This window comes from Mytilus galloprovincialis, chromosome 4, assembly GCF_965363235.1.
Source record: "Mytilus galloprovincialis chromosome 4, xbMytGall1.hap1.1, whole genome shotgun sequence".
Classification (NCBI taxonomy): Eukaryota; Metazoa; Mollusca; class Bivalvia; order Mytilida; family Mytilidae; genus Mytilus; species Mytilus galloprovincialis.
The window spans coordinates 26,157,541-26,229,629 of record NC_134841.1 but is presented as its reverse complement, the minus strand read 5'-3'; the positions used below and the strand labels follow the sequence as shown (position 1 = coordinate 26,229,629).

The following is a 72,089-nucleotide window of genomic DNA, read 5'->3' as shown; positions in this document are numbered from 1 at the left end:
TTTACTTTCTCTACCGACAGAACACTTAAGTCAGGTAATATATCATGACGATGCACCGAACATAATTTTAAACGGGTATTTCAGCAAATTCCATATTTCGTCCAAGTCATGTGACTCACTAACAACAGTAGAATCCAGGCGCACTACAAACGGTCCGGATTCATTCCCATTTACTACAATGGGCAATTTTATGCAGCACATTCATGTATAATATTTCAAATGACCCCGCCACATTCTGTATGTGCCTTTTCCAAATCAGCAGCCTGTAGTTCAGTTGTTGGTTTATGTTTGTCATATTTGTTTTTCGTAAATTGTTATGTAATAGATTAGGACGTTAGTTTTCTCAATTGAATTTTATATTTTTCATGCCGGAGCCACCATGGGTATAGTATGGGTACGGTTGCCTTTAATTGTTTACATTCACTTCATTTCGACTCAGATAGTTCTGTCATCCTTATTTTTATATATATACTAATAGTATTTTTGTGTTTTGTGTTTTTTTGTCCAGTAGGCTTTACATTTTCTGAGAAATAATCGTTCATGTCTATACAATAAGGCGCAATTTCCTCACAATCAAGTATTCTGTGAGCTTCTATCGAAATCTGCGGTGAAAAATATGAATGACAGTAGATTTTTGTTCTAATAGATTGCATTATCTTTAAATATTTTTTTAGCACTTAAGTTTGAATTTACCGGACTTTCTCATGCATTTTACAAACCTCAATTTTTCAAGCCTCGTTTGAGTGGACCAGTTCAGGCCTTCAAACAGTACTTTCTTCATGTCTAAAATAAGTTGCTAGTTAATATTTTATTGCCTAAATTAACAGTACGATTGGATACAAGCAACAACTTTACATAATACTATTCAAGTAATTCAAAAATTCAAAAATTCAGGATGACAGTAAATATATATTATATATATTAAAATATGAGTAGAGAATAATAATATACAATAGATAGATTAACATAAAACATGCAACAATCATGAATAGATATTTCTTGAAATGATAGTGTTTTGTTCAACAAACAAATCGTATTTAGATTGATTTCCAAATAAAATTCTTTTTGTGTAAATAGTTAAAAAGTGTACGACTTTTTCAAAATACTGATTTCTAGACCCGGCAAGTACAATAAGTGTTCATGGTATTCTAAAAAAAATTATATGCAACTATTATTTACATTATTTAGACTAGATCTAACAGTTGTCAAACAAAAGCAAAAAAGTTCAAGGTGTATTCCTAAGTCGGTATCTTTGACCGTTCACTCGTCATCAATGTGCATTTATGTACTTGCAACTGGACATTTAACAATCAACAATCAACCAATCATCAACGATCATATATGAGGTATCATTTCATATTGCGGGAATATGAATGACGCTATATATAGTCTTGACGTCACATAAAAATTATGACGTCTTGAATTTAGATTCAAAGGTCAAAAAAAGTAAACGGCATGTTCAAGGTACCATGATGTGTGTATTCATAATATAGATGTCTCGATCAGGTAAGTTAATTGATACTTTGAGTTTATTTAAAACTGCTACCTGTTGCAATGAATACACTTTTTAGGAATAGAGAGTCACAGATAGGTTAAAATTCGACTTACATAAAAAAAAAAAACATCATTAATGGGAAGTGTCTAATTGTCCAATCTGGCAACCCATTCGTAAGACATCCTATTTCTCTGCCAAGTTGGGAAACCATGTTTCCGATAAAAAAATGTTTTTAGTCTGTATTCTTTTTTAGCGATCGCATATAGCCCTGGTACTTTGCCCAATATGCGCTAGGAAACTACAATGGTGACTCTCTTTAGTAAACTAGTTTTTAAAAAAGTAGGTGTTTATGCAGTTACATCAAAACAATAATTATATATTTCAAGAGATAACATTTAAAAAGGTGTTGAATTTGAAAATTTGAATATACTCAACGACATAGGTCCGTAGTATCCATGGCCTAATATCTGGCAGAAAAAGCATTTAATCATCCATTCATGGAAAAGGTGAACAAAAACCAACGTGAAAAAAACTAAGCTAGCCTAAACAACAGTTACTATATGGTATACAAAACTCGATATATAGTGAATTATTCATTTTTTATTGCCGACTTTAACCTTTTTCTAGCCATGACATAACTTTCTGGTTTGACAATCTATTAAAAGTCCCTGGTTAATAAAATTTTTGGAATGATGATGTTTATTTTTTACAATAATTTTGATTTCGAAATTGCACCACAATTTTTTAAATGGCTTGCAAAATATGTAATTACACAAAGTCACAATGAAACATTTTTCAAAGTACGCACAAGATCTGTTTTCATAAGATTGCATTAGCAGGGCTATGGGTTTTTGTTTACTTGCGATTTGTCTCCGATGGAAAATATATCAGAAATTGAAAATAATGTACGCAAATGGGGAAATGACTATTGTCCAGATTTATATAGTTCGTACATGAATCATACATAGAAACTGAGAAAGTCCAACAATTCATAAATATTGTTTATTCGTCTTTCTGTTATAAAGAAGAATGGAAGTTTAATGTCAACCAAGGAACAATTATTGCTTGTTAGCCTTGAAGCTATTGGATTAGAAAATCATTGCTTACGGGTTTTCAATGAATTTGATTGTCAAATTAGTTATCATGTTACAAAAGATAAAGGTCAATTTAAAATAAGAAAATTATTAAAATGTCAAACAAGACCGGAATATTGGTTTGCATGTATTTGTCTTCCATGAATAAAATGAAAACAAAATGAATGTCAAACTAGCAATTTTTACAACATCGTTTTGTCAAATAAAGACACACAAAAAATAACTCAAATGTCAAATAAAACAGCCGGATGTGAAATAGCAGTCAAGTACCAAATTCTCTATTGTGTGTTAAAAAATAAGAAAGTTGAATATAAGTGTATGGAATATTGGTCTACAGCTACTGTAACGACATTAGAAACTAGTGTATATTCTTTTTTTAAGTAACTTATAGTGGGATTGAGTCATGGACTGTGGAATGTTGTTCTCGTTGATCTTTTTCAGATGAATTTTCAGAAATGCACTTATATTGTTTGCAATAAACACACGGCAAAATCATTAAACGCATTTCATTTCTGAGTTTTGCACTCATTGCAATGTAAATAATAAAATTAGAGGCACATGCAATCACGGTGAAAAGTTTTATAATTTCAATGAACAGTTTCAGATCTTTCAAATCGGCATCTTTGTAGTCTATGACTGTATTAATCATGTAATTCATCTGTTCTGCGTACGGCGAAGAAGCCAGTATTAATAGCAGTAGATGGTCAAGTAATGAGTTATAAAGCCCAATAGCACAATCGGTGTAATCTGAAAAATGGATAATAGTCGAGTCCATGCATCGTTTCCAAACTCTAGTGACTCCATCTTCATTAAGGGTCTTAATTATCATGTTATCGGTAAGATTTGAAATAACTTGATTTATCAGTTCACTATAACCATGCACGGCAGAATTGCGGGCTCTGCTTGCAAATACTTTATCAATGTTATATCTCATAAATTTAAATATTGACAAGCCCATGTTCAATTCAGATTCATTCGAACAACTTTTATTGAAAGCTGCAAGTTCGATTCGATCATCTGCATTGACGATCATGGAGCAATACGTTGAAACTACAATTTCGGTCATTAGTTCTTGACTTGTACCTTTGAAAAAACTTGGGTTTGTCAGCGTTGAATTTAAAATGTTGTCATATCGCTGTTTGATTGACATTTTTCTAGTCTTGAACACGTTTCGATCAAACTGAGTTGTGTGTTTGTTTGTAGTTGAAAATGCTATCATATTTTCTAGAAGTTCAGCTACCCGTTCTTTTGTTAGTAATTCGTCTTTTTTAGATCTGCTCCGACTAGGACACCCGGCTACAACATCCATCGTTATCCTTGTTGACATTCGTTGCAAACAATTATGTGCATCTCTTTCAATATCTGTCCGAATTTTTTTCCTAATGTATGACGATTTATCTGTTCTTCCCAAGTAGGCATTAGAGACTGTTCCATTAATGTAGAGCCGAGGACATTCTGACACTACAAACACCACGAGTACACAAAGAATCAGTATACAGGAATTTCTTTCGTATTTTGAAAATGTATTCTTTCCTCTCAGGTTTTTCCGCTCACATAGTTTATACGTTATATAGACAGTAGAAGTTAGCATAGCCGCTACTGCTAATGCCAACAACATAGTGTATATGAGTGGGTAAGATGTCAGGGCGTAACTTTCTAATTCTTCTGTCGGCTTGAGCATTTTACATATATCATTTTGTGCTTCACCGAACTGAACCAATAATGCTCGAGGGAGATGTATTGAGAGTGAAAAAAGGAAACATACGCAGCATACTATTGCAGATTTCTTTGGCGACATGTTTGAACGAGTCCATATTGGAAACGCAATGGCTATCATTTTCTGTAAACCTAGACACGTGGTTAGCAGTACAGACGTCAAATGAAAATTATCAGCCATTGGTGTAGTCCAGTAGTGTATGATACAGTACGGGGGTGGTAAATCAACAACTTTGCTTGTAACATATCTGTAAAATGGCGCGAAAATAGGTTCAATGCCGTAAAGAAAAAAGGCAGTAAGACCATCGGCAAGTGCTAATCCCTGCATGAGTACAGTCGATGTTGACATAAGTTTTCTGGAAGTAAGTGTCCAACAGACAACTATGTTCATCAGAATAGCCAAATATGACACTAAAGGTCCAAAAACAATGTTCAACCCGAAAGGTATTCGCTGATATAAAAGAACAAACATTTCTTATTTCTTTGTATTCTTATTCTGTTATTATTTCATTGATGTCAAATATCTGAAATTTGAAATTAACATAACTTATGGTGTTTTATATATATGAATGCGATAAACATTCGGGCTCTTATCATGCTTATTGTATCTAATTGTGAAAATCCATATATCTACAATACTTTAAAGGGGCACTAGCTACGAGATATATAAAAAATCTAAAGTTTGATTTTTTTCTGTTCAATCAATAATGAAAGTGAAATAGTGAAATTACAATTCACCTATTGCAGCCAAAAAAGTTCAAATTTGTCAAATTACGCTAAGAAACATTGATAGTTAGTTATTCACTTGCAAGTGAATGAGTCGACCTCTTTAAATCCGTATTCATGTGAACTTCAACATGTACTGGTTATTTAAAGAAAAAGAATGTCAACAAGGAAAGTGAAACTACGGTAAATCATTTGATTACTAATTCGATGTACATAAAATCATTCTTATACGTTTTAAAGACAATGAGAAACATCTATAGTCTATAAAATATAAAATCAAATCAAACAAACCTATAAAAATCCAAGAAGATCGACTTCGTTAACTCATATCAATGGTATAAAAAAAAAAACATAAAATGTACAAAATCGTTTTACCATGCAGTGTAGCATGTACACAATTGATTTTTGCGAGTCGGAACAAAATCAAACATTACACATGATATCTTGATTTATTTGTGTATATATATATACCGGATCGGTCAAAAGCTCCTTGTTGTATATTTTAACTTACGCCGAATTAAAATAAAGTTATCTCATTATTATTATACCGGGTTATATGCTAATCGGCAATGTTGGATGGTTAGACGATGATAATTGTAGATGGTGCCCGTTTCAAAAGAAGGTTAGACTAGGCTTAATTGTAGAGCCAGCCTAGCCCCAAAGAAAGTTAGACGAGGGTTAATTGTTGACGGTGCCAGGTCCCAAAAAGGGTAAGGTTAGACGAGGGTTAATTGTAATCGGTGCCATGTCCCAAAGAAGGTTAGACAAGGGTTAATTGAAGACGGTGCCCAGTCCCAAAGTACATTAAACGCGGGTTAATTGTAATTTGTGGATGAAAAGGGGGGGGTAGGAGGGGTCCTGGTGCCGAGGTCCCTAATTTAAAGAAATTTAAATTGCGCCATCCCGAAATTCGAAAAAAAAATTCCTGGTTCCCGAAAGGATCAATCCAGAAACCCAGAGCTTAAAAACACCCGATCCCGGAGTACCGATAAAGGTCCCTCCCCCTCGTGGATGGTGCTGGTCACAAGGAAGGGTTGACGAGAGTTAATTGTAGACGGTGCCCGGTCCCAAAATAGGTCAAACGAGAAGTAGTTGTAGGTGGTGACAGGTTGAAACAAAGAGTCTTAAAATTTCGCGGGCAGTACGTCGACTGAGTATGAGCGAAAGCGTATAAGAAACGGATCGATAACGGTCTCCGAATTGGGTAATTTTCTTAAACAAATTGCGTCATTTTTCTGTGGAAAAAAATATTGTTTCAAAGAATAATTTATACGACATATATATCAAATTTGTCCGACTTTGAACTGTTTCAGAAGCGATGCGGCTCCATGAAATCGGTCTATTCCTTTAGTAGTAATTATATGTTACCGTGATGGTAGATGAAATGACTGGCAGTAAAGTTACTGACGCTTTTGTCGGATAAGTTTTTTTTTTTACTAAGATCACTTTTTTGACTGGTACAAATGAATGTATAACCCCAAAACCGAAGTCGGTGACCCTATAATTATTTTAGAAGTATCTCTATTCAGAGCAGAGGACACATATAACATTTCCAATACCAGCCAAACTCTTTTACTATATTCAATTATTTCTGACGTCATTTAGTTTTTTTATGGGCAAACTGAATCCACCAATCGTAACTACTCGGCCATTCTCGCTATGCAGTTATTTCTTCGTGCAACCAGAGTAGTTCCGATCCACGTGGACTGACACAGTCATATTTTTTTGACTTGACATTTTTACCTATTATGTTTGTTTGTTTTGATCACGCATCGTTGTCAATATAATAGAATTTGATGCTACTGTCATACAAGTGAGAGGTTGTTAAACTATAGCTATAAAACCATCTACATATAAAGAAAAAGCCAGGAAGGAATATGACAGTTGTTATCCATTCGTTTGATGTGTTTGTGCTTTTGATTTTGCCATTTGATTAGAAACTTTCCGTTTTGAATTTTTGGAGTTCAGTATTTTTGTGATTTTACCTTTTATACATTGTGCAAGTATCCGTCTGTATTTTTTATACATTCTTCAACCAAATTTGATACACCTGATTGGAATCATGCTTAGGCAGCAACCATTTGATTTTCTGGGGGGGGGGGGGGCTATGGTTTTTTTTGGAAAAAAAAGTTTGTTTCCAGTTTTTGGAGAATAAAATACTTTGTTTTTGATTCTGAGAAAAAAAAATTGTTTGTTTCACCCTCAGCTGCCACTATATGTAACGCTAAAATTGAAAGAAAAAAGTTGTTTTCGACTTGTTGCGAAAAAAATAGATTGTTTTTCGCCACAGGCGAAAAAAAAAATTTGTCCAGAAAAAAAAACCATAGCCCCCCCCCCCCCCCCCCCCAGAAAATCAAATGGTTGCTGCCTTAGATACACATGTTACGTTAAACGTTCTTCATAGATTTGTGTGATAAAACTTGTCAGTTATTATCAATGACAAGTTGACATTCCATACATTTTTTAAACACAAATGATATATATGCTGCTGCTATTTTCTTTAATAACAAATAGTTCACAATGATATATTTATACACAATTAATTGGCATACCTTCTATATTTATGAAGATGCATCCCTAGTGACTTGGTGTTTTTTTCTCTATTGTGATGTGTACATTTGTATATTTTTATTTTTCCTTATGTAAAAGTTCATGGTACATATATAATGATATATTATGTAAAATAGGTTAAACACCTTCCTTTTTTTATAATTTCTGAAATTTGAAACAACTTGACACGCAAATGTATTTATAGTTCACATTAAAGATCATTGAAATGTTAAAGCATTGTGTTTTTCTATTTGTCAAAAAGTGTAGGTGTGCGGTCGCTATTCATATCTTGGAAGGCTTTTTTTTATGAGTAGGCAACAATGGCATTACGTGTTACACAGTCCCTTGACCGCCCGTCCGTCGGTCCCATTTTCGTTTCCACATTCTAACTTAAAAGAGGGGCGAAAGATACTATAGGTACAGTTAAACTCATAAATCGAAAATGATCTGACAATGTCATGTCTAAAAAATAAAAGACAGACAAATAAGGGTACAAAAATCACAACATAGAAAACTAAAGACTAAGCAACACGGACCCCATCAAAATCTGGGGGTGATCTCATGTGCTCCCGGAAGGGTAAGCAAATCCGTAAGTTTCTTCCATCTAAATTTTATGAAACTCGTGCACATTGCTAAGAACCAATTGGCAGTGAGTCACTCACCCTTTTAGAGTTATGTCCCTAATTAACTTGGACAATTGCATTTTTTGTTTGTTTCCACAGTCGTACAAAAGGATGTTCAAATTTTATGAAACTCGTACACAATGCTCAAAACGACATCATGCAGACACATTCTTCTTTCATCTTTTTTTTAAAATGACGCCTTCGTCATAATTATTTGGACTAAGTCGTTTTATACTAGTATATTACATCGCTATCCAAATGCTGCTTAAATGCTGCAGAACTATTCGAGTTACCTGAGAGTTGCCACTTTTCTTCTATAACTCATAACAAGTTTGTGTTTTGAAATATTTGTGAAACGTTTTGTATCAATCTGATTTTGTTATTGGAAATTGATGTTAAAAAAAAATGAGATGTTGTCTAATTGCCAATGAGAAAACAATTCATCCGAGACCAAATGGCATAAAAATAAGCTACTATAGGTCACCCTAACCTTCAACAGTTTTTTATGTGTTTTATGTTATCTAACTTACTAGTTTTGACACCCCTATATACTGGATGACGACTTGTGTTTGTACTTATATAAAGCAGACTTCATACACTACCGTAATTCTCAATGAGAAATAAAAATTAAAAAAAGTATATTGCAAAGTTCTTCCTACTTTCAGATACCATTAATGATGTCCTGTCAATTCATATTTCAGTGAGTGCTTGCGACTCACAGATACGGTTCGGAAAGCCCATTAACATCTTCGCTAGGCAAAGGTTACGATCCACTCCCGTCCTCTCACAGCGAAGATGGACCATTTAGGACCTCCCAAATATATATTGTAAATTCGTGATAACGGCAACGAATTTTCAGTATAAGTTAAACTTTTTTTAGTTACTCGTAGAACTTACGAATTTTGTTTTTGTTTGCATCGCTATTTTATCGTGATAAAGGAATAAAATCGTAATAACGAATTTCTTAATAAAATTAAACAACTTCATCTTATTTCGTTGATGCGTCCGAAGAGCTTTTCTGGTTTTAACTTCATCAGGAACAATCTAGGTCGAATATTTGAAAGCCGATAATGTTATAACGAGTTTTATGATTTCGTGACAACGAATTTAATCTGTGATAACGAATTCTACAACTTGTGAATAACTTACATACATCCATGCAGGGAATTTGATATGAACGATTCTACCAACGAGAGAAATTCCGCTTCACCTTTCGCATTTTAACTTTTTGATGGAGTGTGGATTAGCATGAAGCGTGATGCATATTTAGCAGGGGGCCTGATCATGTCGACGCACCTGGTCTCGTACTGTTCGGAGTTTATGGCTGTCAATCTCTGTGTGTGTTTATACCTGATTTGTCTACTTATTCGATTTATGCCTTTGAACACTATTGTTCATTATATTATTTGAATATTCATATACGTGGTATGTGCAACAATTATGTAAGTGTTATTATCGCATTGGTTATAAAAATTGCCATCTTTTCAGTAAAATAAATATACAATATATGTATATTGTCGGAAAATATATATACAGCTAAAATTTATTTGTATGAGCTTTAGATAGAAACAGGTCAAAAAGCGAGGCTCGCTGAGCTTTTCTCCCGTTTCGTAGCGAGTACAAATACATTTTATATCTTCCGACAATGAATGTACATTAAATTGTTTTTTATCCTGACATTTACCTCCAACATATCAAACTTTAGTGTTAAAATCTAAATCATTGTCTCTAATTTTTCAAAAAAATCTACTTAGTTTAAACGCGGACCTCGAAGATGACCCCAAATTGAAATGTTACGCTGTATTAAGACATATCTATATTACCGCTTGCTCAACAGGGAATCGGCAAATACCTGTTATTTGTACAATAGTTGACTGATTGCAGGATAAAAACAATAATATAACAATTGAAAGACTTCATACAACAATATAGGTGTTGTCAAGACGTTTTGTATTGTACTTTCCATATACATGTATATATTAAGTCAATGTCTTCATCCTCTATTTAAATGCGTCGCTCGGTCGATCGTTGAATGTTTCTTGAGCATCGACATTTTTAAGGTCTTTCCCCTACGTGAGGAAAGACCTTATTGTTTTTCTAATGTTTTTTTTTCTTCCAACATTTTTTTGACATGCCCTCCCCCCGTTTCTATTGAAGTCATCAAGACCAAATATTGACCATCGATAGATCTCATTATGACGTATTACCAGATGAGGCTGTGTAGGATTTCATCATCTCCTTTGAGAGTTATATCCCCTTGAAGCATTTTTTTTATTTGCATTTTTCTTAAAAAGTATTAGAGATAGAATAGAATTGAAAATGGCAGCATGTACAGGAACAGATGGCAATGTTAATAAACATAAAAAAATTAGTAGGTTATTTACCCTGATAAGAAGTTATTTCCCTTGAAAAATTATACATTTTTGGAAAAATTATATTTCGAGAACCGGAAGTCATAGAGACCTGGGACCTTCACCAATATTCTTTAATTCATGTGACCTTTAATTTGCACCAAGGTCAAAGGTCACCGAGTGCAAAAAGAAATTACGCTGCAATTTCAAGCTTGAATATTAAGAAAACTATAAGAGTTTGCTGCACTCATACTGTGTATAAAATGTTCCTCTCGACGAGCTCTACATTTTATACATTCAGCTAAAAAATGTCCGACTGTCTGTTCAAAAGTTACAACAACATAATTCTTCAAACTATAGTAACAAGTGTATATCTTTTAAAAGGTAACAGATATCAACCTACTATAAACTGCAAAGATGATCAGTAATTCAAGACCTTCAATTTGAGGTCAATGTCAGGCTATGATGAAATTCAACCTTGACCTTCAAAGTGTAGCATGACCTTGACCTTGTCACATTTGAAAGGTCAAGTAGTCCTGAGTTGATTGGTGGTAGTCCCATGTCTCTACCACTTCCGGTTCTCAAGTTTGTTATTGCATCATATATTTGATGATTCATTGTGACCTAGATGAACCTTGGAAGTGTCCCAATTCTTTTTCTAAAATGTTGTCCTTCAACTGCAGATCATTTATCATTTAACAGATTTGAGATATCTGCTGTCGTTTTAGAGATAATGCAGTTTGAAATTTTGCGAGCGGAGGCATGTATTTCTGAATCAACAACAGATAACCACCTAAAATGTTTTAGAAATTGAAGAGGGTAACATAGTTATATGTTTGACCAAATACCGAAAACATTCCATGAAAAAAACCCCAAAAATCAATTTGAAATATTCATGTTTTGCATTGACTTTGTAAGTTGCATAAGTTCTATTTATATAATTGATATTGCGTCATTTTTGGCACTTTGCAAAATGGGGTCATATGATACATCAAATTGAAGGTCTTAATGAGCTCTACTCAAAAATGAAAATTTCAAACCCCTTTTTCATCCCAGTGGGCAGGGTGGGGTCATTTAGTGCAAAACTTCAAACTTCTCAAATTGTTAAGTTGTCGCATATCAAATGAAAGTCCATAAAGCGTACATTTCGAATATCAAATTGACGTCCCCAAAAAATGGGTTGGGTGGGGTCATTGAGTGCAAAAAAAAAATTCTTTGAAGGTAAGGTTGTTGTATATCAAATGAAAGGTCATAACGTGTACATTCAAATATCAAATTCCTGTCCTCCAAAAATGAGTTGCATGGGGTTATAAGTTACAAAAACCAAACTTTCTAGAACATGGCGTTGTCGCATATCAAATGAAAGATCATCAAGTCTTAAATGGTACATATATCATACTTCCGATCTCGAAAATGTAGGCCGATGGGGTCATTAAGTGTAAAAAGCGAAAAGTTTCAGAAGGTATGCTTGTCGCATATCAAACGAAAGGTCGTACAAAGTACATTACGAAAACATCACTTTTACAGGAGATACTAGTTGGAATAATTATTACTATGTTCGCAATCGTGACAATGGTCAGTAAATTGTGTACTGTTAAAAAAAAAAGAATCAAAATATAGCACTGATTAAAAAATATACAGTTATAAAGTTAGAATAAAAAAAATAAGATAATGACATAACTAGTTACTTACCACAGCAACTCTATATAAGCTTTTGCTATTAAACCTAACTTTGTCTTCGTTCTTTATAATCTCGAGTATGTAATATGAACTCTTAAGTTTGTCTTTCTTATATGCAATCTGCTAAAGTGATTCGTCAGCTTTCAGTTTCATTGTCCGTAAGAAGTCGTTTCTTGGAATAAAAGAAACAGGTGATAAAGATTTATATCTTTTATAATCTAACGGTCCTTCTTGTCAATATGCATGGTTACATCGGAAAAAATTACGCAACCATAAAAATATTTCCGTGTCTCTTAGCTTTTAAATTATTTAATTAAAGGGTGGAAATATCATATATCTTTCAGGTTTATAACTTTTACAGTAAACCCGTCACAAGTCTAGTCATTCAGGTGAACATGAGATACTAGTAGTTATCCTGGATTTCAAGTATGATAAAATATGTATCTTCACTATTTTTTTCCCTTAAATTCATGAACATAATTGTATATATTTTTTTTAATAAATATCAAATACAATCGGATTCACCACATTCCTGTATAGTCATAGCATCCCAGTGGGAGCGATTGATAGGCAATGATGTTACGCACGATATTGCGTCTCAAATGGTAACGTCAAATTTTTACGTTTTACGGCGATTAATGATTATTGGGGATATTATTTCAATGCGCTTGCAATTTTTGTTTTGAACATCAATATGGATACTTCTTAATGTTTGGTTGTATTCAATATGCATGAAATATTTCCCACTGAAAGTAACATAAGCAACAAACAACAAAATATATCGTATTAATTATTTGGGTAATGCATAAAGTCTATATGAAATAAGAAGATATATACTGTATGATGGGTGCCAATGATACAACCCTCTACCAGAGACCATGCAATTGACATAAAAAAAAAGATAATTAAAATGTATATTCATCTGATATGTTTACAAGCTTTGTATGATACGGTGGGGTATATAGCCAAGCTTCAGGCCCAATTTTATTTTCACTTTCATGTTCTATACGTACGAATCATATTGCAGAGAAATAAAAAAAAAATCTCAGTTTTATGCTTCCAAAATTTGAAAATTTGAAAAAGGCGATTTTTTATCCTCTCGTAATACACAACATATTTAGTAATATTTTAATAATTTTTATAGAAAGCATATCATTCATTCGAATTTTCGCGGATCTAACCCTGTTTTGAAGAACACAAACACCAACACTCGAAACCCACACTCGATGGTGAACGAACTCATTTGAGTATGGACTAAAATATCAACCATTAGCATAACAAATTAATGATTTATAGGTTGCAAACAAAAAATATTAATAAATGAAATATGTTTTTCCAATAATTGCAAAAGAAACAAGGTTGAGTCGTTCCACGCATCGTTGTATGCAATGGAAACAAGAACAGGTTGAAAAGGTCGTATGAATATTTAAATGTTATTTCGGCAACTTCTGTTTAAATATTCATGAGGAAAAGTGACTCGATATCGGGTCAGTGACTGTATCACGGCCGACACTCGGCTAACCGAGAGTTTGGTCGGTTAATCTATATTGAGTATGCGGCTATATCGGCGGTTGGTCTGTTAATCGGGTTGGTTATACGTCTGTTAAGAGTAAAACTCACAATTTAATGTTAAACTCTGTTAAATATACAGATTTTTGCCATATTATGAGAACCACATCAAAAAAAGAAAAGTGTCTGACAAAATTATATATGATTTAAAGGACACAAAATAGTACTTTGGTTCTAAAAAAATAATTGTCATTGATAAATATTTCATAATTGTTATATAAGTTGAGTAATACCACATTTTAATGAATATTAGGGGAATACAGTCTGTTAATGGGTTGGACAATTTAAATCGTGTCAGTTAAGAGTTATTTAGCCACGACAATAGTCTTACTACCTTTAGTTTATATTTTCACATTTAAAAAAAATGAGATTTACTTGTGACGAAAAAATTACAATACGGTGCAACAGTATCCTTATAGAAAGAGAACTTTTAATTTAATTTTATTTCTTTGCATTTCATTGAAGGGTGTGTCACTTCAATATAGCGTTATATGGACTGATTGGCCGCTCGAATTCGCACGAATTTATTCACGCCAAGTTATCAATCAGCCTTATTTTTTTTTTTGTCTGTTCAAAGTCTGTAACATCTATGAATCTGTCATGTGTTTCAATGCAGCTGGTTAAATTCCATGCGTTTTCTTTGAAATACTAAGGCTTTTCTACCTCAGGAATCGATTACCTTATGCCGGCGTCACACATTGGCGTATAGACCGGCGTGCACCAAACGTACAGAGAAAATTGACAAAGTCGGTATACGTTAGTTGCATGCCATAGGAACGCTTAGCAATCGTTCAAAGCGCGTTGCATAAGTTTGTAGTACGTCGAAATACAAAGGTAAAATTGAGAAAGGAAATGGGGAATGTTTCAAAGCGACAACAACCCGACCATAGAGCAGGCCAAGGCCACCAATGGGTCTTCAATGTAGAGAGAAACTCCCGCACCCGTAGGCGTCCTTCAGCTGGCCCCTTAAAAAATATGTATACTAGATCACACAAGACTAACAAAGGCCAGAGGCTCCTGACTTGGGACAGGCGCAAAATTGCGGCGGGGATAAACATGTTTATGAGATATCAACCCTCCCCCTATTCCTCTAGCCAATGAAAGAAAGTAAATACGCTTGATGAACGCTACAATCCCAGAAAATTTGTATGCAGCATAAAAAAACATACAACATTTTTTAACGATGATCATGAAAACACGAATTTTATATATTTTATTATTTAATTCACCTGTGCACTTTATTGTTGGAGCACGTGTTATCATGAATGAAAAGTTATATTGAGAAATGCAACTGCTTACGGAATAACACGTGATGTACAGTTACATATGTAGCCAATCAGAATAAAATATTATAATGAAACATACATCTAATTTTAATTTTATTAATTTTAATTTTATTAATTTTAATTTTATTAATTTTAATTTTATTAATTTTATTAATTTTAATTTTATCTAATGTAATTATTTGGCCTTTTAAACATTTTTTTTCGTCACTGATGAGTTTTTCGTAGACGAAACGCGTGTCTGGCGTAAATATAAGGCGTAAATATAAAATTTCAATCCTGGTATCTATGAGGAGTTTATTTCCGGTATATATTGTCTTTTGAAATTAATATTACTTTGATATTACACTTTTTGAAACCATTTCTATCAATTTTCAGATTCCATTGTCTAAACTTATGTTTCATTGTTCATGTGTTGTTTCCATATATTCTAGCCACTAATCTTGAGTCTATCCCTTTATTCAGATAACACCCCATATAGCTATTAAATTATGCTTGTAATGTCATTCATAACTCTTAACAGATCAATTAACAGACCGAGTTTTATACATCCGACCCATTAGTAGACCACATTTTTATCAAAAATTGATTTATGTCACCAAAATACAGTTTTTCGTGTAGATTTTTTACATATTGATGTTAATATGGTAAACAAACATAATGCCTGTCTGTTTTCGATGTTCAAAATATTGCATGCAAGTAAACTCAACCAACTTGTCATTTTTGTGTACATTTTGTGTGTGTAAAATGTGTATAAATTTACTGATGAGTAACTCGCCTTTTCATTTTATAGATCGTTTATTGAAGCTAGAAAAAAAATAATTACACCACTGGATTCAGTACTCCAAATCGTTTTGTCAGACATGAATAGTTTTTATGATATAAATATAATTAAAAAGTTATACAATGAAACATACTGACCTTGCAATGATTTTCTCGATAACACCTGATTAACAGACTTTAGCCAACCCGATTAACAGACCAACCGCCGATATAGCCGCATACTCAATATAGATTAACCGACCAAACTCTCGGTTAGCCGAGTGTCGGCCGTGTGTATATGACATAAAAATATACGGTCAACGCATTTTGACTGCTCAAATAGAACGAGTGCAGTATAAAACCTATTATTAAATTTGGAGATAAAGACTTTCGTAGATTTTTTATTTATTTAATACGATACTTTTACTTTTTTATTCACTTGTGAGTGTTAATCGCTTAAAATCATTCATTGAGTGCAAATTTCGTACGTTTTTACGTGATTCATTGAAAAATCTTCTCGTCAAACCTTAATCACAAGGAGATCTTATTATAGGCTAACTATTACTTGACGATTTTCCGCAAAAAATCTACTGTCTAAGGTAAACTGCGACTATTTGATTTAATTTCGACTCTTTTTGAAGATCTTTTAATGATGAATCAAAAAATTGTGCCCCTCGAAGCAATCATTTCTAATATTAACAGCACGTAACATGTGTACTGAATGGTGGAGTTACAATGTACCTAAGATTATATATATATAAATGTCAAGCTGTATAATTCGATGTTTGTTTCCTTAGGACTTTTTTTTTCTTTCAGTGCTTGCAAAGAAATATAACAACAGTCAGATTGTCTCATACTTGATTGAAAGAGCGTTATAGAGCATGTATTACTATGACAATTGAATAGAAATCCAAGTAAGTTCCCATTGTAATATTTGCTGTTTAGAAAAGAAAAAAAGAGATTAAAAAGATTGTTATCTGCGAAGTATGGAAATACAATATTAGCGGTAGACACACTCTTGACTAAAATCGGTAGAATTTCTCTTCATTGCCAAAAATGTATGCCATCGAAAAAAATATAGTGAAAAATATGTGTCGATTACATACCTGTCAACCTGTGACGATGAAAATGCAGGTCATGACCTGCATTGAAGAATCAAATCTCAGGTCATAACGCGTACGAACTTTTTCGAGCTGAATTTCAGTATTTATGGTACATTTTCTTATAATGTATATCAAAAGATACCAAAACATCAATGCATGTTCATTTGGTTAAGTCATTTTAAATCTTATTTATTATTATTTCATTACACTTTTAAAGATTTTTATAAACATGTGTATCACAGTCTTATGTCCTTTACTTTTTGTCATCATCTCAAATTTATTTTTCAAATGTAATTTTAAAATGAGACTACTAGCCTTTAAACATACCATGTAGAGGTTTTTTTTTTGTTTTTTTTATCTATTACATGTATGAACATTCATCTCTGAAGTTGATAAGGAAATTAGACTATGATAAAATATAGTAATACAGTTAAAGGAAGTATAAATGTAAAAAATAATTTTCAACTTTTTTTTAAAAATTGTATAAAGGTATAAAAATAATGAAAAGTTATTTTTCAATATGTATTTGAATTTTATATTATTATGATTTAATCTTTTTCACCCATAAAACGTAAATTATAAAGAATAATTTTGAATGGTGACAAATAAGGGGAAGTAACTCTTAGTTGAAATATCTTTGTAAAACAACAGAGCAATTTATTTACGACCTAAAGCTAAGGTAATTGGTGTTAATCAACAGTGTGTTTGACACCAAAGCTGTCAAGTGAAGCCATGCACTTAATGGGTCACTTAATTTGACAGTTTACATAGCTAGATGAACTGCATGTTCATGGAAGAATTACGAGTTTGCCGGTATTTCAAAGGAATATTACTCATGAAAATCAATCTCAAGGCTAAGAAATACGGGTGAAATCGGGTCATTTTCGGAATTTCCGGGTTATTTCAATCCGGGTGATCGCTCAGAATTGTGAAAATCTCGGGTCACACCCGCAGAATCCGGGTCAGTTGACAGGTATGCGATTATGCCTGTTGCTCAACGGCCTTAAACTATATGTAATCATATATCACGAAAAAATCGTTTCCAGAATTACGGTCAAGATCTATCTACAATCCATTAGGACTGAAATTGTCAGACGATAGCAGTTCATAAATTATATTTTAGGTACCTGTTTATCTGTATTCAGGTTTCAGATTGTTCTAGTATTGACGAATACATTTTTCAATTTCGCTTCATCGTTTATAGACCTTGTTTGAGTTTCCTTATGGCATTCATTTTCAAAAATACTTTATGTTTATGAAACTATGTTTTAATTAAAAGTTAGACTATAGTGTTATAATAAGATATGGATGAGAGTTAGTGTCGTTTGCATGCTGGTGCTTATGAAGCAATGTTGTATATCGCCTCTGACATATGTAGTAATATATATTAATATTCTATGTTTCAGATAACAGAAAGGTATGGATTCCAAATGCCATAATCAGTATCAACTAAAAGAGGCATCTGTAGTTTTGACAAAGCTGGATGACAAAATATTCTCACAGGATACATTAACAGTTCTCTCAGATAATGAGGCAAATTATTCCACAAAAAACTGTGAAAATATATCAGCTAACCAAAATATAGAAGAAACCCAAACTCATTTGTCTGATAACATTACACAAGGAAGTCGCAAACGTAGAAGGAAAAATGAAGCACCAAAACGAAAAGTAATGAGAATTGACGAGTCTTATGATGTTGATATTTATAAGACCTACTCTGCAGAAACTTTCTCTCTTGATAGTGATTCAGATGTAGACTATTGTCTTACTCAAGAAAAGATTCATAGCAACCATTACACGACAACAACACCTGGTTGTGGTAATAACAATGCAAATGAAGGGAAACAAAAAGACAGTATAGACAGTGATAAACCAAAACTCTATAAAACTCCTATATATATCATCAAATCTAGAAACAAAAGAAGTCCAGATGATTCTCAGCCAGGAATCACCGATCCTGTTACTCCAAACAGTCATTTTGATTCTCAGGAATGTGATTTTATAGATGTAACTACAATAACCGACTCGGAACAGAGTCCTGTAAATTCACAAGATTGTCGTCAAATAACTTCAATTGATAAATGTGAATTGACCTGTAATGTTGGTCCAAGAAGTCATGAAGATTCTCTGCGAGGTCATGTTAATTCAGACGTTCAAAATGAGATGATAAACCCTGTTACTTCTACCACAATCAACAGCGATACTGTTCCCAGACCAACAACAAGTGAAAACTTTTCGAATAAACGTAAAGTTGTGCTTGAAAAAGAAACAAAACTGAAAAAAGAGAAAAAAGTGCCAAATATTTTATCCCGAGCAAAAAGGGCATCGAAAAAGCCACTTAAGCTTAAAGATACTAGTAGCTCTCTTTTAGAGATAAGACCAAAACCACACGAACACTTCAAAATCACTACTGCAACACGTGCTTTGTTAGATGAAACGTTAAACAAACATGTCGTTTCACCAGTTAATCGTCCTGTTTTTAATTCAACATTACCAATTATACTTAAAGATGCATCAGATAAAGCAAAGTCAAATACTGACAAAAGTCAAACAGCGCCAAATTCGTCCTCAGCTAAAAGTGTGGACACATCGTCAACTTCACAAGTAAAGACGCCAACAAATGTCCCACTGACTGTTAACAAGTTTGCTTTGTCAACCACATTATCCACAGCAATTAAACCGAGTATGTCAAAACCGCAGTATAGCTCGAGGTTGAGATCAAAATCTGGGACCAAATATATAGTACGAAAGGATAGTATTATCAGTACCAACATTTCAGACTTTTTAGAACCTGCATTTAGCAGTAAGTTGACCAAAGAATGTGGTAGTAGATTGATTTTAAAACTTCCAGAGAAATATTTGAATGAAACAAAGTTTTTTAAGAACTTTTCGCCTGATGTCCAATCAAAACAGGATACTGTGTATGACAGTGAAGTACAGGGGTCTTCTGGATTACAGATATCGCCAGTCAATGTCAGCCCGTCTATCCAAATAAACCCTGTTCCGAAAGCATCCCCGATTCTCAAGCTTACGCATTCGAAGGAAGAATATCAATATGTAGATGCCGACGAGAGGCCAATCTTTTTACGAAGTAAAGGGGGTCTAGATGATATAATGCAGGAACTTAATATGATGAATCCAGAGTTACCGAAATCACCGGATGTGGCAACAAAACCTGAACAGACAGAGGCAAATTTGCAAATGATAATTCCGAACAAAGAGAGAAAATTCAGTGTCAAACAAATAACCCCTACTGGTCTATTCTTATCTAACCTGAAAGGTAGACTGATGACGCATACAAAGTCCTCCTCTAAAAGTACAGGTAGTCTGTCCGTACAAGATATTACAAAACCACGCATTGTGCAGACTTTTAGTATGCAACAACAGGTCGAAAGAAATGAGAAAGACAGGAGACTTAGAGAGGGAACGATCTTCAATGATTTACATAAAAGTGATGATATATCAAAGAGAATGAAGAAGTTTGAAACCTCTAACTTTGGTAACGTTAAGGTTAGTAGCAAAATGAATAAACTCCAAATGAGACTCAACAAACCACTTTCTGCAGAAGAACTTAAAGGTAGATCAGACAATTCCACTCAAAGGCCTCAAAATAGTTCAAATCAGCAAGAATTGAACGGTAATTATTTGGCAGGTGACCAATCTAAACCTAACAGTGCGTTGCCTAATAACGGGTTTCAACAAAATAATCAATGTGATAGCAGTAGGTTGTCAAAAATGGAACTAGCCAGTACCACATACCAGACTTATAATGAGGGATTACTCAGTGTCACTCAAATTAAACAGGAACCTGTTGATCCAATGGAGGAAAGTAACATGAAACCGGAAGGTGAGAAATATGGCAAGATAGACGATGTAAAACCAAACGTATTACTCAACGACTCAAAACCGGTATTTGTAAGTACAAATGATATAAAATCGGAACGCATGGATTCAAACGAAGATTTGAAGAATGGAAACGAGAAAAACAAGTTACACACATACAAACACTTGCATGAAATAAATCAGACAGACAAGAAACCTATTGTTGAACTAAACAAAGAAGGATCAATGAAGACGACTGAAATACAAAACGGAAAGGGCATTTCAATTGAGCGCAAATATGAATATAAATTTGATGACCACGCTTATACAAGATTAGAAAGAGAAGCCTCTAAAAGTAAAGGAATCGAGTCGGAAATGTATACTAAACAGAATGAAGAAAACAGTCAGAAAATACCACTTACAGTGCAAGAATTCGAAACAGATATTATTTCAGAAACACTACTAAAAGCACAGAATTCGATAACATCTCCTCCAAAACCAAAACCTACTTCGATACCTGTGTATGCTGTGCGCTGTGGAGAGAGAGTTGTTCTGTTTCCTGCATCTAAAACTGTCACTTTAGGAAAACCTACAAAAGCAGAAATTCTGCCTAAACTGGTGCCGACGCCAACAAAATCACCAAAACAGGTATCCCCATCTAAAAACATAAACAAAATATCAATGAAGAAACACCAATTAGAGAGACAGAAAATGAATTTTGTCAAGAAATGTGCCTTAACCTGTTCACAGGAATCAAATGCAAAAAAACTAGAATTGGATGTAAACGATCTCATTACTAGAGACTTTAAACATATTATTGGTAAGAGACCAAAGAACAGTATGAAACATATGTGTGCTGTTGTCGTGCAAATAACTAGATCTTTGGACAACAAATTTACTTTCTCAAAAGATGTGTTGGCTTTTAGTTTTACCAACGGATCAAATCCTACTCTTGTCAGGTGGCATACAGATGGAATACATGCTGCCTTGGTTACCTTCAATAACAAAGGTAAGATTCAGCATCTAACTGTAGACCGCCTGTTATCAGGATTTTATTGTTTGAGTTTGAAAAATGACCCGGTGATACGAAAAAGCAGGACGTTTGAGGGGTTGTTAACCTCAACATTACCAAATGAGGACCTCTTGCATTCTGAAAAGGATTTCCTTGCCGTTGGAGAAATCAAAAGCATAATGGACCCAACACTTAGGAAGCCGGATATAAAACCTTCTAGTGGTATGACATTGACTGAAGCATTATCAGACGTTTTACCTAAAGATTTAATGCAGATGTACAACCCTGCCGTGAGTGACAGGAGTTATATACCAAAGGTACATGACAAATCTTGGTACTCACTTGAAAAGTTCGAAACTTTTACTAGAACGTATGGTAGAAAGAGGGGATATCATACAAATGGATGCAGACTACCTGGAGAAGAAGTGGTGAATTAATCTATATTTGTGGTATTTTATAATGTTTTAAGGACAGTGCAATTTAAAACAAAACATTTTGTTCAACTTATCTTTGGTTTATAAATCCTTTTGTGATGAATGTCATCCTTAATATTTGAAAGAATGATCTTTTTGTTTACATTTAGCGTTTGGTTAATGTAGAACTTTATATCATGTATACAGTAAATAGTACATGACTTAAAAAGATTTTTGTTCTGTCGTGAAGGTTTTTTTCTTTTTTTTATTGACAACTTTTGCGTAGGCTTGTACTGTTGGCTTGGTATAGAGCGTTGTGCTTTCATTAAATTTACATGATATGCGTCTGATATTTCATTTTAACATGGACCTTAAAAAATCCATACTACATGTAGATAGACTTAGAAAAAAATAACACAAAAAAATACAGAAGAAAGGAAATGTAGAAAAAATAACACCTAAAAAATACAGAAGAAAGGAAATGTAGAAAAAATAACACCTAAAAAATACAAAAGGAAATGTAGAAAAAATAACACCTAAAAAATACAGAAGAAAGGAAATGTAGAAAAAAATAACACAAAAAATACAGAAGAAAGGAAATTTAGAAAAAAATAACACAAAAAATACAGAAGAAAGGAAATTTAGAAAAAAATAACACAAAAAATACAGAAGGAAGGAAATGTATCACCAAACAAAATTGAACATCCAACAGAAATAACCGATTGAAAAATAAAACAAGTGATACATGAAGAGAACGAAGTAAGGTTTGGATAACCAAAAATCATTTATTGTGAAAACTTAGCCGGAATCGGGTCATAAGAACAAGACAAGCTACGAAAATTTCAAAATAATGAGATATGTGGTATGGTTGACAAAACACAGTATCCCGTCAGAGACACGTAGATGACAGCATTTATATGTCACCGTAAGACCTACAACAATGAGCAAAACCCATACCACAATGTAAGCTTAAAAAGTTCCCGCATTAAATTGTTACAATTCTGACGAGAAATATAACGGTCTAATTTATGTACAAATATCAAAAAGGAAAAACAATATGATTGGCAGTAACAAATGAAAACCACTTAAGTTACTGGGTCTTGATTTAAGACAGGCACATAGAGAATATGGCGGGGTAAAACATGATTACGGGCCTCCTATAAGATAATGGGAGAGTGATGTAACAGCACAACATAAGAACAAATGATTAAAATCATTAGAACCATACGAACCACTGTGACGTTTCTACAAAAACACAAAGTAAAGGTCAAAGAGTACTATCAGTTACTAGAAGCTAGTTCAAAACCATTTGAGACATGCACGAGTAAATAGCACGAACTTGGAGGAAAGAATATTTCAGACTTGCGAGAGAATTACGAACATGTTTGAGATATACAAAATTGTATACTAGTATCATTATGTCAAGTCATCTGAGGAGAACGAAGCACGATAGAGACAATTCATAAAACCTATAACAATGCTAGATAAAGGCAACAGTAGTATACCGCTGTTCAAAACTCATAAATCCATGGACAAAAAACAAAATCGGGGTAACAAACCAAAACCGAGCGAAACGCATTAAATATAAGAGGAGAACAACGACACAACATCGAAACGCAACACACACAGAAACAGACCAATCATCAGACAAAACACCACGAGAATAACAAATGTAACATGAAAACCAAATACATGAATTTGGGATAGACAAGTACCGTGCCACGTCTTATCTCAATATCTCAAAAATAAGAGAAAACACAAACGACTCAACGTTAAAATGCAACACAAAGAGAAACGAACAATATATAACAATGACCATCTTCCTGACTTGCGCATCATTTGATATGCATGTTATAAAACTTATATAGAATAATAAGAAATAACAGAAAATCTTAGTTCACTAATGAATCATACCAGAATTAGAGATACAAAAAGGATGTAGTTTTTCTTTAGCTGATTGTCCTGAATATCTAATTGACTATTTTGTTACGAAAAAGTTTGAAGGTTTAAAAAAAACAACAACACTATAAGTACCATTTTGACAGACGATGAGTCTGTTATAAACTGTGCTTACATTATACACATTGCGTGATATTCTTGGTACATCGACATATCAGACCCTATATTACATAGACATACAAGACCTTGGCATATATTACGGATTATAAATGTGTCGAGGTTTGTGATTGGATAACAACACAGAGATGTCAGTATATATTCAGGAAACTGCGGGGGTATATACGACGTTTTTATCCCCAATTGGAACCTCAAAAACGTCATCATAACACCGGTTACTATGTAGTCAAAAACTATCAGACTGTCTGAGGCTCACAGAGGGAAAATAATGACGTGCTTTGGTCAATAATACATTTTTGATACAAAATCACGCAATTTACACTTTTAATACTTTAAAAATTTAATGTTAAAAGTGTTATTATGAATGATTACATACACGATAAAATTCTGTTTACAGCAAATTAGAAAAATCCTTAACGTATGCCGAACATATCAGGTTGGGGTTTTCAACTTATACATGTGTTGTCAACAAATACCTGCACTGGAAAATAACATTAAGTCAGGGGTAATCCGTAATATATGTGTAATTCAGGTCTCAGACAGGGTATATACTATGACATTCCCGGCTTAGGACTTATATCCCCCTTCGCCTTCGGCTCAGGGTATATAAACTCTAAGCCGGGAATGTCACAGTATATACCCTGTTTGAGACCTGAATAACATATAATATTTGGATTCAAGAGCTTGAAGAACATTAATATACCAGACATTGAAGTAATTTGACATACCAGATCTTTTAATGTATTGACATAGCAGACCTAGTGCACCAACATACCAGACCAAGTAGAATATTGACATACCAGATCAGTGTTGATATGTTTTTTTTATAAACATTACCATTCTATTTCAAACCCTACAGTACATTGACATTAAAGATTTTTGGTAAATGGACATACTAGACCTTGTAGCAAATTGACACTTCAGTACATTGACATACCTGATATTATGGTACATTGAAGTACCAAACCTTGTAGTATATTGACATATGACCTTGTGGTACATTGGAAAACAAGACCTTGTGGTACATTGACATATAAGACCCTGGGGTACATTGACATACAAGACCTTGTGGTACATTGACATACAAGATCTTGGGGGTAAATTGACATACAAGACCTTGTGGTACATTGACATAGCCGACCTTGTGGTACATTGACATACCAGACATGATGGTACATTGACATACCAGTCATGATGGTACATTGACGTACCAGACCTTGTAGTACATTGACACACGAGTCGTTGTGGACTGGTACATTGACATACAAGACCTTGTGGTACATTGACATACAAGACCTTGTGGTACATTGACATACAAGACCTTGTGGTACATTAACATACAAGACCTTGTAGTACATTGACATATCAGTACTTGTGAAACATTGACATACCAGTACTTGTGATACATTGACATACCAGTACTTGTGATACACTGACATATTAAACCTTGTGGTCCATTGAAGTACCAGACCTTGTAGTACATTAACACAGCCGACCTTGCGGTACATTGACATACAAAACCTTGTGGTACATTGACATACAAGACCTTGTGGTACATTGACATACAAGACCTTGTGGCACGTCTTGTAGTAAATTGTCACTCCAGACATTTATAAAATTTTGTGCAAAAGAAAAGTTAAGATCAAAGGAATTCACATTCACTGAAATAGATATCTGAATGAACAAGATTAACTCAAAGTGCGACCCAAGTAGTAAGTTATTACTAAACATTACTAAGTAAAGCTGAATTAATGTTTAACAAAATTAGAGTTTAGTGTACCTTCCACGTTCTTCTAGCCTTAAATTTTGATGTTGCTAAATTCGTTTCTGCTATAGCTTGTGCAGTCTAGTTTCATAAGCATATTTAGATTTACTAGTAATACCAATTCACCTAGATGGAGAAAATTCATGCAGAATTCCCAATTTACAGACTAATTTCTGTTGGTTAGGTTCCAATCAAGTGGTCTAACACATCAGGCATAGTGCAAGGTGATTTGTTGCCATGATATCTATGTAGCATGAGTTTCAAATCCCAACCAGGGAAGAACAAAAAATCAGCTATCTCAAAATTCACAGATCTAACATTGTTGGGCTGATGTTAGAGTAATTATATAATTATACAGAATGTACTTTTAGTCTTGTACCACCATCACTGATGGTGATCAGATGGATACATCTGTTGCAGAGTTGTCACTGGTTCAGACATACTTATGTATATATATAAATTACCATAGTAATGGATTAAGACAGTAAAAGATATTAAAAATCCACAAGGACAATAACAACAGTCTAAGATAAACCGGTGAAAACAGATACATAAACACCATACAATAGTCAAAACAATGAACAAAAGAAAAATAAGAATAGGTAAAGCTTAAGCAATAAAACCTTCCAATACAACTGTAAGTGATATCGAGTGCTCTGATTGACATTATTATGATGAAGCTCTTGTTGCCCATCATAATCATTTAATTAATGGGGAATGTGTCCATGGGACACAGATGATTCATATAAAGTTATAAAGGGACTTAACTGAAGAATGGTAAAAGCAATGCTACCCAAATTTGTAAATGATCCGAGTTTTGTGGTAATGAGTATTGTGTATAAGTTTCATAAAATTTTGTTGAGGTGTACTTGAGTTAGAGAACAGAAACTAAAAATTCTGCAATTTTTCCATTGTAAAGGGGCATAACACTAGAACCCTTATAGTGTAGTCACCAAAATTCAAACTTGATCTGTTTTGTAGTAATTAGCTTGTGTATAAGTTTTATAACATTTTGTTGAGGCAAACTAAAGTTAGAGAACGGAAACAAACTTTGGGACATACAGGTGCAAGTACAGATGGACAAGGGTAAAACTCAATGCCCCCTCCGCCACAGCGAGGGCATTAAAACAGTATACCTTGACTACGATGTCTACTGAATTAATAGTGAGGCTTTATAATAAAACAACGTATAGTTTTAATAAAAGTATATATTTTGATATAACTGATATGTCTACTACACAACCATTGGGATAAAACAATTATAAAAATATAACGGTTACATTTGATTGAATTTCAACAAAACCTTAGGATAAAAAAAGGTCACATGGTGCATCATAATAGTACAACAATCTGGTTTATATTTCATTTTAACTCATCTGATTTAACATAATTGACCTGGCAAAGTTACTGACCATCAAAGTGGAATAGCTACTTAACAGTTGATAAAAAGCACCTTTGGCATAAATAAGCAAGTTACTAGTATATAAAAGGTCAAAGTTGTTAACAATCAAGCAAGCTTTGTCATAAAAAAGAAAATATTTTCATCATGTCTATCTAATTTTGACTGCGACTGATTTTCTTTCCATTAAAATGTTGTTAATAATAAGTATCAAATGATGAAAAGGAAGAAAACTGTCAAGTCATAAGAAATGAACGGTCATGATGATAATACTGGTAAGAGATTCAACATTTTGTCAATTAAAACAACCCGTATATATATGCTACTATATTAATGTGGTGACATGACCCTAACTGCCTTAAATAATATTCAGAGCAATAAAACATTCACACTTAGTATAAGCACTCATTTTATATCTTTATCAGGAAACAATTAAAAAAATTATTCTAAGCGTCATGTGAAAAAAGCACTGTACATTAAAGCACCGAAACTCTGCAGAAAAAACTCAATTTAAATGAAGGCACTTGTAACAATATTTTTGGTAAAAATTACAAATTAAACACATTTTCAAAACAGTATAAAAATGTAAATGAGCTAATGAGTTAAATACAAGCTTACAGAGACCTTCACATGATTAGGTTTGTTTTTATATCAATATGTATCAAATACCTGTTTTAATAAATAGATATATATATAAAGTACACAAGAGACATTAGAAAACAAAATACACATGTATTAACAAGAAATATAAAGTAAGTATTTGCGTAGTTAAAAGCAGTTTTAACACTTTAATATTAGCACACAGAAGTTAAAATATAACATCATATAGAAGAAGTTATGGTTGATATTTCTTACTTTACAAAATAAAATCTAACAAGCAGTTCTGGGGTATGTATTTCAATCAGACATTCACCCAATAACAAAACAATATTTTGTTTATATTGTATTATATATATGACACTCCTGTTTATATTCTATTCATAAAACTTTTAAATATAATGGCATTATATGTGGGTGCTGATGGAATAGAAAAACAAGTGTTGGAAGATATTTTTTATGTTGTCTCCTTTAAAATGAAACGAAAATGAGATAAAGGAGCAACTTCTTTTTGATTTATCTCCCTTATAAACAGCACTATTTGTCACTGAGGATGAATACACTTTTGATCTTTCTTTATTTTAATTTCTTAGACTTCAAAATCTGATTAAAAATATAACTATTTATAAATAAAATTATAAAACATGAACAGGATGAGATCAAACAATAGCTACACTAGATAAGACTAATGGAATGTATGATTAATACTGTGTAGTGATATATTATTGCAATATATGATATAATGATTGGAGACTATTGCATTTAAGTGCAGTTGTGCATAATACATATTGCTCACAATGGAACTTAGAACTTCATTTTTTTTTGCATAATGATTCCTTTTAAGCAATACTTGAAAATTTTGTGGAAGGGTTATTTTCAGCAGTTGTAACAAATTTCAATCGACAATTGAAATTGATTTTATGCGTGTTTTGAAGCCTTTTAACTTATTAATTTTTTTATTTTCAAAATTAAACACTAACGAAATTTCCAATAATCCATTTTTAACAATCTTTAATCAGGACAATAAATGATTTTCTTACCTATAGACCAACATATAAATAAATATATATATATATATATATGAATATATGTGTATATTATCTCTCCCATTGACAAATTTTTGTTCACATAACTTAAGTTAGTAACACTCCATATTATAATTGTGTGCAAAACATGATATAGTTGAACAACATGGTACAGCATCAGCAATATTCCTCCATACTTCTCAGTTCTATGATGTTATACAGAGCCTGCTGAACATCTTCATCCATGTGACCCTGAAACATACAAATTTATCAATATTAAAACAAAATCTTCATTTTAAGTACGGGCAAGTGTATGTTTTCACAGCATATTATTAAATGTTAGACCAGATGCTCCGCAGGGCGCAGCTTTATACGACCGCAGAGGTTGAACCCTGAATGGTTGGGGCAAGTATGGGCACAACATTCAAGCTGGATTCAGATCTAAATTTGGATTGTGATTAAATAGTTGACACAGCATATGTTTCTGACACAGAATGAATGTGGTCTAATGAACTTAAAATATTTTTTTTGCCTTTGAGTAATTCACTATGCTGTTGAAAAAATGTTTGAAGAAATTTTCTTTTTATTTATGAAATCTGAAATAAGAAAAATTTAACCCCCCCCTCATTTTTTTTTCACATCCCCCTTTCCCTTTTTCTAAAACTGATCTCAATTCAAATTTCTAATGGAGTTTGCAACAATAACTACTCATTTAAATACATCATAAAATATTAAAATGTAAAATAAAGTGCTTGTTATCACTGAATGGTAAAGATTGTTTTAATTTATCAGTTGGTAGTAAAAGTGAATATACATTGTATATTGTATAAAACAATGATTTAAGTTGATTCAACTACTATTCTGGACAAAGAAAGATAACTCCAATTGAAAATTTCTTGCTATTGCACAATATTGTGCAATTAGATATTTCATGCTATTGCGCAATACTGTGCAATTGAAAATATTTGCTATTGCACAATACTGTGCAATTGAAGATTTCTTGCTATTGCGCAATAGTGGCAATTGAAAATTTCTTGCTATTGCACAATACTGTGCAATTGAAGATTTCTTGCTATTGCTGAATACTGTGCAATTGAAAATTTCTTGCTATTGCACAATACTTTATATAATAATTTTGGATCCTGATTTGAACCAACTTGAAAACTGGGCCCATAATCAAAAATCTAAGTACATGTTTAGATTCAGCATATCAAAAAAGCCCAAGAATTCAATTTTTGTTAAAATCAAACTTAGTTTAATATTAGACCCTTTGGACTTTAATGTAGACCAATTTGAAAACGGGACCAAAAATTAAGAATCTACATACACAGTTAGATTTGGCATATCAAAGAACCCCAATTTTTCAATTTTTGATGAAATCAAACAAAGTTTAATTTTGGACCCGATTTGGACCAACTTGAAAACTGGGCCAATAATCAAAAATCTAAGTACATTTTTAGATTCAGCATATCAAAGAACTCCAAGGATTCAATTTTTGTTAAAATCAATTTTGGACACTTTGGACCCCTTATTCCTAAACTGTTGGGACCAAAACTCCCAAAATCAAAGCCAACCTTCTTTTTATGGTTATAAACCTTGTGTTTAAATTTCATAGATTTCTATTTACTTATACTAAAATTATGGTGCGAAAACCAAGAATAATGCTTATTTGGGCCCCTTTTTGGCCCCTAATTCCTAAACTGTTGGGACCTCAACTCCCAAAATCAATCTCAACCTTCCTTTTGTGGTCATAAACCTTGTGTTTAAATTTCATTGATTTCTATTTACTTATACTAAAGTTATTGTGCGAAAACCAAGAATAATGCTTTTTTGGGCCCTTTTTTGGCCCCTAATTCCTACACCGTTGGAACCAAAACTCCCAAAATCAATCCGAACCTTCCTTTTGTGGTCATAAACCTTGTGTCAAAATTTCATAGATTTCTATTTACTTAAACTAAAGTTATTGTGCGAAAACCAAGAAAATGCTTATTTGGGCCCTTTTTGGCCCCTAATTCCTAAAATGTTGGGACCAAAACTCTCAAAATCAACCCCAACCTTCCTTTTGTGGTCATAAACCTTGTGTTAAAATTTCATAGATTTCCAATCACTTTTACTAAAGTTAGAGTGCGAAAACTAAAAGTATCCGAACGACGACGACGACGCAGACGACGACGCCAACATCATACCAATATACGACCAAAAAATTTTTGCGGTCGTATAAAAATGTAGGATAATAATGTATAATCTTGTTCTATTGCAACAAAAAAAAAATTTATTAACTGATTACGTAAAAAGAATTAAAATATCTTTCAGGTATTACAAATTTCGAATCATGACATGACATACAGACTTACTAGAGTAATTCAGATATAATCCTGAAATGAAAATTCATCCTTACCGCATTAAAGGTTCAAGGACAGACCTGAGAGGCTAATCATTTTTATATGGCATGACCTCAGTTTAATAAGCCTACTTTCATACAGAGTATTTCCAATATACCTCACCCCAACTTTTCAGGGGGTAAAATTTCTTCAAGAGACTGAAACATTTTTTGCTTTAGTTTGATATGCATGCTTAAACTATTATTTCATACAAGGGTGAAGGTTGGTACCTTTTAAAATGTTTAAACCAGCTACATTTGTTTGCACCTGTCCTCAGTCATGAATCTGATGTTCAGTAGTTGTTGTTTGTTGATTCGGTATATAAATGTTTCTTGTTTTTCGTTTCTTATATAGATTAGACCGTTGGTTTTCCCTTGTGAATGTTTTACACTACATCATTTTTAGGGCCCTTTATAGCTTTTTGTTCGGTGTGAGCCAAGGCTCTGTGTTGAAGACCGTACTTTGACCTATTATAATCAACTTTAACAAATCGTGACTTGGATGGAGAGTTGTCTCATTGGCACTCATACCACATCTTCTTATGTCTAAAAATTCATTTTAGGTTACCAACTTATTCTCACAAAACAATGTTCTTACCTGTACAGCACTGATGAGATGTGTTCTATATGTGTTGACGATATCCATGTGACGTCTATCTGTTTCCTGTAAAAAGAGTATGTATTGTTAGACTCTGGATTATCTACTCAAGCTAGAAAGCACTTCAAGAGTGAGGAATGTAGAGGGAAATCTTCAATGTTTCAGTAACACTGCTTTGTCAGCGATGTCAAAACAAGAGAAAGTCTCCAATGTTTTATTTACACTACCAACACTTCATTACAATGAAATTCTATGGTTTAAAATTTCAAGTTCTTGTATGTGATCATGAATGTAAGGTATCTCAGAGTGTTACTGAAACAATGAACATATTTTCTAATAGGTTTAAGCTATTAAATCTAGCAATATCTTTTCCACTATTTCTTTGAATGATTTGCATGGAGTTAGTTGTAAATAAGTAAATATGCTAAATATTGTTAGGCAAATGTAGAGAATAATGTATAAAGCAATGCTTCAATAGAAATATAATAATGGAGCTTACCAACGTTTACAAAGTATTATTGTAATTGAGAACTTAAATCATTATATAAACTCCATTTATTTCAAAGGTTCTCTTTGCCTTGAAAAAAGAACACCTTGTGGTTTTCAAAACATTTCAGGGTCTAAACCAAATTTTTTTAGTTAATACAGGATTTCACTATATTTTTCTATAAATGAACTTTATCTTATACTCAATAGAAAAATGAAATAAAAAAATGGGGTCACCGTTCATTTACACTTACAATCTGCCTTCAATAGAAGCATACATTGTTGATTAGGTAGTATCCAACACCTTAACTAAAATTAAGTTGGCTCGTTTAATTTTCATAAAAAAAAGTATTTACTTTGACCCTTTGACAAAAATATAAAAATTAAAAAAAAAAAATAAACCATCCGTTTTATCAGAAAAATTACACTGGCTATATAGCAGTTTGACAAATACTTATTTTGATCATCGAGAAGCTTAATATTCCCTAAACAACACAACATAGTTAAAAGGTTTAGCTGATTTTACAGAGTTATCTCCCTGTAGTGTTAGGTACCACCTTAAGGTACTTTTTTCTGTTGAACTTATAGGAGAAAGAGGTCATATAGAAATAAAAAAAGAACTTAATTACAGAAATCGCTCGAATTTTTACAAATGATTTGTTTAAGTACAGCTTATTTGAAAAATATAATAAAAAATATAGGTCAACAATGAGTTAAAAAAGATATTTCAATTTTTATGCCAAAAAATGGCATTTGTGCACCAAAGGGAGATAATTTGGAGCTTTTTCAAAGATATCTACTTTTTAAAAGTCATCTGGAGCCGACATGAATTGATTTTGTTGAATAATTTTTGTTCCATATGATCAAGTAACAACTACTAAAGGTAATAAATAAAATTTGTAGTGAACAATAAATGTTTATTTTTTTTTCTAAAATTTTTATATTTGAACCTCCTTAAAGTAATCATTACATTTTTGTCGAAACAAATGTATTCAGAATTTTGTCCAAATTCCCCCACCAGAATATCCAAATTATCACTCCCCCTGAATCCCACTTTCATCCCACTGACTCACTCTTCTTGCCCACTCATTTCCATGTTCCCTTACCCCTGTACACTACGTCATATATATTACAGATTTCTAATATCTACAAGTTTATGGATATAGCTACAGAAAATATTCTTCAATGAAATGGAAATATATATTATCACTATATAAGTACATATTATAAAATAGAGCAGGCAATATGTACAAACTGCTATGTGTGAATTGTAGTGTTATCTACGTGTGCATCTACTTTTTGCTATGACAACATTGTGTACCTGTCGACCAAATGTGCTACAAGAATTCTCACACAATAATATACCTGAGTATTATATCTTGTAAATTTTTGAAGTAAAATTTCCTTGAACACACGGTGGGTAAACAATAATAAACACACAACTTTTTACACAAACAATTCACACATGTACAGTTTGTTGACTAGAAACCTACGGCAAGTTGTTGTTGAAGTCGACTGACTTGGACTTGTAAAGACTTGATCTGTTTTTCTTTATCGGTGTTAGCATCTGTATCATGCTTGACACGTATTGAAGCTTCCTTTTTTAATTTTTCTAATGTTTTTCCTAATTCACCCCTATTCCTCTCTAACTTTTCTTCTAGAAGGGCATTGTTTTTGGATAATTCTTTAATTGTCATTTCCAGTTGATCTTTTTCGTATGATAACATTTCATTTTCTTGTTTTAATTCTTCAGTTTCTTCTTCTGCTAATGGATTTTGTTCTTTAACACTGGCAGTCTGAACTTCTAAGAATTCTGTTTCCAATTTTTCTTTGTCAGCCAGTAGTTCTGAGTAATCTTGTTCTAACTGATTATAATCCTGTTGTAGACCTTCATGTTGTTGTGTGAGTTGATCAAACTCCTCCTGTGCTGTCTCGAAATCCACGGTCATTTGTTCATTGTCAGCTTGTAATTGATTACATTGTTCCTGCATGCTCTGAACCTCTTCGAGGACTATATCATGGTCATGTTTCAGTCGCTCATTTTCTGTCTGTAATTCTTGACACTGATCTTTAAATTTGTCTCTCTCCTCCACGATTTTAGCCATTTCACTTGCCTTAGCTGGGACATTCAACGATCCAAGTTTACGTTCTAAATCATCTTTTTCACCCTGAACAATTTTGAATTTCTCTTGAATGTCTTCTAATTCTTGAACTAGTTTTTCCAAATCATCATGCATAGCATTACCTTCAGACAATAGGAATTCATTCTCTTTAACAATTTCTTCCTTTTCCCTTGCTAACTTTTCCATTTCATTATATTGTTGGTCTTTCTCTGTTAACAACTGATCATACATATCCTGAAGATTGTCACCTGCCTGCACTAATTTCTCATAAGTTGACTGCAGTGTCTCTAAATCCTGTCGTAACACATTATTTTGTTCTTTTAATTTATCATAGTCTGTCCGTAACTCATCAATTTCAGATTCGTCATTAGAAACTTTCAAATGAATGTCACTATCTTCTGCAGGCTGTAAAAATATATTGCAAATATCATCTAAGATTGATATACAAGTTATCTTTCAATGAATGGAGAATTTTGTAGGATAGTTCTTTATGTTATGTAAAATTTAATTTTTCAAACTTTCTTTAAATAAACTACAAACTAAGCTTTATGATTTTTCATCATTTTGTTAGGCAACATATGTACCAATTTCTAATTTCATTACCTTCACATCAATCCCAGATTTACCCACTGACAAATATTCAGGTCTTGAATTTGCCTTAGAAAAAAACTTACACAGAATCATAAATGTAAAAGAAATTGAATCTTTAAATTTTATTTTTGGACATTTTAACTGACAAAAAGTCATTTGTAATTTCATTTTTCTCAGCATTAATACAAAAACTAATATCTTATAAATGATGGAGGATGTGTCCAATGGACTCAGATGATGCCCCGGTGATGGCGGAGGCATAAAAAATGCATTCCGATCATTGTTGATGAGCCATTCTTAAAATAGATTCATATTTGTATAGAATGTACATCATTTAGCTGTTGTGTTCAACTGATTTTCAGTTATCATTTCTTTCTGATGACTTATTATTCTAATTTTATTTTTCATTTTCAATTTAAGTTCAAAACATCAAAGCTATTTAAAAGGTAAAATGAAATCTGTATTATCCCCCGTTTACTTATTCTTTACTTGAATATTATCCAATCAGATTTGTCCTTTCCTATACTTACACCAGGTTTATCAGTTTCCTTCTGTATGCCTCCATTGGGCACTTTACCCTTGACAGAACTATATATAGTGTTAAATATTGTCTGTAATTCTTGGCCTTTCTCTGATAACTGTTCTGACTGTGAACTATTGGTGATAATAAGCCTAACATCTGACACAAAACTGTCCAAAGACGAGTATTTCCCACTGTTTAGATTGTCCTATAATAATAAATGTACACTTTTTTAAATAATATAATGATACTATCAACTATGAACCTACTTCAAACATTTCACATTCAATCTACAAGATGATAAATGACAATTTCACTAAATTTTTTTTATTGCTTTGATTACTTGTTGAAAATGTATCATTGATAAATATACCAATATATGTACATCAGAGACTACACCACAATATAAAATGTATTTTTATCCCATTTCTTTATAGAATGATAACAACTGTAGACATCACTCAAACCAAGGGAGATAACAACTGTAGACATCACTTAAACAAAGGGAGATAACAATCAGTATAATGAACATACACTATTTATATGATGCATGTTGTCTCATGTTTACCTTATTCTCTTTTCCATATAAAATAAGAAGATATGATCGCCTATGAGACAACTCTCCATATTCAGGGTTCTTTAATTAATAGAATTTTTCTACATCATGGGAACAGCTTTTTATATTTTAGGTAAGTTCAATTTAAATTTGAAATTTGAACACCAGCTTTCAAACAATTGTTTTAAAAAAATAGATCTATATATACTATATAATGTAATTACCTGAACAACTTTCAGATCCATATCTGACTCATCATCCAGGTTACAGAATGGTTCTACTATATCCTGAAAAATTTCAAATGCTTATAGTTAAACATATATATATATATATAAATGTGATTGAAATTAAAACTTGTTTTGAAATTTCTGCCATTGAAATACTAATCCTTCAAAACTTGTTATTGCTGATCATGAGTTATTATCATTAAACCTAACATACTAAAATTTCTCAAGTTATATACAATATGAAACATAACTTTACCTTATACTTGGGTGACATCAGTTCATCTAAAATGGTAGAACAGGCTTTACATTCATCTGTACTGTTGCTCAGTTTATACATTGCCTAAAAATAAGCACTTTTTTGTTATATACAAGCAACAAGAAATAATAAATGGAGAGTATGTGAACTTTCACCATTTTCTTTTTCTTTAACGAATATTTTTGTTTGTTTGTATGGTGATTGTTTAGATGCTTGTTTGTTTTTATTTGTTAATATTTTTTTTTAATTTATCCTTTTTATGTGACTGGTACTGACCATTTAACATTGTCCAGTTTTATCTCTCTTTCAAATAGAAAATGTGTTTTGCATAGCATATTAACATATACATCACTGGATGTATTCAACACATTTCTGATGCAGGAAAGATGTTTTAATGTTTGTAGAAGATCATCTATGTTGTTATGAGGTTTGATTGCCAATGAGACAACTATCCACTATACAGTGGTAGTTAAACTAGGGCAGTAGTGTTTTGATGAAATAAATTAGGTTCCACTAAGAGAAAAACAACATCTTGAATGAACCCAGTTAAAATATTTGATAAACAAGAATATGTCCATAGTACACGGATGCCCCACTCCCACTATCATTTTCTATGTTCAGTGGACCGTGAAATTGGGGTCAAAACTATAATTTGGCATTAAAATTAGAAAGATCATATCATGGGGAACATGTGTATTAAGTTTCAAGTTGATTGGACTTCAGCTTCATCAAAAACTACCTCGACCAAAAACTTTAAACGGACGGACAAACGGAGGCACAGACCAGAAAACATAATGCCCCTCTACTATCGTAGGTGGGGCATAAAAACTTAGTGCCAATTTTACATGACAGTGACAATAGAAACCAAAGGACATAGGTTTAAACACCAATAGGGTGGCCTTCAACAATGACCAAAATTCATACAGTATAGCAAGATATAAATGACAAAATATAAAACATATTGAAAGAGAAATCCAATGTGTTTGTTTTTAAAGCATCTATACTATTAAACAAGAAGATCTCATTTTGTGTGTCGCTTCTCTTCATTCCACGATAAATTAATCATCATGCCTCTGTGTTCTATATGCAACATGCATAGTCACATTTGTCATCCATTCTTATGATTATTCAGATTGTGTTATTTTTGGAGAAAAACGAAAAAAAGGAGTCCAAATATTGATTCCGTCATCAGACTGACTTTCAGTCATAGATAAACTTTCGGTTTGAAACACGCACAAGTACAACCAATCGTATGATAGATAACCAAAATGAAAAAATAAATAAGCCAATCAAAGCGTTCTCCATATCATGGTGCTTAGATCGCCAGAACCACAACTATTATACCTCCATTGAGAGGACAATTATTTTTCGCGTTTATCTACATGTAAACTACGATTATTATACTTTAATATATAGAGACTCTATGTATTCTGTCTGCAGTTTTCTTTGAAATATATTACTATTTCAGGGGTCATACCAGTTGAATATATATTAAAATAAGTAAAACGCACAGACTAGAAAACATAATGCCCATATAAAATGGGTAATAAAAATTTATTGTTGGAAGGCAGGACCTTTTTGGGACGTCGGGTCGTGTGTTTTTAAGCCCGGGATTTGGGGATTGTTCCTTACGGGATCCGGGAATATATTTTTCGATTTTGGGATATGAATTTCTTTAAATTCTGCATCTCGGGATTTCATGTTTTTAAGCCCGGGATTTCGGGATCAGGACCCTCCGACTACCCTCAAATTGGCCTCAGTCGGGATAGTCATTTATACAAGATTCATATCCTACCATTGGCATGTTAATAAGGCTCTCAAATGAAAAAGCACATATGGACTGTCCTAGAAGCATACTTTATTAGACTAATAATGGTCTATTATATATAAGCAGTTACATTTATTTCATGTTTGAAGCGGTGCAAATTTTTAATTTAATTTGACTTTTACTGAAAGATGCATTGTAGCAAAGGAGAAGAATAATTGTGGTCTGAGGCACGAAAAACACGAAAATAATTGAATTTAACAGAAAGGAAACTGGTCTATATATAAGCAGTTACATTTATTTCATGTTTGAAGCGGTGCAAATTTTTAATTCAATTTGACTTTTACCAAAAGATGCATTGTAGCAAAGGAGAGGAATAATTGTGGTCTGAGGCACGAAACACAAAAATAATTGAATTTAACAGAAAGGAAACAAATATCGGACTTTGGAAAAAGGGAGAGGGCTTTTGATACCTTTTATGAAATTCTCCATACATAATATCTTTTACAAAAAATCACCCTACAGTTGTTCACAAGCTGTATATGCCTGCAATTTCGCGGGTGTGTTCTAGTAAGAATTCATTAAGCAACACTAACTACTTGTTCCTGAAGATCATCTCTGTGTTTCTGTAGCTGGGATAACTGCTGACTCATCACTTCCATTTTCTGTACCATTTCCTGGTCGCCAGTAGTTGTGTCTTTGCCATCGTTATCCTAAATAAAACAATAAAATAATGAGCAAACAGAAATATTATTTACCCGTGTTTCTGTATGATGTCGAAAACATATGTAAAATGGTGGGGGGAAAAAATACTTCTTTTTATGTGACCAGTCTTCTTAAGTAAATAATATTAAACATTTGTTCATCCTAAAATGAAAATGGTTTGAAGAAAATATTCTTTATTATGGAAAACCATTGTATCTTCTTTTAAGTTGAAAAGTAAAAGCTTGTCACTGAAACTATTTACTGTTGAAAACTATTCTTAAGTCTTTAGATGGACATCGTCTTCAAATAAAGATGCTTAAAGACAGACTATCTCAATGGCAATTATACTTATTGTATGGAACATTACAAATCAGTCGTGTTTCTATTTATAATTCTATCGACCAGTTAAAAATGGACTGATAAACTTTCTTAACTGAATTCATGCTTACATTCAATGAAACAGACATGCTTATTGATTCAAGTTTTTTCTATATTCAACTGTCATTCAAAATCAAAATAGCAAACATCACACAAGTAATTTTAAAGAACTAGAACATTATATAGTAAGTATATGATTCACAAACAAGGCAATATGGGCACATCTATTATGTTTAGGCATGTATATTTCATAAACAACAGTATATATCATTTTGGGCACATCTATTATGTTTAGGCATGTATATTTCATAAACAACAGTATATATTATTTTGTGAAGTCCAAGTCATATATATATACACAAGAAAATTAGTCATAGTTTTTGTTTATGACAATCTGAAAATAAGACAAGAATTACGATAGAAAGTAATGACTGGTTTTGTTTCAAGCCATAATACAAAGACAATAAGGTAAATTGAAATAACTACTTGAAAAACCTCCAGGAAATGTTAACATGAAAATATTTCTACAATGTTTATATTTACAGTTGCCATGCACACAATTACAACAATTGGCTATTGATCATATGACAATCAGTCATGTGGAACCTTATTCCCAGTGCCACTGAAATACTACATGTACTCACCTACAATTTAAACCATTAAAGCAAAATAAACTCAATAAAGACAAAAATGGCTAAATTCCCACAGACGAAAAAATGCAAATTAACAGAAATACTAAAATTTAAAACTTTTTTTTCATTTTTTTTTTAATGTTTTACTGCATTTAAAAACTACAAAACCCAAATAATAATTTATTTTCACACTAACCTTACTATTCAAGAAATGTGTTTCTAATCAAACCATGGAATGAGTGAAAATTTTATTGTTACATGCAATGTCAGACAAATTGCAACTAGATGTAAACATGCAAAATGCAAAAAGTATGAAGATGTACTAAAAACCTTTCACATGATGGCTGTAAAAAGATTAATCAATTCATGTTAGTACCCTTTCATTTTAAATTTCTGTAAAATACATATTATATTCCACACCAGATGCTCCACAGGGCGCAGCTTTATACGACTGCAGAGGTTGAACCCTGAACAGTTGGGGCAAGTATGGACACAACATTCAAGCTGGATTCAGCTCGAAATTTGGATTGTGATTAAATAGTTGACACAGAATGAATGTGGTCTAATGAACTTAAATTTTTTTTTTTTTGCCTTTGAGCAATTCACTATGCTGTTGAATATTAATCCTTTCAAAAAAATTTTTTTTCTCACATCCCCCTTTCCCTTATTCCAAAACTGATCTCAATTCAAATTTCTAATGGAGTTTGCAACAATAACTACTCATTTAAATACATCATAAAATATTAAAATGTAAAAAAAGTGCTTGTAATCACTAAATGGTAAATATTGTTTTAATTTATTACTTGGTAGTAAAAGTTAATATACATCGTATATTATATAAAACAATGATTTAAGTTGATTCAATTACTATTCTGGACAAAGAAAGATAACTCCAATTTTCAAAGAATATTTCATAGAAATTGTGCAATTGAAAATTTCTTGCTTTTGCGCAATATTGTGCAATTAGATATTTCTTGCTATTGTGCAATACTGTGCAATTGAAGATTTCTTGCTATTGCACAATACTGTGCAATTGAAAATTTCATGCTATTGCACAATACTGTGCAATTGAAGATTTCTTGCTATTGCGCTACACTGTGCAATTGAAAATTTCTTGCTATTGCACAATACTTAATATAATAATGTTGGACCCCGATTTGGACCAACATGAAAACTGGGCCCATAATCAAAAACCTAAGTACATGTTTAGATTCAGCATATCAAAGAACCTCAAGAATTCATTTTTTTTTTAAATCAAGCTAAGTTTAATTTTGGACCCTTTGGACCTTAATGTAGACCAATTTGAAAACAGGACCAAAAATTAAGAATCTGAATACACGGTTAGATTTGGCATATCAAAGAACCCCAATAATTCATTTTTTGATAAAATCAAACAAAGTTTAATTTTGGCCCCTTTTGGCCCCTAATTCGTTGGGACCAATACTTCCAAAATCAATCCAAACCTTCCTTTTGTGGTCATAAACCCTGTGTTAAAATTTCATAGATTTCTATAAACTAATACTAAAGTTATTGTGCAAAAACCAAGAAAAATGCTTATTTGGGCCTTTTTTGGCCCCTAATTCCTAAACTGTTGGGACCAAAACACCCAACCTTCCTTTTATGGTCATAAACCTTGTGTTTAAATTTCATAGATTTCAATTTACTTTCTACTAAAGTTAAGAGTGCGAAAACCAAATGTCTTCGGACAATGACGACGCCAACGTGATACCAATATACGACCAAAAAATTTTCGCGGTCGTATAATAAATTTGATGCAAACTGGTAATTAATTTAAAAATAAAAAGGTGATTCAAACAAAAATTTGAGTAAAGTTGCAATCAACTTGACAGTTTGAGTATGCAGGTGATTTATTATGAAACTAGGATTTTTCAGTTTATAAGATGGTCATATTAAACTTATGTTAATGATGTCTTAATGATATGTGAAATGAAATAAAACAATGTAGACATAGTGTAATATGTAAAGTTAGAAAAAAGAAGATCTTAAAATCAATCAAAAACATTGAAAGACACAAAACTTTAGCAAATAAAGCTTAAAATATTGATATCCAACAGAAAACATTAAAATTTAGGCGTTGTAGTTAAGTTATGTACATGACAATAATCATACTTTTCCTCATATTATAATTACTATTCTTTTTATTTAGTTATTTCAAGTGTTAACTCAATTGCCACAGATAAAAAATTTCCTATTGACTAGAATAACAATTTAATATACCTTTTGTGTCATTTATCTACTTGAAAAGATTTATTGCACATTTCAAGTGTTTTAAAATAGTAGATAAATTCTGTAGAAGTCTGAACTTCAAAAATATTCAAATAAAAATGAAATAAGATGAATACAAAATAAAAGAGTAGACAACTTTATATGTTTTGATGGTGCAGAAGTTGAAATTTCAAAGGGCAAACTCTCAGAATGAGGTCCTGACAGTCCTAAACAAAATAAAATCCCTCAAATGCTTATCATTTCTAGTTCAAACAAATCTATTTCCAACACTTGAATGACAACAGGAACCTAAAATTCAGGTCACTAAAATATGACATATGTTGGAAAGACATTTACTTCCCAAAATCAACAAACAACCAAAGATTGATGTGTAATAAAAAACAGAAATGATCCTGAAAAACTGACAAATATTAGATTAAAATAAGGTCAAGGCCAGATAAAAATTACTGATTGAAAAGGTTACACTATGAAATACCTCCATTCAAATTTGTTCATTCTAAGTAAAAGTGAAAAAATACAAAATTAAGGACAATTGCAAATTGTAAATATCACTAGTAAAAAAGACTCCCATGAAACAAAGTACTGGTCATTATATTTCATTTTCGTGTTTTGACTGTAAATAATATACAGAAAAGGAGCTGTTTTGATCTTGTATAATCTGAAATGTATAATCCCCTACCTCGGTAACCTTCTGTTTAAGTTGTTCATTCTCTGACTGGTAGGTCAATATTTGACTTCTCAGTAAGGCTATCAGCTGTTTGTCCTCAGTGTCACTATCTTTACTGGATTTTTTACCTGAAACAATGATTCAAAAAATTATAAACTATTGCATGCAATTCTGAAATCAATAATACAATTGGTTCAAGGTAAATAGCTGTTTTGTTTTTAATACATGTATTATATATAAAATAGTAAGGGTTCCGCACAACCCAGTGTTTCGCCTACTCTTGCTGTTAATCACAGACTCAACAAAAACTGAGGAAAAAATCAATAAAAATATTCCTCTCAATACTTTTTGATTATGAAAAGCTTCTGTTCAAGTTTGGTAAAAATCCAGGATAGTTTATGAATCTAATAAGTGTTTTAAAAACTTTAACTGCAAACTGAATGTATTGTTTCCTTGCATTAAAACTAAGTCAATTTTTAGGTAAAATACGGAAAAATGGATTTAAAAAAAAAAAAATACTTCTGAATACAATCTTATGATCATAAAAAAGCTTCTGTCCAAGTTTGGTACAAATCCAGGATATTTTAAAAAAGGTATTAAAATTTTAAAAACTTTAACCACATAGTGAATGTAATGTTTCCTGGCAGAAAAACTAAGTACATTTATTGGCAGAAAAACTAAGTACATTTATAAGTAAAATATGGAAAAAAATGGAATTTTATTTTAACAAAATTTACTTCTGGATAATATGTTATGATTATAAACAAGCTTCTGTCCAAGTGTGGTAGAAATCCAGGATAGTTTAAGAAAGTTATTAAAATTTCAAAAACTTTAACCACAGAGTAAATATTTGTGGATGTTGGCAACGATAGAATGTAGGATAGCTATGTCTTGTGAAGGCACGACAAAAATCCAATCTTTATGAAGTTGTAACTGTGAGTTATGCATATGTTCACAGTCCTAGTATTTTGCATTCTATAACTTTTGTCTGGGTGCGGGATTTTCTCGCTGTATTGAAAACCCATTGTTGGCCTTCAGCTGTTTTCTGCTCTTTGGTCAAGCTCTTTGGTCAAGTTGTTATCTCTTTGTCAAATCCCCCATTTCCATTCTCAATTTTATTGTTAAGTGTAGAAAATTCCCACTTACCTCTCTTCAATGAACCAAACAGATCTTCTTCACTGTCATTCCAATGGTCTGTCTCAATACCATCATCTGTACTCTGTAACACAGCAGTAAATCATTAATCTGATGAACCAGATAGATTTGAAAGTCATTAAATTTCAACTGAGTGTAAAAACTTTTTGTAATTACTACACACTAAAATTTTTACAAATATCAGAATCTACAAAATGAGCTGTTATCTATTGGTGAGAAATTACAACTCAGTATTGCTGACTTTAAGTTAATACATGAATCAATCATACATTTTCAAGAGCATTCAGCAAGTAGGAAGATTAAACTTGATACATATCAACACAGTATGTCAAGACTAGAAGAAGCTTCGTCCAATGTACATAGAAGCAAGGACAAAATTGCAGATAGCTATGCGATATAAATGTGCAACAGATTTAGGCTCTGACAAATAGAAAATGGATAACCATAATGCCCATCCCCTTTAGAGCATGAGTCTAATAAGGTTTTGAACCTGAAGGTTCAAAATTTACATATACAAAATATGTGCAATATTTAAGGATATCATCCAATAGTGGATAATAAAATCCAAAGCACCCTTCAAACCATGAATATCATTAAAGTCATATGAAACCTCAAATTAAAAAAAAAATGCATATGTTTTTATAACTAAATGGATAGTTTTCATTATAAAACTTGTGCACATATACTTTTTTAGAAGAAAATTTTTAATTCTTTAATTGTCCACATTTAGAAGAAGTTTACTTTTTTTTTAATTGCTTGCTTTCATGAAAGAATTCGCCCACATATTTTTCCATATACAAAGTGAACTTAATGTGACCCTTCTTGTAAAAGTCCGGTGATCGCAATACACATGAATCTTTCATGAAAATAAACTTTTATCTGATTGTACATGTTATACAGGTGCTTAAGATCCATTCTTCTTTGTTGATTGTTTACTAAAAGGAGACAATTAGTAAACTTTGGCTTCACACATGACAAGTTATGAGCAGCCATATTTTCTCATTACAGACAGAGAGAAAAAAGAATTGACAATAATACGATATGTTTGTGTAAAAAATGATAAATTTGTGCACAGAAGACTAAGTTTATCATAAACATGTATTGGTTCAAGAATTAGATAAACATTATTTTTCACCAGTCACTCGTTGCATATGACTTTAATCTAAAATTACAATCAACACAATATGATTGAGACGAATGTATCATCTACTAACCTCTGTCAGAGTATTACTTATAGATAATGAGTGAGAGTTTTGTTGAAGAGTTTCAACTTTCTTCATCTCTGTATCTAGACTTTCTGTTAGTTCTTTCATCTGAAAACAAAAGACCAATCATATTAACTGAATATTTTTTTTAATAACATGAATATATCTTTTTTACGTGTATCACTAGTATGAAAGCATATATCACTTAGCATTGTCATCCAAATTGAATGCTGTTTAATTCAACTGAGATTTTTGCAGATTTATAGTGCTCATGAATAACTACTCCAGCTGTCATCTTCTTTTCAAATTGTAAAAGTCACCACTTCTATGAGTTTTGTTTGAATCAAGCGTTTGACTTCTTGATTGAGCAGCTTTTAGTTTCTCCAAAATTTTATTCTTCAACATTTTACAACCCTCCCAACATGTTATAAATGTGGTGCATCAACAACTCTTTTCTAGATTGACATTCCGTAGGAATGATCAAAACCAAAAATTTGAAAGTAAATATTTGAAAATTTTTATTACAGAAAGTCTCTCCAACTAAAGCAACCAACAATTACTAACTGGCGTTATATAACTAAATGTACTGAAAATGATCATAAATGCAATCAATCAATTGACATTAATTCTGACAATGAAAACCAAATGATAGCAAATAAAGAAATACTTCAAGAATGGCTCTATTGTAGTTTAATGATTAATGGTTTCTACTAACCTTCAGTTCATGTTCTTGAGTTTCTTTAGCTTTCTGTAAGGAAATAAAAATTACTGCCTATTACAAGTTGGGCAAAATGTATGTAATTATTTTAACAAATTTGGTAATACAATATATTTTAAATCATGTTATGAAATATTAGCAGATTGTAAACATACAGTCAAGAGCATTCCAATGTGTTAACCATAAGATATTTTGCTTAAAGTACTAAAGTTAATAAAAGAGAAACAAATCCCGTCATATTAACAATACCAAATGTTACAAGGTTACTTGTTCATATTCAATAATCTGTTTAAAATCAAAATACCATTTTATATTGCCAAATTCAACTAATACAAATAATGATTTAAATTCTGCAAACCACTGCCAAGTTATGAAAATCTTGTATAAGAAATAAATATTACTAGAACACACCCGCGAAATCGCGGGGAAATAGAGCGTATGTAAACTGTAAAAAAAAATATACTGACTGGAGAATTTCAGGAGAGGTATCAAAATTCAAAGGTACTTAGGAACTGGGCATATTTTTTTGCCCTCCTCCTATTTTCCAAATACAGATTTTTATACTTTCTGTTTTTTCTGTACTCTATGAACATGCATATATACTTTAATTACTCAATACAGAGAATTTCAGGAGAGGTATCAAAAGTCAAAGGTACTTATATGTATATATATATATATATATATATATACATCAGTGAACGCCATGAATAGTAAAGAGTCCCCCCCCCCCCCCCCCCAAAGATAACCATTGGAATTTATAGTAAATTATAACAAATACAGTAATTCATAGTAAATGTATGTAAGTATATAGAAATATATCTGCAGTGACCGCCGTTAATAGTAAACCATAGACGGATCCCAGGCGGGGCTGGAGGGGGGGGGGCCTGCCCCCCATTTCGTTGAAAAAAAATTGTTGATTATATGGGCAAGCATGAGAGTAACGCCCCCTCCCTTATGAAAAGTTCTGGATCCGCCACTGTAAACTAATTGATAGTAAATAGCAAATATTATTCATTTTCGTTTTCCTCCCAAAATAACCCCAACTGAAACACGTTAAGCAAGGATGATACATGCTAGAACTCAAAATGATAACAGAAAGCAAATTCATATACTTTATTTCATAGTCTTTGTATGTTCGAAGTACAGAAAACACAAACCGGAAGTCTAATCTGACTTAAAGTTTTGTCCAATGACGGGGAAATATCCGGATGCATTCTTTTTCGTTTTTTATCCCAAAATAACCCAAACTTAATGATCATAAGAATGGACGACAAATGCGACTTTACATGTTACCTATAGGACACAGAGGCATGATGATTAATTTATTGTGAAAGGAGGAGAAGCGACACCAAAAATGAGGTCTTCTCGTTTAATAGTATAGATAAGAACATAAATATATATTGCTTACAAATAAATCAGTATTTGTCTTACCTCTTTCAGTTGATGTTGTAAAGAGGTAATGTTGTCTTGGTTTTTGATATTTTGGATTCTAAGTTTATGTAATTCCTCATTCAGCTGATCATTCTCCTCCTCTAATTCCTAAACAAATTGTAATATATAAGTTAAATCATAAAAGGTAGAGTAAAAAACATATACAGTGAAACCTGACTAAACCAAATCCTGTATAAACCCAAAACCTGTATAAACAAACATGTTCGTAAGCACCGTCATATCAAATTATGTGCTTTGTGAACCTGATAAAACCAAACATCGGTCAAAACCGAACATAATCTTAAGTCCCGAAGAGGCTTGGTTTAAACAAGTTTCACTGTACTCATCGCAGAACTACAATGAACAAATTAAGCTTTAAAATACTCTTTGATTAAGCCATACATGTTTTCTTCAATGCAGAGTTTGGGAATGTTTTCTGCTGAAAAAATAAAAATTAAGTCTATTTCAATAGGTAATTGAAAATACATTCAATTGAGAGAAAATAAAGAATGGTCTGTGTGCTTGTTTTTGATATATAAGCATTGAAGAATAAGATTCTTTTACTGAAAAATTACAAACTCAGGATTTTGTAACTTAAGATCTTTGGAAAGTATCTAGATGTATTGTAAAAAAAAAAATTATAATCTCAAGATGTTTTATGTGTTAAGTTTTTGCTTCATAAGTTTTATAGCATTTTAAAATTTGCATAACTTAATTCATTTGTTCATTCTTTTTTGAATGTTTTTTTTTTTTAAGTTTCACGAAATAAAATAAAATCTACAATTAATAAAAAAAGATCTTTGAAGAGTAGTATTATAACATATCAATAGTTTACTTAAAAAATACACAAGGTAAAAACAAGCTATTCAAAAATAGATCCAACAGAATGCACACCTCATAAACAGAGATAGATTAAAGAGCATGCAATGATGAACTTAGAATTATCATAAAACACAAATGATATTCTGTATAAATATTAAATGTATGTCAATTTGTTACAAATTTATAAAAAAGATTAAAAGAAATATTGTTAGATCATGCTTATAAGTTGAATTAAACTGACCAATGCCCATTTTATTACACCTATATATATGTTACAATGGGGGGGTTCTATTCTCATATAAAAAATAAATTCAGTTTTGGCAAAATATATAAGCTTCAAAATATTTCTGTTGAGTATAGAACTTCTTGCATTCTATCTGCAGGGCTATATATTTAGCATCAGCAAGTAACTTTCACATGTTGTCTCTTTACCTTAATTTCCCCCTCTAAATATATCAATCACAATCCATATGGATCTTATCATGTAATTATTAGTTTCAAATTTAACTCCCCAGCCAATGAAATGATTGATAACTAAAATCATGAGGTGTAAATTAGAAAGTGCTAAAATTAAATCAAAGGGAGACAACTGAGTGCAACATGTGATGACTTTTTATAAATATAGCCACTCCCTCTTACCTTCGGAGGTATACCAGCCTTTAGAAAACAATTAGTAATCATTTTGTGCAATTTTGCATGAATTGTTAAACAGATAATAATCATTCTAATCTATCTTGTAGATATGTAACTGCTTCTAATTTTAATTTGTTAGATGTAACATTTCATGAAAATTTTGTCTACAAATTTCTGTTTTTCAATAATCTTTTTAAAATCTGTAAATTATAATCATTAAGTTCTCTTAATTGTAATTTTTTATTTCTATGATATACAATTTTTGCAACATTAGGTCAAGTAAAGGATATCAGCAAAGAGTTTTCAATAAAGCCTTCATTTTGAATTTAACAAACCTCATGACAAGGGGTATGCTTAACCAAATAAACATCATTTGACTAAACTTTTATAAAGCGGTTTATATTTGTGTACACATGTATTACCTTATAGGCTTGAAGTGCTCTCTGATCTACAGCTGGCTGGGTTGAGGTTTTCTGTGCTGCCTGAAGATAAAAGAGAATAATATCTAAATTGAAAAGGGAGATAAGAATTATAGTTGTGTGATATTGAAAGTGTCTTACCATTAATATTCCTATAAGATGATGGTTTTTTCCATGTTACATAACATTATAAGATAAGGGGTTTGATAATACATTTGCAACCATGACTTCTATCAATATCATTAAAGATGGATAATATAGAACTATTGTTTTTATTGTATTTAAAATAACATTAAATTAATTTTCTTCTAAGAATATAAGAAATTGAAATGTAATGACCAAATTTCTCAAGAGTACCAACTGAAGAAGATATTTGACTAAACAAACTGTATACCTGTTGAAGAGTTCCTTCTTTCCTCTGAGGTCCAGGTGATGGAGATGTATCAGCAACAAAATTATCCACTCTGTCAACCTACAATATTATGAGATATCTTCAAATATAAATTTTGGAATGCTAATCAAGATTTTCAACTCTGCTTTGTATATTTATTCATTAAGTGTGCTAAAAAATGAAGTTTCAAAATACTCAATATGTACATACTGTGATATTTAATCCAAAAATGCTGTTTCTATTAAACACATTCAATAAAACATTGATTAGATTTGAAAACAATAATTTAACACACAGGAAAAATATTTCAAGAGCCCATCTCATATTCTAATTTTCTTAGGGTATTGTACAAGGGCAAATAACACATCTCCCTTTGGGTTCAAATTATTTTAGAAACCAGTTAAAATTAAATGGTGATAACAAGTATATTATGAAGATTATGTTTTGTTCAAATTTAAAAAATACCAGCACTTTGTTTACAGACCAAAGAAGAGAGAAATGTAATAATATATTACCTGATCAGCCTCTGGCATCTCTGAAGTATCTGCTCCTCCTTCAGCACCCTTTGTGTCTTTTGGTTTTCTGTCCACTAAAACCCAAAAATATTTATCAAATCATTTAAAGTTTCACATTACAAGGAGTAGCAAAATTATACTGTTATAAGTTATAGTTTTATGATTCTTGAGTGGGTCTTTGATGAAAGTCATTCACAGGCTGAATTTTTTTAAATAATTTATTTTTACAGTTACTGCTGTCGTATTCTGAGAATTTATCTACTTATACCAGTAAACCAGTTATACAATTCACAATTTTAAATTGTTTTTTTAATGTCAGAAGTAAAAAAAATCTTTTTTTCCCCCATTTCTTTAAAATACTACAAAATATTCATTTGAATAACAAATATAATCTATGAGATTTCTAGAAACGTACATGTAGTACCAGGAACGTCCCACGTTGCTATGGTAGGTGCTTTGATAAAAACTTCTTGTATGTCTTTATGGTTCTCTTCCATAGCATGTTGTAATGCTGTGAAACCTGGAGAAAAATAACACCATTATAGTTAGTTCTTAGATAATGTGAGGGAATTTTATCAGAAAGGACAATACAGTTTGAATGTATAACAGAATACACAACATTTAATGCAGTTCTTAGAAGTGAGTTTTGTATGTTTCTTAACTAAATTTATTCGCAATAATTTGTTTTTACCATGCTTATTACCTGTCAGAATGAAATTAATATTTCTAGTGACTTATGGAGATCATGCTTCCTGCTTCTTAGCAAACTATGAAGAAGTATGTCAATGCAGACATATATAGTTAATTGTTGTTAAAAACAACTTGAGAGATGTTTGTCTTTGTTTGTTTGCTCTTGGACATGCATTTTTTATTCAATCTACCATATTTTTCACATTTAGTGTATCTCAGTGCCTTTTATGATGTGAATTTGTTTTTGTAATTGAAATTTACATAACATGATTGGATTCAGATATACTTGTCTCACCTATAACCTTCATAAACTCTCCATGCAGGTTTTATGTTCTTATAATATAGTCAATTGAAGAGTTAAAAAATGTTTACAAAAATAATGGTGTGAACCTAAACTTATGATATATTCCAAACATTGTTATATAGTTATCTCCCTTGACTAACCTCTGACATCAGTGAGATCTCTATTAGCACCTTTTTTAAGTAGTAGTTCACAAACTTCCTTGCGCCCTCGATTTGCTGCACCCATTAATGGAGTCCTAAAATATGCATAATTCACTTTAGACTTGAATTTTTTATAAATTTCTCTTTTTAATGCTTAACGATATGATAAGATGCTACCAATGACTTTTGAATGAATATTTTAAAATAGGAATGTACTCCTATTTCCTCAGATATCAGTGGTACTACATACAAGGCCAGAAATATGGTGAAATATTACTACTGTTAAAACAGTATTAACTGTTCATGATTTGGCACTTATATTTAATCATTTTCTACATTTTTTTCTACCATTGCATTTGGTTACTTTGTATAAAATTTTACACACAGAGCCAACATTTGATTATTTAGTATACAGTTTTACAAACTTACATTTGATTATTTTCTGCACTATTTTACACACTTGCATTTGATTTTTTTTCTGCACTATTTTACAGACTTACATTTGATTATTTTCTGCACTATTTTACACACTTACATTCGATTATTATGTACACTATTTTACACACTTATATTTGATTATCTTCTACACAAATTAACACACTTACATTTGATTATTTTCTGCACTATTTTACACACTTATATTCGATTATTATGTACACTATTTTACACACTTACATTTGATTATATTCTACACAATTTTACACACCTACATTTGATTATTTTCTACACAATTTTACTCACTTACATTTGATCATTTTCTGCACTATTTTACACACTTACATTTGATCATTTTCTAAACTATTTTACACACTTACATTCGATTATTATGTACACTATTTTACATACTTACATTTGATTATATTCTACACAATTTTACACACCTACATTTGATTATTTTCTACACAATTTTACCCACTTACATTTGATCATTTTCTGCACTATTTTACACACTTACATTTGATCATTTTCTAAACTATTTTACACACTTACATTCGATTATTATGTACACTATTTTACACACTTACATTTGATTATTTTCTACACAATTTTACACACTTACGTTTGATTATTTTCTACACAATTTTACCCACTTACATTTGATTATTTTCTGCACTATTTTACACACTTACATTTGATTATTTTCTAAGGGTGCTATAAACAGTTTCGTACTAAAAACTAGGGGTATTTCCCCAGTGAGATTTACATACTGATGGAATTCCCTGCTATTTATATACCACTAAATGAAAAAGTTGATTGTTTTTTATGTTCAATGTGAAAAACATATATTGAAGTTCAATTAAAATGCCACTTTTGTCAAGATTTAAAAAAAAAAAAATGTTTTTGTGACTTCCTACTATATGGGAGGCAACTCCATAAACAGCTGATTTTCACCTGTTGCAAAAAGCACTTTGATTTGTCAGGTAAGATAGCTCCTTTCGGAGCAGGCGAACGTAGGCTGAAACTACATTTTCTTAAATCAGCCGGATAAGCCCTTCGAAATGCATATTATAAGAAATCTCAAATATATGCACAGGTTACTGATCCGTGTGTCCAAAGGTGGTCTGTTTTTAAGGTTTTTTAGGGGGAAAATGCCTAATTTCCAGCTGATAACTTGTACCAATTTGCATGTTTAAACAAGAGATGTTGGATTTTTTTTTATTTATTCAGAAAGTTCATAGAATTATCTTTCCATTGATGTATAGATATCTATATAACTATGAATATCTGACTTCTGCATGATGGGTCCACTATTACATGCCCTGTTACAGAATGACGTCACGTAAAAAACTGTTGATTGCACCCTTAAGGGATAAATACAAAATATTAGTGATGTTTTAGCATAGAAATGTGTTTGCGAATGGAGTAAAATAATTCTGAAAAATATTGTACGGCATGTATACATTAATTTAAAAGCATCAGTTTGGTATATTTAATGCAAATATTACAGATTTGTACATAGCAACCAGATATAAGAAAACCAGACTCTGTGCAAATATTGAAGTTTTTTAATTTTTTGCGACGTCATGATATTTTTATTCAATCTCTCATATATTTGGAACCAAAAGTTGCATATGAAAAGTGTAGATTTTTTCTACTTTGACCTTTACTCCTGATCAGTGTTACATAAAGTTTTATTCATTATAATATATATTTGGTACTTTTTATAGTCAAAAAGGTACACATGCCATTCCTAAGAAAAACACTATTTCAATATTTTCTCAACTCAGCTATAACTTAGTTCATATAGTACTAGGAACAAAATCTATTTAAAGTAACTTTATTCATGCCTATTTCATAGTTTTTATTCTATTTATTTAAAAGAAACCCTATTTTATGATTTATTTTCTTTGTAAAACTGATGAAAATGTGATACAGGAAATGTTTGGGATTTGCCAGTTAAACTGTTTGCCACTGGCCAATATGCCACTACCGCGCGACATAAAAAAAGAGCTGTAGTTTCACTATTTGTGGTCACAATCCTTAAAGTAAGACATCATTTTAATCGGTATAGTGTACAGATTCAGAAAAGCTGAGAATTTTTTATATATCGCATACAAGGTTTTGCTAAACTATTTTACACACTTACATTCGATTATTATGTACACTATTTTACACACTTACATTTGATTATTTTCTACACAATTTTACACACTTACGTTTGATTATTTTCTACACAATTTTACCCACTTACATTTGATTATTTTCTGCACTATTTTACACACTTACATTTGATTATTTTCTAAACTATTGATGTTGGCACCTTTGTCTAAGAGATCTTTACATATTTCTACTTGTCCTGATAAAGCAGCGAAAAATAGGGGAGTTCTTCCTGTCTGTAAATAAATAAAAATATAACAGTCAAAATTAAAGAAGTTCATCCAGTCAGTAAACAAATAATAAACATTGTAGTTAATTGATCCTCCCACTCCAACCAAAGGACATATTTTGTAAATTTCTCAAAAAATACTTGATTAAAAAAAATGAAGCATAGGTGGTCCAAGAACAGAGTTATCGTCCTTTGGTTTATGTTGTCTACGAATATAGTCCCTAGTGTGAACAGTGTATAACTTGCATTTATTATTTGATACACTTTCCCAATTTATTTCTTGATATTTAATGCATGAAATATTAAGTAAGGGAATGTTATTACATGTTTACAAAAAATTTGGCTGCTGAACCTTTACGATAAGTAGTGATTTGGTCCAGTTCAAAGAGGTCAAATTTTATTATGTCTGAAGCTGTCAAACTGAATTTTAGACCCCTTAACACAGAATTGTCAATATTTTGAGTTAGAGCTGGTAGAAGTTTCTATAAATTTGATATTATTTGTCCCACTAGTAGTACACTACACTGTAAAAATCTTTATGAGATAGAGCAGGTGCGATTTTTTAAATTTGAATTTATTGTTTAAAGAAATGCACTACAAAAGAACTGTGTTCTCGGCCCAGTTGAACAATGAAATCTTTTTGTTTTTTATGTACAATATTTTATTGTAAAAAATACAAACATAAACATAACAATATTTATAGATTATCCTTGATTATCTCAGAGTGATTGATTTTTTTCCTTTGAGCCAGTACAGACAAAGTGAGAAAACAAATCTCGTTAAGATGACTGATGACAATCTGTGTATTGCAATTTTACCTCAAACATCGTTTTATGCCATGTGCGCCCTTAGTTTTTAGAGATAATTTATATTGCTCGACTCCACTGAGAAAGAAAATTATCAGTCAGTAAGATCAAACAATTTCGTAAAATAGGGATAAGGCAAGTTTATCAAGATTGGAAAACAAGTTGATAAAATGCAGACTAAAAATATCAAATATATAAATAGCCTTCAGAGATGTTAATGATACAAGGAGCTAAATCCATTTAAAAATATGTGTCTTTGGTTTTGTTCGAAAACCTTAAATATTCCATTAAGTTTCATGGAAATGAAGTCTCAATATTTCAAGGGGTAGCTGAAATCTTAGTTTCCTTGTAAGAACAGATGATCAAATGCACAACATTTACACTTATAACCAAACCATGCCAAAACCAAGCTTCATTAAATAGAGGTTCATGATTTATACAAAATTGGTAAAACTGGGATTTTGCTCAAAGTAAACATATATATATAAGGAAAACGAATTAGTCATGATCATATATTCATGTAAGAACTTTTTGAGATATATGCTTTGGAAATAAAAAAAAAAACAACCTTTAACAGGTAGTTACCGGTATGTTATAGTTTAAATGTATGAAATTGTTCAATAGGAAAAATTTAAATATTAGTAAATTGTGTGCATGGAACAAACCTGATCTCCCAAAGAAACATCTGCACCATTAGCCAATAAAACCTGAACACATTCATGGTAGCACCCCATACATGCATGGTGTAAAGCTGTAAGCTGTTGTCCATCCTTCAAATTCAGTTCTGCTCCAGCCTGATAATGATAAATCAACATAAATATGAAATTCAGAATTAAAAATAAAATAATAATTGTAAGATGCAAATTCATAAAAATATAGTATATGCCAATACACAAAATAAACAGCACCTGGTGATATTTCATAGCCTGACCATGTTCTGTCCAAAAAGGACCTTCACCAGAAGGTAGTGGATTAATGTTTTTAGAGACCTGTTATGTCAGTACACCTTTCCTATATAGCCTATATTGAGATTAAACTACAGTGAAATTATACCAATAACAAGCCAATTCATATATAGAAGCCATGGAATTATGTCTTTTAACTCGCTTCAAATTACACTCATAATGTGTTTGGTATAAATAAATTTCAACTTTTGAAGTGGTTGTTAACCCTTTCAAAGCTATACACGGCATATGCCGCGATGACGTACGCCGTTCGCCACTGCTATTCGCGGCATATGCCGCGATGAAAAAGGATTTTTCATAAGGACTCTTAAACCATTCGGGTTCTCTCTAATTTTTCCTCGTTTGAATCTAGGATATACAAGGTCTCATTTGCGCTTGAAATCCAGACAATTTTTATAGTAAAATCATGCAGTAGAAGGAAATTAGAAGGAAAATAAAAACAAATATTTTGACAAATGCAAATGGCGGAAATCGGAAACGAAGCTGTAAATATGGAAAAATTTCAGCATTTCCTTGGCGAAACTTACAACGAGGATTAGTTAAAAGGTTTCTTGTTATCTCAATGTGTTTATTACATAAAATTCGGGTGGGAAATATGATTTGATCGATCATTACGAGACGTAGAAAAAGGGGGGAAAACGGAGGTTGACTGAAATTTTTTAGGACGGAGCTATTTATTTGTGCCACGATTACATAAAACGTTATGTATGGTACAATACGCTACGGAATCGGGCAACTGGTGTCTTCTTTACAATATGGCAGATAAAACAACAAAATAAATGAAGACTAAAAGTAGTTTTTATTCAAAATTCAACACAAATGTAATAAATTACACCTTTTACCTGTTAATTACCTGAAAACGTAGGTAACCTGATAAAAATTTCAGTAAAATAATTGCCTAACATTACAGTTCATGCTCTCCTGAGCATTTTTCATGCAATAACTTTCTCTGTATCTCATATAATAAAAAAGATACAGCAAGTCTGAAAAGGAAAATACTGTTCTAATGAATGTACTAAAAAAAAATGCAGCAGCAGCAGCCATTTTTCTATTTTTTTGTGTAGCGTTGAAAGGGTTAATATCTAATTTTTATAGAAAATAATTCTTACTATGATGAATGATTCATCTCTTATATAATTTATTCAACTACAATTTTTAAAATGTTTGTGTATTTCTCACCTTAATTAATCTATCTACAATTTTTTAAATGTTTAATTTGTGTATTTCTCACCTTTATTAATCTATCTACAATTTTAACATGACCTGATCCACAAGCTAGCTGTAATGCGGTTGAACCTGTAAAAAGTAAATTAAATATCATGTCTTAAGGTAGATGTTTTTTGAGACAGAATTTTCTTATAATTTGCCAAAATGAAGATTTTACTATGCTTTTTTCAAAAATATAATAAAAAGTATGGGTCACCGTGCTATTTTTTAAGCTATGAGTCCTTGAAAATTGCCTAAATTTGGTTAGTTTGTTCATGAAAAAACAAATAAGAGGGCATAAAAAAATTCTATGAGATAGAATTTTGAAATAATTTGTGAGAAGATAGGTTTCCTAATATGTTTTAAGAAAATAAAAAGAAAACATGGTGTCACCGAACTTGTTTTCTTGCCACAAGTGAAAATATAAAATTTCCCTATTAGCCCAGGATAAATTTTGTACTAAAAGAGTTATCTCCCCTTAAATGGCTCCTTTGAAGAAAAAAATGATTTATAGAGCCAAAAAGGTTGATATTTGTTAAAATATTTTGAATAATAGTATAAATTAACAAGTTTTCTTTATACAAAATAAACAGTCTAACCTTTAAATTGCAAATCTGTTTCCAAATTTGCTGATTCGGGCAAATAACTAAACCAATTTTGTACTGTGATTGTACAATCCAAGAAGGCGGTATACCATCAACCTACCTTGAATATCTGACCTTTCATTTAAAAAAAATCACTTAAACAAGAATGTGTCCAGAGTACATAGATGCCCCACTCGCACTATCGTTTTCTGTGTTCAGTGGACCATGAAAATGGGGTAAAAACTCTAATTTGGCATTAAAATTAGAAAGATCATATCATAGAGAACATGTGTACTAAGTTTCAAGTTGGACTCAACCTTCATCAACAACTACCTTAAAATTGTGCTAGTTCTATTATGTCATGATAAATGTGGTCTACTTTTGCAAATTTGGCCAAACAATTTAGTTCAGTACAATAATAAAAATTTATAAGGAATATTTTCTCCTGGTTTGCATTACGAAAGAATCAAGTCTTATGAAATTCTGACATCTTGAAAGGTACAAGTACTCCTGAATTTCATTTGAAACTGTAAACAGGTTATTAGTAACATGTGATGTTAACATAAGCCATGTAATATAATTTATCATAATAAAGGGTTTGTTATCAATGAAGTCAGCCAAAATATGAACTTTTCATGTCATCACTAATTTACTTAACACATGTTTTATGTAGTTTTTACTACATCTTTAAATGAAATCATTATTTCTGTTCATTAATTATAACACAATATGAAGAACAGTTATGCACTTTTAAATCTCTATTTATCTTTTGTAATTTCAGTGTTATCGTTTTAATTAACTATGTAATACAAGCAACTGGTATTATGAGTTTCCCATCTGAGCTCAGATACAATTTGTTCTATAGAAAAATCTTTATTTCTTAGATACAACACTTTTTATGTTGTTGGCAAAAGCATTACATAAGATTTTATCCTGCTACGACAAATCAGGTAGCCATGTGTATACTAATCTAAACCAACAAAGTCTCAGTAAACTATAAGTGGTTGTATAACTCACCCTGGATTGTGAGACAATTTACATCAGCACCATACTCTAGCAACTTTTCTATTATAGCTAAATGTCCATATCTACTGGCCACATGAAATCTACATAAAACAAAATGTTAACAATTACTTTTATTCAATGTATAAAGTGATAAAGGATTGTTTCATTAAAATAAACAAGAGAAGCTCTTTCCGTGGTCCTTAAAAGTTCAGTATAGCTTTTTCTTATTGTCGAAGGTCTAACAGTGAATAAACTTCCTCTCATCTACATCATTTAAACTGTGGCCAATATTTGTCTCATTGGCAATTTTTCTTTCTTCAAAATGACGGAATCAAAGACAGAGAAATATCATTATGATAAACAAGAATTGTGTCTTGTGCACAGGATCTGACAATATGCTGGACTAAATGAGTGCATTACACATTAATTATGTTTTAACAGGTGAAAATAAGTTACAGCTAATGTGCATAATATATGTTCTTTCTATATATTAAAGGTTTGTCCTTCTTACACATTCTTTCCCTTTGCAGCATATTAAAACATCAGAAACAAAATCTGTAATTTGAAAATTAATCATTCTCTTTTAAAAATGTCTGAACTTTCTGTACACATAAACAGGACACACATTTATATGTTTAGATGGGGAAATATCTACTGTTAATTATCTCAACAAAACCCACAAAGACATTTTCTACTTACATCGAAAACCCATGTATACCCAGTTTGGTTGGGTTAATGGTTTTCTTCTGAAGGATGGCCTCCACCTTACTAAGATCTCCATTTTCTACAGCTTTGAGTATCTTATCATCTCCTTTGTTCCATTCTGATAACTGTAATTGCATGTTTATAAACAGTACTTTTAAATATATCTTTCAAATAACAGCAAAATAATATAAAACTGTGGTAAACTTTAATTCAACAAGATATCTGAATTTATTCTAAAATATTTTGACCATCAAAAAATTATCATATTAATTAGAAGTCATGACACATTCTCATTTTGTGTATCATTTGTTTATAACATGTGTAATAGAATTTATAGATGTATAACCCACATCTCCTTTATCCATATTCTACAGCTTCTTAAAAGCTTACCCATATATAGGCAGCAATGTAAACCTCCCTTACTCTCCATCTTATACTTACATCAGTTGTACTTTTACCAAACTTTTTAAACAAACTGAACTTTTTCATTCGACTCTTTGACATTTTGATGCCTTATTGTTACACCTCTGGACTTTTCATTATATTCTATTCATATCTGAAAAAAGAAAGTACAAAGTAATTCTTATGACATTTTAAAGTATCATACATCTGAAATCTAGATGCTTTGTCATTAGATTTTTAATTGCAAACAAAGGATCGATCATTCATTCTTAATTCATTTTTCAGACAGAAAAGTTATTTCTAAATTCAGCAATTCAGTTTTAAAGCATTACACAGTCATGCATATGACAGTATTTGGTCAATTATTATATATGAGCTGAAAAGAACAAATGCTTTCGTTTTGATATTTAGGTCAAATATATATACCAGTTCTACTGATCATCTTAACAGGATGTGTATTGATTGTGTATATATGTCAGTATGTATTACTTGTGGTCAATAATGACATGTGACAACAATTTGGACACTATCTTTACCATGTTTACACGGAATGTCAGATAAGGACAAATGACCAGTTAACTGTTTCAATCTTTATTAGCAATATCATACAAAGCAACATATATACATGCACAAAGTATGCTAAATTACCAATTTTGTATATATCATGAAATTGTCTTAACTTCAACATTAAAAGTTTGTTACTTTATCCTTTTAAATGAGAAAAAAATGGCAGCAAAACTCTTAAGAGTATTGAAGTTAGAACGATTAAATGATATATAGAATTTAGCTATTTTTTAACATACTTTATGCATGTCATTTACATTGCTTTGTATAGTAAATGTTAATAAAGATTTAATCAGTTAACTGGTCATTTTCCTTGTAAAGATAGTGTCCAAACTGTTGTCACATGTCATTTTATTGACCACAAGTTTAGATAGGAATAATAGATTTTAAATTTATTTAGACATTTATTGATGTCCTACATATATACCTTTTCATGGAAATAATATAAAATATGTATCAATCTTGTTGTTTTTCATATAAACCATTTGCTCTCAAAATCACAACTGAATTTGTACATACATTGTATATAGGTCATAAAACAATATAAATCCACATTGTATATAGGTCATAAAACAATATAAATCCTCATTGTATATAGGTCATAAAACAATATAAATCCACATTGTATATAGGTCATAAAACAATATAAATCCATATTGTATATAGGTCATAAAACAATATAAATCCACAATCATAAATCAAACTGAAAAAAAAATAAACTTCAAGCAATCATTAAAATTTAATGCTACACAATTCAAGAGAAAATCTATATACAACTGGTTTTATTTTTCAATTTTTCACAAGTTGTTACCATATGTGTTTCAATAAAATCTAAGGTAACATTGGTACGCATTCACAAACAGCACATGTTCTCTAAAAAAAATATATACATTAATATAATGTACATAGAATTAAAAGACTAAGAACCACCCATCTTTCCTTGACATTCTATTTTGACTGTAAATGTTAACTTCTGTTTCTTCAAGACATATATACCCTAGTACTGTATAGCAACAATCCAATGTACACTGTGAGCTTTATTCTGAATCTGATGTATAAGGTTTTGGTATTTTAAGGTAAGAATCTTGAAAAGGATAAATAAACTATTCCCTTACATGTACATCACCCAAAGATCTTTATCAAACGCCATGTGTACAATCGCCATGTGTACAATCAGAATTGAGCTTTTTTATCTGCTTCAAATTCATTGATTTGAACGCAATGATTGTGAGTATAGCTCCTACTATGAATTTACCATCAACCTTTGAAAATTAAACTTCTTTTTAATTAAAATATTAGAAGATTCAAATATATACCTTTTATAACAACCCCCATCCATCCTCTATTTTCAAATGACAGAATATATGGAGAATTCAAACAACCACGCGATCTGACTAATACTATACTACTGTATTAATAAAATACTAAGTTATATTTGTGGGAAGAACCAAATACAACTGTAAAATTTCAAGATTTTTGAATTCACAAGTTCTGACAGTTTAATATGTTCATTCCAAGAGATGAATACAAAATTAACCTACCTTTAAAAAACAATTTTCTCCAAAACAGAAACACATTAAAATGTCCTCATTTCAAAACCAAAATAGAACCACCATGTGTCTATAGCTTGAGAAAAGAATGTTAAATTGGACATTGAGTGATAGTGCCTGGAGGTAAATAATGATGACCACATATAAACAGGTAATTATATAACACCTGTAATTATAGGTAAGGCACCAGACATACAGTTTATGCTTAATTACTGAAGCTGTATCCTCAAGCAGGTAACAGTTCAGCAACAAATGTAATCACTTGGTGTTGTATTGGTATATTTATTTAGATTTTAAAGTGTTATAAAAACAAGCCTTGGGTGAAATAAAATAACATTTCATTGTAACTGTGTGACATTCTTAAATTTAATTGAAAACCATCAGAACTCAAACTTTAAAAAAGAAAACTTTGTATATATATATATATATATATATATATATAACCTATATATTATAAGTTTATACATTTTTAAATAAAGAATTCTTCCTATTTTTTATATTTAAGGTATAGATAAATTACCCACTATAATTTTGGTCATGAGATCAAAATTAAAGCTATCTGAGCAATGTATAATACAACTGATATACATATATATATATATATACAAATTACGATTCCATTTATTACAGGTTAGTAAGGTTTGTGTGTGCATTTCATATCTCTTCAAGTTCAAAATAATAAAATGGTTGTGAAAAATAATTTGTGAATAAGACCTTAAAAAATGATACATTTGTATGTTTGTTTGCCCTACTTACCCAAAATAGCTGCCTTAATTTGAAAAAGTTTTGTTTTAATCAGATCTGCATGACAAAAAAACATCTGACAGTTTCTGTTTTTCCAAGGATTTGTATAGTCTAACTATAGTCTAACTATACAAATCCTTGGTTTTTCCCACTTAAAAAAAAGAAAAAGCCTACCTACCTTCCCACTGTCTCTGCCTTTGGTTAGGGTTTGGGCAAACCAAAATATTTTTAAGTGTGGCCTTAATTGCCATCTTTAGTTTTACCTGATTGATCTTTTGTAAATACATGTAATGCATTGACTGCATTGGCAATACAAAGTTTGGTAGTCTTTTCTAAAGAAAGTACACTACAAGTATGTAGATACAAACCACCCTCTATACATATTATTACATATGTAATCAAAGTACTTAGCAGGGAGTGTTCATTCCACAGATATAAGTACACAAGTTTTGTAAATAAATAACCAATATAATAAGATAAAAATTCAGATAAACTGATAAACTCATTTATTAAAAATTCATAAATTTAAAATAGGTTAGTGATACAAAGCCAGAAATCTAATTAGACATGCAGACATCTTAAAGATTCTCAGTCGGATTACGTAACAACTTAAATTTCATTCAACCTCTAGTTATGAAGGTGGAAAACGTTCACACAGAATTTCAAAACAAATATTTTTATCTTCTTTACTTTAAATAAAAACTCTAATATCAAGCTTCAGTTATAATGGTTCAACAATTTCAATTTCCTGTATGTATAACTTCCAATACAAAAATATATTGTTACAGGGGCCTGACCTGAATTTAAATCGTCTTAGGCCTTATTAGAGGAGCAGCTTCAATTGATGATCAATATCTTTAATCGTGTGAATTCGTCATTATTGTAACACAATATTATATCAAATAGTTTTATACAGTAAATTAAAGAAAAGCCTTTTTCCTAATATGCACAATAAAAAGTTGAATTAGTATGATTCAGAGATTTACTTTTTTAATACATCCATCTGATCATGAGAAACTGCAAAATAAATTTATGCTTTTCTGATTTCTTCAAATTACAAACAAACAAAATCTTACCCATATATTTCTTCTTTATTTTTGATGGGTTTCAGTCATGTGAAATACCGCCTAAGTTTGTCAACAATGTATAACCCAAGATTGTATTGTTTAGGGTAAACTATGGTTCAGCAAACATTAAGTTAAAATCTACCCATGCTTCTCTTGTCAACAATAGAATGATCAATCTGTTTTTACATTTCACTATTATCAAACAGTTACCGTTTTATTATCTATCAGTGGTATATCACAGGTGATCGTTATTTGCACATTCCTTTCTTGTCTCATTATTTGTAATTTATAGTAAATACATGTAAAGGGAACAAACAAACAGCTCAGTGCATATGAGGACAATATGGTATTCATCAATTTATAACTATGATGTCTTATGTTCCACAAATGTTCAGAACATATTTAAAGGGATCAGCCTATTCTGGTAGTCAAAATTTAAAATCAAATCAACCTGGATCATACAAAAAATGCACCCTTATTGTCCTGATAAATGAATAATGAATTTTAGATAACAGACAAAAATATATGATTAACTAATGTAGTTCACTTACATCATGTAGATATTGTAATATTAAAAATCAAAATGTGAGTTTAATTTATTGTGAAGTTGAAATCTATTGCATTTTCCACCATGAAGCAGATCATAAGTTGCACATTTTTAGAGAGACCCATATGGAAATGTTAAGCCCAACTAGAACTCATCTGCTCTAAGCAACTGCAAGAAACTTTGAAAATGCTGCTTGCACTAAAAAAATAAATGAATAGCTTGGCTATTTTACTCACCATCATTCAAAAATACATGCAGACTTTCTTGTCTTTCTATGATTTTTGCAAATATATATCAACAAGAATGCACCCCTTTTCATGATAATTACAAAAGGGACAATCAAAAACCATCAGTCAAAGAAAAATGAACACCACCATGACCAGAGAGGAAAGATGTCAGAAAAGATTACCAAGTACAATAATCTACAAAACACTACACACTTAAGATGGAGCAACACAAACCCAACTAACCCAGGGTAGGTGCTCTGTAGGGGTAAGCAGTTCCTGTAGGAAGTACACCACTTATTCATGGTCCCATTGCTTTCTATGTTAAATTCCTCCGTTTTAAGCAGGCACACCTCTTTTGTTTTAAGTTCAAATAAAGTGGCAATCTTTGCATTTCAAAGCAAAACACTATGGTGACTTGTACTGAAAAAAAAACAACATACCTTTAATGGTATATAAGAAAGAACTGGTTCCTGGAACTTCGATGTACCAAAACAGGTACATCAGATCTGACAAAAAGACAAAATGTACCCTCTTTTTAAAATTTGGTGCAGTTTTTTTAATATTCAAAATTAAAAGTCCAAAAGTGTTCTTCAATGATTACCAGTCCTTCAGCTTTCATTTGATACCAAATATACCTAAATATTCTACATATTTTGAAAGTTACACTCATGCGTAGGAACTATTTTGTGCTAAATATGTACTACTTTCTGGTATGTGCTTTCTGGTCGGGCCTGAATTAGTGGTGTTACACCTGAACTGACAAGTCACATACATGTATCCCTAACTTCAAATCAACAGTCAGGTATTACTATAATTCATCATGTCAGAAAAGCTGCTTGTAATAAAAAATTTGAAATTTGAAAATAAAATGTCATCATTATGTAATTCAAACAATCACGGATCTGCAAAACACTACACAGAAAAGTAAATATGTAGCAACAGGAGCTCACTCCAAAAACTGGTAGTTAAAAATCGCAACTTCAAAATAAACAGTCTACACCATTACAGGCAACAAAACATTAATTAGTTTTCAAAACTGTTAGACTTACACATTCTGCATTCCAACTAGGGAAATTAATCTGTCCATATATCCTCTCAAGAAATATACAAATTTTCATGACATTTAAATATTTGTAATTAAATTAGTATAAGAATAAAAAGACATCATAAAAAGCTGATATTATAACTATGACAGATTTAATACAGAAAAATCAATAAAATATTAAACCTATATAAAAATAAAATGTTGAATTAAATTCTTCAAGTTCCATTGATGCTATGGCTGTTAACCCTTGAATAGTTGACCTATTTTTCTATTTTACCTGAGATTTAATCTTTAAAGCATATTTTTGTGAGATATTGGTATTTCATGTGGATACTGGGCTTTGAAAATTAAACATTTCTGTACAAATGCATATAGCTGTCATTTAGGTGCAATATAAATATGTGAGTGTACTAGTATTGTAGACAAACCAAAACAGAGATAAATACATTGTGTTTATTTAGAGTAAGCAGCTTTAGCAGAAAAATAAAAAAACACATTTTCCCTACTTTCTTCTGCTTTTTTATCTTTAACCCTAGAGTATTATTCTTAAAGTCATATCTTTTTATGAAACATCTTTCTTGTAATTATCAAGAGGAAATTATTGACCAATGATTCCAAAGTCCATTTTATTATATGTAAAATACAGAAAAACAGGATTTTTTCCCTCCAAAATTTACTTCTGGATATTATCTTATGATCACTAACAAGCTTCTTTCCAAATTTGCTAAAAAGCCAGGAAAGTTTATTTTAATTAAAAAAGTTATTGAAATTTAAAAAACTTTAACCACAGAGTGAATATTTGTGACAATGGAATGTAGGGTTGCTATGTCCTGCTTTTTCAACAACAGTCAAAGGCTCAACAAAAGTTATGTAAATTTCATATAACACTTGTTTAATAATTGGGAGTATCAATTTTTTCAGAATGGTTTTGTGCTATTTCTTCAATGTTTGTTTTCCATTACTTTCATTTTTACTATTACTTTACACTTGCGTTGAGCATTTGGTGATTTTTTTTTAATCAAAAAGTGTCATGGTTCAAGATCGTAGCATACAAAAAAGCTGTCTGAGAATAAAAGTATGGGAAGAAAAAGATTCAATATATCATGATATAGCATGTTTACATGTAAAGCAGTTGATTCTGTTTCATACATTTTTTGTAGGTAAAATTTTCCTCAAAAAACATCAGGGTTAACATTTTCCTGAAAACTCCCCAAAAACTTAATATGAACCTGAGAACCAATAGATATTAACCAAAAACTCTTATTTATTTGCTTCAATACTTCTTTTAATTGATAATTATGACTAAAATTAAAGTAAAAATTTAATTGAGACATATGTTTAAAGTACAAAAACTGTGTTTGTCTTTTTGTCTTACATTGTAATAAAAGTAAGATTAACTTCAGAAATTTGTTTTTTGTGTCTTGTATGCAATTTCCTAATTACCTTATATCACAACTAGAAGATGCCAGCAAAATCGTACATGTAGTACAATTTGGCAAGTGTTGAAAAAAGTTTTTAAATTTAGAGGGCAGTACATTGACTAAGCATGCACATAAGGATATAAGACACAGATCAATAACTCCTCCGAATTGGGTTATTTTCTTTGGAAAAAAATTGTAACACTCATTGATCAATGTACAGTAATATTGGGTTTATGTTCAGTTATACATGTACCCTTATGACAGCAAATAATCTGACTGAGCAAAAAGTTCTTCCTTAGCTCAACTGCTTACAGCTGACTAGGTTTCTACCACATTAACTAAGGGAAGCAATCCCATCATACATGTACCATTATGACTCTCACACACATACCCTAGCTAGAATTCCTTTTAAACCACCGTGGGTTTATAAGTTGGGTGCCAATGTTTCTTACAAAATCATCTTTGTCTCATCAGAGACTCAAACCCACAACCTCTGTGTAACAAGGTAGCATGTATATCGAATGACTGAGCTAAAGAAGTAATTCCTTTGCTCAATTGCATAAGGCTGACTTAGTTTCTACCACAATAACAAGGGTGATAAAGGGTATTATTCGTGCAACATGTTTCGTCATTTTTATTTCATGTGCAGCCGTAAAAAAGGTTCGTTATTGAATATTCACTGTGTTTTGTGAAATCTGTAAAAGAGTTCAACATGCAAGACATTTATATTGTTCATTCATCTTGAAATGGCACTTTTATTTCACCTTCTTCCGTGCAGATACCCCTTTACGCCCCTTGTTAACTAATGAAAGCATTCCTGATGCATCAATTTAAAAATTTAGAACTTAAGAAGTCCAAGAATATTACAAAATTCATGGACATGTTTTGAAGATACAATACCAGATAGACGGTTCTTTGAGAAAAAGTTTTTTCAAATAAATTTTATAAATATGTGCCCTTCTAAAGTTCTGCACTAAAAAGTGGTTCTTAGTTTTACAAACAAACAAACAAATATTTTTATCACTTGAAATCATTCAAATGGAATTGCAGTTATCTTGATCATTGCAAACTCCAACAAATTATGACAGCTTGTATCACTTAAAACAAACTCGTACCACAGTAAATTCATACCAACTTATTTAAATAAATTTTATGCATTCAAATGGTGTTGTCTTGAAATTATGTACCCCTCATAAAGTCTATTGGATAGTCATTTAATTGAGTTGTTTTTAACTTGTTGTACTACATGTCAGATATTTTAGTTAAAACAAAAACCTTTCGGTTTTCGGAGCTGATTTTACCCATCGAGAGAGAGACAGCCTACTCTGAAAACAACTCTGACCTCAACTCAACTTCGGTCTCACTAATTAGCGACAACAAGAATTTTAGCGACAACAAGCGTCAACAAGCGACAAGAAGCGACAACAAGTATTATTTTAGCGACAACAAGCGACAAGAAACTATTTAGCGACAAGAAAACATATTTTTTTAATTAAAATTAATTATTGCAATAAATATTAAAAGAATATGCAAAAGAAAATAATTTTAGCGACAAGAAAGTTATAATTGATAGAAAAAAATGAAACATTATTTACATAATATTTTATCATCTAACAGCCAGTATTACGTTTAATTATTGTGTTAACTGTTATGAGAACACTTTTCCTTGTGTTTTAGAACATATTATTTATCTTATAATTTGTTTTTTTTTAAACTCTTTTCGTGCAATATATATATTAAGCTCGCAAAATGAATTATTTTTGCATCATTGTCCTGAATATATTGACACAAATTGTGAAATACAAAGAACTGAAATCAAACAAGAGGAAAAGAAAATTGAAATGTGAATGTTTTCATCTTTTTATTTGCTTATTGTCTCATTAAACGATATGTATCATGTTTATGCATATTGATTGAAGATGAAAGGAAATTAATGACAATCTTGAGTTTTCAACAGGTGTTCACTATTTCTTCCTCACACATGTTTCCTTTCTTCGTCTATCTATATAATAAAACATTTTAATTAGACATATCTGCTCGTATATTTAAAAAAAAACATTAAGGTAGATAGGGTGTCTTCCTCCATTTTGGATTTTGAAATACTAGAAAACAAGGTCTTGATCTTTGATGAAATGTGCAAATTTTTATAGTAGTAGGTAATTCATGTGTAAGAATTTTCATTATGATATAGAAAATGCCATGTTTGATCATATTTATGATTGTATTTTACAAAAATAAAAATTCTTTTGTTTGATTAATTTTTTTCCAACTTTGTCAAATAAGGGGAGGCAACTCAAATGCAAGGGCAGATAATTCAGATAGTGTTACTTTTACAATAGAATGTGTTAGGAATTTACCCATTTTTACACGCAGCAAGAAAACGAGTCCGGTGACCCCCTTTTTTCTTTTTCTTATCTGAAAGCATAATATTGGAGCTATCTTCTCATATTTTATCTCAAAATTCTATGGTGTGGTTTGCGTTTTATGGCAGAAAAAGGGGTTTTCCATGCATAATCTATACAAAATCTTTACAATTTTGCACAACCTGTAGTGTGAAAATAAGTCCGGTGACCCATTCTTTTTATTAATGTTTTTAAACAAGCAGGATATGAACTACATTTTGGAAAATTATTAAAAGATTCTATGGATTATAATTTAGACACCCCATCTACCTTAAATACAAATTTCTTTATATCTAATAAAAAAAAATGTTTTCTTGTCGCTTGTTGTCGCTAAAATAATTCTTGTTGTCACTTGTTGTCGCTTGTTGACGCTTGTTGTCGCTTCTTGACGCTTGTTGTCGCTAATTAGTGAGACCCCTCAACTTCAAGGAAATTTTTATATCAGGAAAAGCCGGCCTATAGTTGAATTTATTGTTTATCCTTTGTAAGATGCAAGTTCTGATAATTACCAAATATAAAGCTTGTGATTTGTCTTTTAGTTTCGTGTTTTTTTGTTGTTTTTTTTTTGTAATAATCTAGTGTTTTTATTTAACAACAAACTTTCAACTTACAGAGACTGAGTCGAGGCGTTTCTATATTCCGGAAGTTTAGATCTCGGCAAGCTCAGCAAAGTCATGCGCAATGACTTCAAATAATCCCACTAAATACCGAAAAGACCATTTTGAATAGCGGTCAACACTGTCCCCAATTTAAAACTTCTGATTTTGCACAAATTAGCCTTAATTTTTTTTTACATCTTCTTCTTCTTATGGTATCCAGTTATCCATCAGATTTTTGATGATTACTAACTGCTGCGCATGCGTAGGATAATAATAAATAAATATTTACAAAATAAAAGTGCCAAAAAATAAACTACTAACATGACATGTGGTTAAAACTATTTACATAACTACCAGCCGGACAGCAAATCCCTGATTTGTCCGTTAAAAACCCGGATTTATTATTCGAGAATCAAGTGGAGATAATTTTAGAGAACGTCGTCAACAGATGTCGCTTCGTAGAAAAATAATTCCCCGCGGAAGACGACCCGGCAGGAAATCGTGAATTTGTTAAATTATAAGAAACTAAACGTATCACGAGCGGTATGCATGATATGATAAATTTAACAAGTATTTAAAAGATATGAGAAGTCAAATAATTTCATCGTTGAATCAGAAATTCAAGTCATTTATTTTCAGCCTTCGGAACCGCCATTTTTCAACATCGACTGTCATGGACAAATATTCAACTCTGGACGAATTGACACAAACCCGTTTTACTTAGTAAAAATAAATATGATAAGTTTATATTGATACACTGGAGCATGGAGAACAGAACTGGGGTAGTCACATGACGTTACCCTTCCTTGTTTACACACGAGCACAATTCCAGTACACATCACAAATATTGGTAAGGCCCTGCGGGGACTGCCTTCTCTTTTTGATGAAACTGCTCTGCTCTTGACTAAAACAGCTCCGAAATATGACAGACTTGCCACTAATGAAAAGACAGTCAACATGTCATTTGAAATGAACAAAATCTGTTAATTTTTGTGTAATTTATTTCCCTTTTTCATGCCCCAGTACACAAAAATACTAAAAATGAACAAAATTTGTTTTACTTTCATATAAATCACACAAATGTTATGAATTCAGCGCATTAAACATGTAATAAAATGTACACAAACCTCCCAATAACATCCCTTTAGCAGTGCATTATTTTTTGGGAAGTCCAGGTGTAAATTATTGTCACTTGTCAGGTTTTGTCCTGAATCAGTGAAAGAATGACATGTCCAGTGTAAACATTCTGAGATCAGATATATCATAGATAAATAACAGAGGAAAACAGTTTGAAGAGAGTCAGATCCTTATTTTGTAGCTTTCAGATGTAATTTCAAATGAATGAAGATGATATCACTTCATAATATAATATTGCTTGTGCTTGTTCCCTATTCATCTTCCAGGTTCTAGCAGTCATTCAATAATTGTTCCATAGATGATTGTTCAATCTGTATCCAGTTTACCTATTAGTAAATTAATCTCTATTAATGAATACTTAGTCTAGTTCATTCTTTTTTTACAATTGTTAAGCTGCATGCACCTGCATTTGATGATTGAGGATTTATATATCAGGTCAACATGGTATTTTTTTTTAATTCTTCATTATTACACATATTTCAGTCTATATATATATGTTACCAGAAATGGTTATATATCATATGTCTCATATGGTATATATTATTTGAGAACATTATGTCAATATATATTATACTTTATATATTATATGAATTATATAAAAAGGTTATATTCATTATATAATTATTTTTCACACTCCATGGCTCAAGCTGTTGAATGTTGTGATTGTTTTT

The 72,089-nt window shown here is 31.4% G+C and overlaps 2 protein-coding genes across 7 annotated transcripts; one reads left to right on the top strand and one right to left on the bottom strand.

Moving 5' to 3' along the window:
• The first annotated feature begins 1,381 nt into the window (after positions 1-1,381).
• Positions 1,382-22,443, top strand: LOC143071710 (uncharacterized). The gene is made up of 3 exons (XM_076246210.1): positions 1,382-1,506; positions 16,666-16,763; positions 18,359-22,443. Exon 3 carries the CDS (start codon positions 18,372-18,374, stop codon positions 22,221-22,223), a length of 3,852 nt encoding a protein of 1,283 aa, XP_076102325.1. The 5' UTR covers positions 1,382-1,506; positions 16,666-16,763; positions 18,359-18,371; the 3' UTR covers positions 22,224-22,443.
• A 4,787-nt stretch (positions 22,444-27,230) lies between these two features.
• On the bottom strand, positions 27,231-70,387 carry LOC143071709 (uncharacterized). 6 transcript variants are annotated; one of them, XM_076246204.1, is made up of 25 exons: positions 70,294-70,387; positions 60,155-60,269; positions 59,708-59,838; positions 59,021-59,109; positions 57,445-57,509; positions 55,914-56,042; positions 54,343-54,449; positions 51,616-51,710; positions 50,897-51,001; positions 50,482-50,555; positions 49,970-50,047; positions 49,579-49,638; positions 49,163-49,180; positions 47,702-47,809; positions 46,268-46,300; positions 45,562-45,660; positions 44,339-44,411; positions 43,205-43,320; positions 39,160-39,276; positions 36,799-36,882; positions 36,540-36,602; positions 35,770-35,967; positions 34,019-35,053; positions 32,040-32,105; positions 27,231-29,313 (listed from the first exon to the last, which is right to left on the bottom strand). In XM_076246204.1, the coding sequence occupies exons 2-25, from the start codon at positions 60,215-60,217 to the stop codon at positions 29,239-29,241; spliced, it is 3,081 nt and encodes a 1,026-aa protein (XP_076102319.1). In that variant the 5' UTR covers positions 60,218-60,269; positions 70,294-70,387; the 3' UTR covers positions 27,231-29,238. The 6 variants fall into 6 exon arrangements, with proteins under 6 accessions (XP_076102319.1, XP_076102322.1, XP_076102321.1 ...); XM_076246207.1 differs by lacking the exon at positions 70,294-70,387 and adding an exon at positions 65,058-65,076; XM_076246206.1 differs by lacking the exon at positions 70,294-70,387 and adding an exon at positions 64,050-64,204.
• Between the last annotated feature and the right edge of the window lie 1,702 nt (positions 70,388-72,089).

Bases quoted from the DNA above. Each gene is read 5' to 3' on its own strand.
- LOC143071709 (XM_076246204.1), bottom strand. From the start codon at position 60,217: ATGTCAAAGAGTCGAATGAAAAAGTTCAGTTTGTTTAAAAAGTTTGGT. The intron at 39,277-43,204 runs GTAGGGGATTAT...TGTTTTATTTAG, and splicing joins TTAAACAGAAGGTTACCGAG to GATAACGATGGCAAAGACAC. The intron at 32,106-34,018 runs GTAGGTTTCTAG...CTCTTTTTACAG, and splicing joins GACTTCAACAACAACTTGCC to GAAACAGATAGACGTCACAT.
- LOC143071710 (XM_076246210.1), top strand. From the start codon at position 18,372: ATGGATTCCAAATGCCATAATCAGTATCAACTAAAAGAGGCATCTGTA.